Source organism: Gossypium hirsutum, chromosome A08, assembly GCF_007990345.1.
Source record: "Gossypium hirsutum isolate 1008001.06 chromosome A08, Gossypium_hirsutum_v2.1, whole genome shotgun sequence".
NCBI classification, from domain to species: Eukaryota; Viridiplantae; Streptophyta; class Magnoliopsida; order Malvales; family Malvaceae; genus Gossypium; species Gossypium hirsutum.
In genome coordinates, this window is record NC_053431.1 from 126,521,856 (window position 1) to 126,593,944 (window position 72,089).

At 28.6% G+C, this 72,089-nt stretch overlaps 6 protein-coding genes and 1 long non-coding RNA gene across 9 annotated transcripts; 4 read left to right on the plus strand and 3 right to left on the minus strand.

Annotated features, from left to right (window-relative positions):
- The first annotated feature begins 16,293 nt into the window (after window positions 1-16,293).
- Window positions 16,294-17,296, plus strand: LOC107932826 (uncharacterized). The gene is made up of 2 exons (XR_005899951.1): window positions 16,294-16,809; window positions 17,116-17,296. It is a non-coding gene; the product is annotated as an uncharacterized lncRNA (long non-coding RNA).
- Window positions 17,297-20,427: 3,131 nt separating this feature from the next.
- On the plus strand, window positions 20,428-29,462 carry LOC107932879 (golgin candidate 1). 2 transcript variants are annotated; one of them, XM_016864998.2, is made up of 22 exons: window positions 20,428-20,700; window positions 22,031-22,111; window positions 22,862-22,896; window positions 22,998-23,651; window positions 23,747-23,809; window positions 24,311-24,388; window positions 24,503-24,706; window positions 25,165-25,221; window positions 25,336-25,410; window positions 25,492-25,563; window positions 26,417-26,479; window positions 26,581-26,679; window positions 26,964-27,041; window positions 27,141-27,209; window positions 27,785-27,832; window positions 27,920-28,015; window positions 28,097-28,173; window positions 28,391-28,436; window positions 28,526-28,624; window positions 28,727-28,771; window positions 28,873-28,962; window positions 29,044-29,462. In XM_016864998.2, the coding sequence occupies exons 1-21, from the start codon at window positions 20,673-20,675 to the stop codon at window positions 28,942-28,944; spliced, it is 2,139 nt and encodes a 712-aa protein (XP_016720487.1). In that variant the 5' UTR covers window positions 20,428-20,672; the 3' UTR covers window positions 28,945-28,962; window positions 29,044-29,462. The 2 variants fall into 2 exon arrangements, with proteins under 2 accessions (XP_016720487.1, XP_016720488.1); XM_016864999.2 differs by having other exon boundaries at window positions 20,464-20,700; window positions 26,970-27,041.
- An 8,074-nt stretch (window positions 29,463-37,536) lies between these two features.
- LOC107932837 (E3 ubiquitin-protein ligase RZF1) lies at window positions 37,537-37,956 on the minus strand. Its single transcript, XM_016864938.1, has one exon. It carries the CDS (start codon window positions 37,954-37,956, stop codon window positions 37,537-37,539), a length of 420 nt encoding a protein of 139 aa, XP_016720427.1.
- A 7,228-nt stretch (window positions 37,957-45,184) lies between these two features.
- Window positions 45,185-48,965, minus strand: LOC107932801 (senescence/dehydration-associated protein At4g35985, chloroplastic). Its single transcript, XM_016864899.2, has 5 exons — window positions 48,296-48,965; window positions 47,914-48,026; window positions 46,768-46,934; window positions 46,524-46,608; window positions 45,185-45,479 (listed from the first exon to the last, which is right to left on the minus strand). Exons 1-5 carry the CDS (start codon window positions 48,818-48,820, stop codon window positions 45,308-45,310), a joined length of 1,062 nt encoding a protein of 353 aa, XP_016720388.2. The 5' UTR covers window positions 48,821-48,965; the 3' UTR covers window positions 45,185-45,307.
- A 1,466-nt stretch (window positions 48,966-50,431) lies between these two features.
- Window positions 50,432-52,560, plus strand: LOC121204768 (protein DETOXIFICATION 51). Its single transcript, XM_041075292.1, has one exon. It carries the CDS (start codon window positions 50,939-50,941, stop codon window positions 52,466-52,468), a length of 1,530 nt encoding a protein of 509 aa, XP_040931226.1. The 5' UTR covers window positions 50,432-50,938; the 3' UTR covers window positions 52,469-52,560.
- An 8,651-nt stretch (window positions 52,561-61,211) lies between these two features.
- On the plus strand, window positions 61,212-63,190 carry LOC107940197 (uncharacterized). Of its 2 annotated transcripts, none has more exons than XM_041075294.1 (3): window positions 61,212-61,793; window positions 61,878-62,012; window positions 62,428-63,190. In XM_041075294.1, exons 1-3 carry the CDS (start codon window positions 61,389-61,391, stop codon window positions 62,965-62,967), a joined length of 1,080 nt encoding a protein of 359 aa, XP_040931228.1. In that variant the 5' UTR covers window positions 61,212-61,388; the 3' UTR covers window positions 62,968-63,190. The 2 variants fall into 2 exon arrangements, with proteins under 2 accessions (XP_040931228.1, XP_040931227.1); XM_041075293.1 differs by having other exon boundaries at window positions 61,215-61,793; window positions 62,425-63,190.
- Window positions 63,191-69,247: 6,057 nt separating this feature from the next.
- Window positions 69,248-69,802, minus strand: LOC107940190 (programmed cell death protein 4). The gene has a single exon (XM_016873623.2). It carries the CDS (start codon window positions 69,615-69,617, stop codon window positions 69,378-69,380), a length of 240 nt encoding a protein of 79 aa, XP_016729112.1. The 5' UTR covers window positions 69,618-69,802; the 3' UTR covers window positions 69,248-69,377.
- Window positions 69,803-72,089: the final 2,287 nt, after the last annotated feature.

Consider the following 72,089-nt stretch of genomic DNA (forward strand, 5'->3'; position numbering starts at 1 on the left):
AATTTGTATATTGAATGATGTAGTTTGATTAAGGTTATGTTGATTTTAGGATTGACAAGTGTGAGGAGTAATTAAAGCTGATATGATTTTTTTAGTTTTTCAATCTTCGAGACTTTTAATTGAATTATTAAAAGGCTAAAGTCAAAATTTTCACATTCGATTAACGATGTGATTTTGTTTGATTTATTTATTAATTGATTTCTTATTACCTTACAACACCCTGATTTCTGAAAACCAAATCTTTATTTTATTTTATTATTTTTAAGAGGGTACAAGTAAATTAATTATTACCACATATAATTAGATTGGTAATTAAGATATATTTAAATTAAAATAAATTTAAATTTAAACATTAATCACATTCAACGAGATTTAAATTAAAATAAATTTAAAAAATCATGATATGATAAGGTTTAAACCTAAAATTTTAAAAATTTTATGTAATTAAAGTTATCACATTTTAATTTTTTAGCTGTAAATTTTTTTCATTTTTGACCTTTTATTTTTTAAATTTTATTATAAATAAAAATATTATAAAGATTTTTAACGAAATAGTTTTTAAATATGTTTTTTGCAATATTTAATTAATTAAAGAATTTAAAAATAAATTTACTGGAACAGAGATAATAACTTTTAATTTGGATCAAAATTACATTAATTAATTGATGTGCTTTTTATATTGAAAAATGTTGGGAAAGTACAAATTGAAAGATTCGTCAATAGAAAATTTAAGGGGAAAAAAAACCTTTAATACTTTTTTTTTTGTGTGTGTGGGGTAAATAAAGAAAAAAAATCAAAGTAAATTAAGTAAATACGCCACTAATTTTGTCTTGTTGAAAGAACTCCGAGACCTAGATCGGTGCAACATAAAAAATCTGCAGCCTTGACCTTAAAGTTAAGCTCAACTTGATTAGACAATCAGCAACTAGATTACATTCTCTAGGAATGAATCTTACCTTCCATTGCCCTTCAGTTTTTGTTATCTATTGAATCTTCCTGAGCACCATGATTCTTGAATCTACCATTGCATTGCTATGTAAAGTTTTGACCACTTCAAGGTTATTTGTTTGAATAATGGCCCTTTTGATACTTTTGTTAAGAATAACCAGAAGGCCATCTAAAATTTCTCGAACTCTGCTTTAAAGACTGTGCAACCTCCTAAATAATGATTAAACCCCAATATATTTAATACTTTCAAATTCATAAGATAAACATCAAACAGATAAAATTATGAAGAAGAAGAATATTTTTTCAATAATTAGTCTAAGATTAGTATCGACCGATTAAATTAAGTCTAGATGTAAATTTTTTTAATGGATCAATTAAATTAAATTCGAAATACAATAAAACAAATTTAACAGTGTAAACAACACAAAATTTTGTATTTATTTATTTTTTTAATTATTTTAATTTTAAGGTTGCAAATTTAATTAGCAATTGAATGAATCAATTAAATTAAATTTCAGATTCCAAGGGTATTTATAAAAAAAAATCTAGGTGTCATTTTAAAGCCGAAAATAATGAAAAAATGAAGTGGTGAAATTAAATAATCAATTATTAACAGGAGGAATAAGGCAAATTCATTGTACGTAGTATCAATGTAGATTAATTTGTAATAAAATAAAGATGCACAGAAATTAGGGTTTGCGTTGCAGATTTGTGATTTTTTTTCACATTTAAAAATAATTGTAATAATCAAAGTAAAAGTTGAAGTTATGAGAATTGCACATTTAAAAATAATTATAATTTAAATTATAATTATTATTTAAAAATATTGTGCTAATTTTAAAATAGAGTTAATAGAAATCTACGTATAAAATATTAAAAAAATTTAAATATAATTATAAATACAATTATTAATTCAAAATTTTGAATTAAAAAATAAGTTGTGCTAATTTTGTCAGTGTAAAATAGAGTTATTATTTGAATAGAATTCTAATCATCTTAATCATCACTTAATTAATATTAGAATTAATTATGTTAATTAGTTATTATTTTTAATAATATTATTTTGCATTAATTACATAAACTAAAAATTAAAAATACTTTAATAATGATTTGAATATTTTCTATTATAATATTTGAATTGATAAATTAATATATTTAAATTATATTAAATAATTCAAATAAAAAATAAAAAAATAATTAATTTACCTCAACCACTGTAATTAAAACACATTATCAAATAATTTAAAAAATGAAAATAAATATAATTATTAAAATTTTTTATCTAATTCATACTCAATATCAATATATTTATCATATGACATTTTTATATGCCTTCAGTCAAAAACAATCATTCAATTTTTTTCTTCCAAAAATTAATTTTTTAAATATAAATGTGTAAAATTAGAACTTGTTATATCTAGGGTAAATTCAACAAAAGGTCACTAAACAATTAGAAAGTTTACGTTTTGGTCATTCAACTTCAAAAATTTACAAAATGGTCATTAAATTATTCAAAAATTTTCATTTAAGTTACCGAGATACTGAAGTCGTTGTTGTATGGCCTTATCTGTGCTCATCGTCTGCACCAATCAAAAGCTCTTCGTCCCCTTCTCTTTTAAAATTCAGTTTTTTTTTCATGAAACAGTTTTAAATATCATGAATTTGTGAACTAAAATCTAAACAATTTTTTTTCTCCAATCTTCAAGACTGAAAGTTAGATTGACTTGGATCTAAGGTATATTCTTTTATTTGTCGATGAGTACTAATCCATTGTATCGAATGCCAAATAGTCGCTTGGAGCTTACTAGTCATACTTAAAAAAAGAAGAGGAAAAAGAAGAAACTTAACTCAGTGACTTAAATGAAAAAATTCAAATAGTTCAATGATCATTTTATAAGTTTTTAAAGTTAAGTGACTAAAATATAAACTTACGAATAGTTTAGTGACCATGGGTGTAATTTACCTTTATATTTATTAGTAATTTATATATGTCCACGCTTTACATACTAATAGAAAAAAAGTCGGACGAGGAATAATTTGGATTAGTAATTAGTATATTGATAATATTTTTTTCTAATTTTACAAGTCATTTTAAAATTTTGTTACGTGTCTCTCTTTTTTTTTTTAATATTTATTTTATAAAATATTTTATAAGACACTCGCCAAACCTTTTAACTCTATTTATATACGGTAGCTGTGATGAAATGAGTTTTCCATGCCACATTTTTCATATTTTATTGAATGAAATTAATTTCTTCTTGTGGGCTTTTCTTGGTTTTTAATTATTAATTTACTTTTTTTTCTGAAATCCTAGAAACAAAATTCGAATACATTAATCAATAGCCATGTGATCTGCTAATAAAATATTCAACTCACAATTTTAGTAATCATGTACTTAAAATTTTCAAAAGGTTTTTTAATAATAGAATTAGTCAAATCATTGATTTTTGATTTGATCGATTAGTTCGATTTTAATTAAATAAATTATTGATTTTTTTATAAAAATTTAAGTATATATTTTTTAAATAAAGAAAATCGATTCAATTAGTTTTTAGTCCGATGCAATCCATTCAAAACTATTCGCTCAAAAATTAATTCAAAGTCGGTTCAGCCTTTTATCCAAATTGACATCTCAGTCGATTTTTTATCCAGTTGGTCTAATCCGACTTAAAATTTTCAATAATCATGGATTTAAAAAAATGTTCCTCGATGTTTTCAAATTTAAACTAGTAGTCCAATCAATCAAATCGCTAAATCTTTATTCAACCGGTTGAATCGTTTATTTTAATTTTAATTAATTAAATTATTAAAATTCATTAAAAATTAAATAAAACCATTTCAATTAGTTCAGTTGAATTATTTAACTCGATTCAAACAATTTCGAAAAATTCGTTCAAAATCGATTTAATCTTTTATCTAAACTAGTATATTACTCGGTTCTCAATTCAACCTGTATTGTTGCAACTATTACTAAGCTTGGAGTGCATTAGAAGACAAATTATGAAAACTATCACTCTTTTAATTATCTTCTTTAGTTCTTAATTATTGTATTTAAAATAGATTATAGATTGTCTTGTTTTGAAAGTCTCAAAACGTTAGGTGAAGTGGGATTTTTGACACTTCAAAATAAGGCATTGTCCCTTTTAGCCTTAAATTAGCCAATCACATTCAGTGCCTAATAATATAAATTGAAAGATATTTTATATGACTTAAGGCGAGAATTGAACCTTTAATCACGAGTTAAGATAAAAGAGATCCTAATATTTACAATGACTTTTTATTTTATTTTAAATATATATAATTAATATTAAAGCATTTAAAATAAAAAAAAAAGTATAAGCATTTAAAGGTTGAGACGTTGGGTAAGGGGAGGGGAGGGAAGGGCAGCAAGTGGCTTTCGCCCAAAGATGAAAAGTTCTTATATAGTCCCTTTAGTTTTTAGGAAATGATAAGTTGGTATAGTAGTAAATTGTAGTTTGGCCCCCAAAAAATTTTAATTCATTTTTGACCCTTAAATTTTTTTTTACGTCTTTTACCCTAAGCCCTTGAGAATTTAAATTCAAATCTCGTTATGCGTGAATTCTTCTCCAAATTATTTTGAGTTTAAGTCTCGTCATATTTAGATTTTATCCAAATTTATAACAGCTTAAATCCAAACATATTCCGTTTTCAATTCATCATGCTTTGTACTTTTCTTTTTTGCGGAATTCGTGCTTTATGTTAAGTTGATTGTAGTTCTAATTAACCAAACATATAATGTTTGTACTTGTAAGCTCCTTACAAAAATTAATACACTTTTTAATTAAAAAAATGAAAAAACTTTCTCAAAGCAGTAATAATATAACCTTTAATTGATACTTACAACTATAAGCAAGAAAAATTGAGAAACCAAAAATTTGATCCCTGCCGAGGTTTTGAATAATTTATGAATTACAAGTTTAAAAATCGGTGATCCAAATCGAATCGGATTCTAATTAAAATAGTGGAAATAACCTAAAAATTCTATATAAAATATTTAAGAATTATTAAATTATTCAAATTTACTCTTTAAGATTTTAGTCGATTTACTTTTTGGATTTAAAATTTTAATTGCAATTGTTAATACCGTTAAAATTCTTCTATTACATTTTATAATATTACATATTGAAATTAAATCTTATTCTTCTAAGCAACTCAAATTTTGATAATAAAATTTTGTGTTCGAATGAAAGTCGATTTAGCTAATTAATATGCTTTAGCTCACATTCATATGCACCATGAATTAACATCGAATAATAAATCTAATAGGTGAATCTACAATATATAAATCCACGAAAAATAGATTGAATGGTATCAAATATTTAAATTTTTTGTTATACCGTAAATATTAGGGACAATCATGATAGCTCCAACTTATTTCCAAATATATCACGGTTCTGATCACTTTAACAAGTTTAAATTTGAGGTTTAGTTCTATATTTTATTTAGAATATAATTTGTGTTAGGTATATAATATCTTTAGTCATATTATGGATTTAATTCCTTACTATGTATAAATTTTAGATTTAGTTCCTATACTTTTTCGGGAAAAAATTTGGTTTTTGTACATTTATAACAACATTAGTTAATTTAATCAATTAACACCCTTAACTATTTCGATTAAAATGCTAATGTAGATTTGTTCTTAAAAACACCTCTTCAAACTAATCTTAATTTGGAATAATTTTTTTAAGAAAGATTGGTGTTAATACTAATGACATTATATTAGATAAATATCAAATCATATCAAAAATTGAAATATAAAATTTTAAATTTAAATTTAAATTTAAATTTTAGCATAGTATAGTATAGGGATCAAAACCGAAAAAGTAAAGCAAATTCAAAGGTAACACTTATCAAAAGATAAACACTTTGGATATTCCTTTAAACTATGGTGGTATTGTGTGGTTCATAATTTTAATTTCAATAACAAGCTTCTCAAGGATACTTTTCATGTTGGGTTTTGGACCTACTTATAAATTTCAACACCTTTTTATTAAATAAAATTTATATTAAATTATCAAACCTATTTTAAAAAATATTAAATTACTCAAAATATTTGAACATGATTACTTATATTTATACTCATATGCATCAATTATGCATTTAAACTTTTAATTAAATAATATTTGGCCATAATTTTCTTTTTTGTTCTTTCAATTATTGCATTTAATACATAATTTTAGTATAAATTATTTATCAATTAAACATTAAAAGCATTGTTGATTAAAACCCAATTAAGAATTAAGGGCTAAAAAAGAAAAAAAGAAAAAGGAAATCTTATTGTTCATAAAGTATATTGAATCATTTAGCATCTCATCATAACATTTTGGTTTGAATCCCCAAAGACAAAAACAAAATGACACCTGGGAAATTTTACTTTTTGGTTATCATAATAATTATTATGGCCCAAAATTATAAAAAAAAAACATTTTTTTTAATTCCTAAATAAATTTGTTAGAGTTGCGTGACTCAAATCTCGTTTGATTCGGATTGAAAAGTTTGAGGCACAACTCACTTGTTAAATAAATAAAATAGAGAGGCAAATTTGGAGATTTGTGGGGCGAAAGACCGATGGTTGAACAAGTTAAATCCGTATAAGACTATGCTTCTTCTATTAGACATTGATTATAACAATGTTGTTTAACTCTTAAAACCTGTGTAGTCGAAAACCTCTTTATCGTTGTTTTACAACATTAATGAATTTCTCCTTCTCTACTCATAATTTTTCCCGATAAAGGGGTTTTTATAAAATCTATGTGTTCTTATTTTCCTTTTTATTGCTTTGCGATTATTCCTACTGTTATTATTAACGTATAGTATAACAAAATCCACACCAATTGAAAGGATTTCCTTGAATGATTCATTAAAAATATTTTTCTTAAGTTGTAATTTTAGCGCGGAACAAGGTACTTATAAATTTTAGTAAAGATAGTTATAAATATTATTTTATTTTTTACCTTTTATAAATATTTTCATTATAATCTCACAAAATTAAATATTTTCATTTTTTTCCTTTTAAAACAAGAGATTAACGAATAACATGCAATTTTCATATTATTAAATTTTAAAATTCATTACTAAATTTTTTTAATGTACAATTTGATATATAAATTTAACTTTAATGTTTAATGTGGCATTTAATTTTATTTGTTCAAATTCATATCTGAGTTTAGTTCCTGTTATATAAAATGGTACTTAAGACAAATGGTGTTAACTTTTTCATATTGCCTAAAGAATATTTGACACATGGTTAATCCAATATTTGATATATGACAATGATGATCACAATGACAACATCATCCAAATATTTAAAAAAAAATCTAAAATCTAAAAAATAAAATTATTAATAGAAACATGTACATTAAAATTTAAAATATATATGAAAAATAAAGTTTCATAAAAAAACAAATAAAATCAAAAATTTATAATCTTTACAATGTTTTATAAATAAAGTGTTTTTTATAAAAAATTAATTTTTAAGTAATTTTTATTAAAATATTTATTAATTCACATAACTTTCTATTTATTTTTTTTACATAAAATATTTATTATATATAATTTTTAGATGATGACAAATGATGATGTCACCATTGGCATCTTTCAATTATTTCATTGAACCAACAAAAAAAGTCAACATTATTTGTCTCATGTATCATTTTATGCTTACGGAGGCCAAATTTAGATATTAAAATTGAATAAAAAAAATTGAGTATCACATCGGGGGAGGCCGGAGAAGGGCACGTAGGGGCCTTGCCCTTCCAAAAAAAATTTAGTAAATTATAATTTCTACCCTTTAATTATAATTTAGTTATGGTAAATTTATACTTTGATTCCAAAAATGATAAAATTTTAATTTAATCTTTTAAAAATTATAAAAATATTAGTTAATACAATAGTGAAATCACGTTTTAACTCTTATTAAAATTTATAATTTAATTTAGACCCAAAAAAAATTTTTAGACCTTATCCTTTTACCACATTAAAAAATAAAACCAAGGTATATTAACCCATAAATTATGTTGAATTATTAGAATAATCAAAACCCTTAATTATCTAATTAAACATCAAATTAAAAAAAACAATAATCATTACCAATTAATGCTTTTATCAGAAAAGGAAATACAACTTTAAATATTTGGCCTTATCTTAAAAAGGAAATAAAGGAAACAATTAAGCAACTGTTTATTTGTTACTAAAGTTTGATTAACAGTAGCTTCTCTAATCATATCAATTTGATTTGAAGTATTAACGACTGCAATGCCTCCACTTATAAATAAAGTCTTTAGTTATCATTATTTTTCTTTTTTTTCTACCATATTTTTGAGGTTAGAATAGGTTTCAAGTCCCTATATATTTTTTTATATATTTTTGTTAAGAGTTTGTGTGACTTGAATTAAGGAGATCTGTAGGGGCGAAGTATCGAGGGCAAGGTTTTTCTTCTATTTGATGTAGTCGAAACTCCTCTTAACTCCTATTAGAACAGAGTTTTTCAACTCTTAAATAGATATAGTCGAAACTCCTCTTATATCATTTATTTTTCAATATTAATGAATTTCTCCTCCTCTGTCATAGTTTTTTTTCTGAAAGGGTTTCTATGTAAAATTTGTGTGTTCTTATTTTTATTTTCTCATTGCTTTGTGATCGTTCTATCGCCATTATCAACATTTATTATAACAATTTTTAATTTAATTTTTGAAAATTTAGCGTCTTTACTTTTTGAATTTAAAAAAACAAATAATATTGTTAAATTTATTTTATTAAATTAAGGTTCATTACAAATATCATATTTTTATTACATGATTTTATTTGGTAATATATTTTTCTAACAAGTTGATATATTAAACAAAGTCTTTAAATTAATATACTTTATTTAAGTAAGCCTTTATATTGTTCCAATAATTAAATAAGCTTTTGTTGTTTGGTTTTTATCCACAAAAGTTTGTAATTTTAATTAAAGTATAAATACTTTTATTAATTTAATATAATTCAGGGCTCCCTTGGTTGAAACAAATAAATTGCATTTGGAATCCTTTAAAAATTAATAATTTAAATTAAATCCTTTTAATATAGTTTCATATCTCAATAACATTGTTTATAACTTAGGTATTTGAGTTTCTTCAAATGTATATTTGCTTATAGTTAAAAAATCAAATACTCTCATGAATAAAAAATTAAAAAATATTATATGTTTAAAGAAAAGCATAAAGACTTAATTGAATAAAGTGTATTAGTTTAAGGATTTTTTTGTTATATTACCATTTCCAATAAATATATAATTGTATATACACATACATTGCTATTAAACTTATCATCTAATATAATGGTTTTGTCACGTTTTTAACATTGTCTCGGTTGTTTTCTAAGTATAAATGCATGTCTCTTCAAGCAATTATATCGAAAAATTAAAGTAGTAAAAAACATAATAAATTAGGAATGGCAAAACTCGAACAATCAGATATATTTTGAATTGATTTACTTCATTTAAAAGAAAATGGATGCAAGGTAAGGTAGGGTAAATCTTTCTCTTTTGGACAGTGGGTATAGAGCAGTTATGGTAATTGCTTGTGTTGCTTCACTATGTAAAATTATCATTTTATCTTTGTACATATATAACTATTAAAAGAATAAAAACGTAATAATGTATCATTGAAAAATTCATGTATTTCTTATTTAAATATTTTTTTAATAAATATGTTTAAATGTTTACTTGACTTTAAAAATATTAAAGATAAATAGAAAAAAAATTAAATTGAAGTGGAGCGAGAGTGGATGCATCCAACACCTATGGAAGTGATAGTAATTTTCAAGATTATGCATCTATAATGGAGCAATTTATGCTAATTGTTGAGCGGTAATGGATTTAGCGATATCCACCTTCGTCCTGTTCCATTACTATCCTTATAATAGACAAAAGCCAATCAAAATTTAAAATAAAATCCATACATGATATACATATATGTTGAGACTGAAAACTCACACAACACAATTATTATATGAATATTTAGTGTCCAAAATTTCCGCACTAACCAATGCCAAGACTTTGTGAACAAAATCATTAAACTTAAAAAAATTACATGCAAGATAAAATAAAATAGGAAAAGAGTTAAAATTAAGAGAGAAAAAAGTATTAAGTGAATAAAAAGGAGATCACATGGTGTGTAATCAATCAATTTTTTATGATGAAGCGGTAGCACGGGGAGGCCGCGACACCGCCGGGGACCGTGCAATGGGCGGTGACGAGTAATAAGCTGTCACTATCCAAGATACGAAGCAAAGGGCGGTGCAGGCGTTGAAAGGTGAAAAAAAACTAAGCAATCAACTGTTACTGTCGGCACCACTCTAGCCACTGCACGTCACCCTAGCAATTAATGATCTAATTCTAAATTACAAATTCATGATAGTGAAAAACATATTTAACAGTGATAAAATAATAGTAAAATAATTTTTATTTTAAGTTTGAATTGAGTCAAATTTGGATAAAAAAATTTACCTCATACTTAGTCTATTTTTTATATAAATTTTATTTTTTAAATTTATATTTTTATTCAAATCTTTTTATTTTTCGGGTGAATATTAAAATTAACTATTAGACCATGTAAAAGTCTACTCAACGCCTTGACAAAATCACAGGAGTCGTCTCTTAGCAAAAATATCAAGTGTGAGTGGTTACGGCTCGACAAGTTGCCGGTGGGGCGACATAAACACCCTCTTGGGTTGCAATTTTCTCCCATAGTGAAGGGAGGTCTCATATTTTGTTTCAAAACATTTTTAACCTTTCGATTAATGCCGCTTGCTGACTTCCAAGTCAGGGTTGGTTCGATTTTGTTGTTGAGTCGATTCCGACTCTTTCTTTGCTTTCGAATCTTCTCGAGAACTGTACTGTATTATAATAATATTATTGCTTTTTGACCACCTCTTAATGGAAATATAATTGACCCCTGTTTTTACTAAAATTCACACACACACACAGGCGTAGGCGTAGCTACGGAAACCATTGTTTATACATCCCATTTTCTTGATTGCATGCCTTTCAGGCTGGTACCCGTTAGAGTAGAGATGATGATGGATGGGATGGGTGTTAATAAAATTTTAAGTTTGGTTAGTAGGTTTAAGTTCGGTTTAATTTAAAAATAAGTTTAAATTTTTCAATCCAAATAAAAATATTAAATTTATATTTTATTTGATTTGTTTGTGTTAATTTTTTAAAATTTTATTTTTTATATAATATTTTTAAAAATATATGATACACTAAATACATTAAAAATATTAAAATAAATATTTTTAACAAATTAAAAATAAATGAAAAATCTTTATACTTAAATAACACTAAAATAAAATATAACTTAATAAGCAAATACCTCTAAAATAATAATAAAATTAACAATAAAACATATATTATATAATATGCAAACATTAACAATGAAATAATTATAATATAATAATAAAATAATAAAACAGTGACAAAAAGTGAAAAAACAATAGTAAAATATGAAAAAACAGCAAAGATTTTTTATATTGCAAATTCAAACCAAACCCGAACCAAAAAATTTTTATCTGAAATTCAATCCATTTTCTAAACATATATTTTTTTTGTTAAAACCTATTTTTAAACTTATATTTTTAACCAAATCATTTTATTTTTCAAATTCACTCAACTAAACCCATTAATATTTCTACAGTTGAAACTCAGAAAGTAGGTCCCACCTTCTCGACAGGTTTCTTCAAGATTTGCGGCTGTCTTATTAAGTAACATGTTTTGATCTGTGACAACTTTGGTTTTGGAGTTTTCTTTATTTGGGCTTGAATGATTGGAAAAAAAACCAATAAAATTGTGGGCTTTTATTACGATTAAATGAAAATTATGGCCCCATTCAAAAGCTACTTTCCTCGTAGGGTCAGTTTTACGATTAAAATATATAATACGTTTCTACTTTTTAAAAATTTGAAATTTAGTCTTTATACATTGTTATTTTTAGAAATTTAGCCTCTTTATTTTTAAAAATTTTAAATTCAGGTACAACTGTTAACACTGTTAAAATTATTTTATTAAATTTAGTTTCATTACAATGCTATTTTTTAATTATATGATTATCAAATAAGTATTTTTTATTTTATTTCAAAATGTTAGGCTAACAAATTTTAACAAAAAAACAACAACGATCTAACTATTAAATTTGAATATTGCAATCTGAAAAGTAGAGTGACTAGATTCTTAGAAATAAAAGTATAGGGTCTAAATTCTAATTTTTAGAAGAGTATAAAAACCTATGACATATTTAAACCTAGTTTTACCAAACATCTTCAAATCATCAAATGTAGATTCTAAATTGCTTTTTAAACTCAGAAAATATTTTAATTGAATTTTCAAAGTATTGATATTTTATCAATTAGATCATTCTATTAGCCACTCTATCAATTCAGGCGTTAAATGCCATTTAGCATGTGATATGAAGCATGTTTAAAATACGTACCCCAAATTGCAAACATGTTGCATATATAATTTAGATCTAATGTGTTAAAAAATAGCGTCTATTAAATTTTATGAGAGTTATTTTCTTTTTTCTTTTTTAACACATTCGATCTAAGTTATTCATACAATAATTACATATATATATATTGATAATTCGATCCGTATGCTTTAAATGTGGTTCACGTCCTATTTGAATTGAAATTTAATGGCAAAGACAAAGTCAAGAACTTTGTGTAGGGGCTCTAGAAAATTTATAAAATGTTGAAGGAAGTAAAACTAGAAAAACAATATTATAAAAGGAATTAAAATACATAATTGTATTTTGTGAGGGGCTAAAAATAAAATTCCAATTTATCAAAAAGACTAAAAGACTTAAAAGTGAATCGTTAATATTTGGGAGGACAAAAACTAAAAATTTCCCCTTTAACCATAGAGGGCAAAGTCCTTGTCTTCCCTTCACTAATGACTAGGCCAGTGAAATTACATAATTAATGCGATATTGGTTTAAGGATTTACCCATGGCATGGGCAAGAAAACTAATATATACCAACCAGTCACCAATTGAAGTATTGATTTAGAGAAAAATATTAAATTAGTTGATTGGAGAATTGGTACGGATCGATTGAACTATTTTTTAAAATTTTTAATAATTATTTTAATTTAATTAATTAAACCAGTTAGATCGATAAATTAATAGCACGATGAATTCAATTATCTGTCGAATTCTTGACATGATTAAAGCCTAAAGACGTGAACAACATGTTCCGTTGACCAAGGGATCGTTTTGATTCACATGAAAACTTTCCAAAATTAAGTGTAATAATGGATTAGAAATTAGCAAAACTTCCAAATATTGGTTAAACAAAAGGGCAAAAGCAAATTATAAAGGCATTGTTAGATTTGTATAAATAATAATAAATCCCATTAGAATCAACTATTAAGCAATAATTCAATTTTGCTTTCAAATTGATAATTAAATTAAATGAAATAATGGCCAAAAAATTTGTAGATTAAAGTTCCAATAATCAAAGGCAATTTGTCAAAATTTGTAAATTTATTGTGAAATTAAATCTTTATTAATAATATTCTCAAAATAAAATATTTATTAATAATGAATGTGATATGAAATTAATTTGAAACGAAAATACGAATAAACACGATGTGGAATAGGATAAAGTAGATCGACAATCACTCAATTTTGATTGAAATAATAAAATTGTCACTAAATTTGAAAAGTTAGAACTCAATATCACTAAACTCTAGAAAAATAAAAAAACCAGTTACTAATATTATCGAAAAGTAACAAATCAATCACCCACTAACATTTACTATTATAGGCCTAACGGAATAGGTAACATGGCCTAATAAAATTGAGACCCTTCGGCTCCTCATGTCTAACGTTGCAATTTAACTAGTCACTTTACCTTTTCCGTTAAGTTTATAATAGAAAATGTTAGTGAATTATTGATTTGTCACTTTTCAATAACGTTACTAGCTGATTTATTATTTTTTAAAAAATTTAATAATTATTTTATTATTTTATCCAAAGTTAAGTAATTACTAATATACTTTTACCATGTGGAATACAATATAATAGCATAAATATATAAACAGCTCAAAATTAACATAAAATATGATTTAACATGGTAAGAGAAATATATATTGTATTCTCTGTCATTAAAGTTGATAGAAATATTCAATAAAAAAAATTGATAGAAATATTCAATAAAAAAGTTGGCAAAAGTTAGAAGTTTTATAATTTTAACTGTTTAGGTTAGAATCTATTATACGTAAATGTTATTTTAGGTTTAAGTTTTATCACGTGTTTATATTGTCCAAATTTATTTGTAATATATATATATATATATATGGTATTTGTAAAGTCCTTAACAAAGTTAATATAAACTAGAATCTAGTATAATCACGATGCATGGGAAAAATTATATGACAAATATTTTTATAAAATGTTAATATAAAAAAAGATAAAATATACTCCAAATATTTGTACTCTTCTACGTTTAAAATTTAGTCTCTTACTTTTATTTCAAGTAATTTGGGTTCTAATACATTTAATCATACAAGTATTAAACCAAATAACTAAGAAAACTCGCAAATTTTGCATAACGTGAGACTTGTACTTCATACCTCAAATATCTCGGGGCATCAGCCTTGTCGTTGGCACTAAGTCAAGTACAGATATTATTGTGTATATATTTTTCTATATATATTTTGTATAAAAATATATAAATAGGACAAAACTATCCTCACAATAATATTTAATACTTTGTAAAAAATAGTTTTTGGTGATTTTGCAATTGAATTGGAATCCGATTGATAGATAAACGTCCTCACGGAAATATTTATTACTTTTTAAAATAAATGAGTTTTTGGTGATTTCACAATCGAGTTAATGCCCGGTTTATGGGTGACATCAACTCAATCAAATACTTAAATAACAATATAGATAGCTACAGATAGGTTAAAATGTCATAAGTCCATGTACTAATTGTAAAATTAGAATTTAGTCCATATACTTTTATTCCTATGAATTTAGTCCCACTACTCTTTAAATTTCAAAATTTAGTTCTAACTTTTAATGTTGTTAAAATATTTTGATAAATTCAGGTTCATTACAATGTCATCTTTTAGTTACTGTCGAAACTATTTTTTGAAAACGGGAAATTGACTTTGAAAATGAAAAGTTGGGAGTCGCCACCAATCGTTTTTAATAGGGTGTGATTGGTTCACCTCAAAACACGGTCGTTTTTAATAAATAAATAATTTTTTCAAAACGGCGATTTTGGTCTGCGAAAATAAAAAATTGGTTCGGGAGCCAGTTACGTACGAGGAAGGATTAGCACCCTCGACACGCCCAAAATTGATACTTGATTGATTATTTAGTGTCTCAATGTCGAAAATTAAAGATTTGGACAGAGTTCAAAACGCGATCCTTCTTTTATTGGCTTTTAAAACATTTAGGTAAGTCAAATGTGTATTAAAGACCATCTCACCTTGAGGTAAAACATTACATCCAGTACGTTAGGGCACAATATTTTTGACCCTCAGATGTGATCTTGCCTTTAAAACGCGCGTTTTTAGCTTTAAGAGGGTATTCGAACATTCAAAGCAGACCAAGAAAGCGAAACCTAGTACGTTAGGGCACGATCCTTTGAATTCTTTAAATATCGAACGTTGCCTATTTTTTGAAAAATTTTGAGAGTGAACCGATAAAAGGATATTTTGATATTCAAAACAAACAAAGAAGGCAAAAAAAAAATTTAGTATATAAAAAAAATCAATGAAAAAACTATGGTATATAAAAATAATAAAATAATAAAGTAGGTTTATTAAAAATTATAAAAAAAACTTTAACGAAGAATATATACATATAAAAATTATAAATAATGGTAGTAAAATAATAGTAGTAAACGGTAGGAAAAAAATAAATAAAATATGATGAATAAAATATAATAAGTATAATAAACTATATTTAAAATTATTATAAAATATATATACAAAAAGAAATAACACAGGAAAAAAATGATTATTAGCAAAAGAAAAAAATGATACGCCAAATAATGTAATACATATAATGACAAGTTATACATAAAATAATTAGTTTTACTTAAAAAATGTATACAAAGCATATAACAAATATAAAAATAAATAAATAATATAATAATGTGAAACATAACTCAAATTGACTAAATTAAATGGAAGAAAAAATAACGAAAATGATATAATAAGTATAATAAATAATAGTGTAAAAAAATAATACAATAAATAATAGGAAAATAACCTAAAATAGTTAAATAAAATAGCAATAGATTAATAATAATAGTACCAAAAGAATTTAATTTTGTGCTAAAAGTGTTTAAAATAAGCAAAATAGGGCTTAATTGAGATCAAAACGGAAGTTCTAGGATAAAGCACAAATAAAAGGGGAAAGGCGGACCTCATTGAAGGGTGCGTGGAACAAGGGGGTTTAAAAATGTAATTTACCCAAATTTCTGAACCTAGAATTTAATATGGACCAAATTAAAAGTTGCACAAAATTGCTGGGTGAAATTCAAAAACAAAAGTGAAGCAGATTTGGGCAGCAAGAAAATGTACAGGGACCTGATGCACAAATTGACCCCTTAAGGGCAAAACACGTGGGCCCGCCACTTTAAAAGCTATTGAATGGTTCTGCAGGACCCATTTTATTTCTTATTCCCATTGTTTTTCAAACAAAAAGAAGCAGAATGCTTCTTCTTCCCTGCTCCCTTTCCATTTTTCTTTGCTAGGAATTCAACCTAGCTTGCGCCACCCTGGAGGATCATCGGTGCCACGCACCTCCACCCCACCGCCGGTTCACGGATCAAGACCAGGTAAGCCCTCCTTTCTCTTTTAAAACTTTGTTTGATTATTTTCAAAAATAAGGAAAAAAAAAGAAAGGAAAAAAAATGTAGATGCACAACAAAGGCTAAAAACCTTGAAAAAAAAACTATAATTACCTTTGATTCTATTGGATGGTATTAAAAGTTTACTCAGAAATCTGGTATATTTCTCTGTATTTCTCTTGATTCCCCCGAAAAAAAACTCTCCTTTATACCGTATTTTCAATGGCTTTTTGTAGCCTAGAAATAAAACAAGTCTCCTCCTGTTACTATGCTTCTTGTTGTTTTCTGTTGAAGATATAGCTGCGAAAATCTCGGAATCGAGAGGCGTGGCGGAGTGGGACGCTGGTGAGAGGCGTGCGGCGCGAGGACTCATGCAACAATTTTGAGTCTCTGTTCGTTTGGGCCTTGTTTGGGTCTATTTTTGTGCCTATTTTCCTTGTATTGGATCATGGCATGAAATTGGTTTACATTGCTACCAAATGAGTTTTTTTTTATTATTTCAAAATGTCACACCGACCAACTTAACAAAAAAAGAAATAGTAGTGTTAACAATTGAATTTAAATTTTTTAAAATGTAAAAAGTAGATCTATTAAATTTCTGCAAATAAAAGTATATGGATTAAATTCTAAATTTATGAAAAGTATAAAGACTTATTGGATATTTTTAAACTTATAGATGTAAGTGTTAAAATAAAAATATGATATGACATATTGAGAGAAAGCCTATCTGAAATTGATTCACTCACATGCATCCAAATATATGAAGCAAATTGAGAAAATGATAACAAATAAGAAAAAGAAAATGTATTTCCTTCCCCCAAATGCTTCAAAGCTCCATTGAAATTTGAAAGGACTATGTCTTCATTTGTTTTTAATGGTTGAAATAAAAACTACTAAATATGGAAGCAAAGCTCGTGGTTGGTCCTAAAAGTTCGAGGAGGGGTTGACTAAAACTCTATAAAAATTTCAGGGATTTAATAGAATTTAAAAAAAAATTTGACCCAAAAATTTCAAAATTAGATTAGTGATTGAATCGATTAGGTCACAAATTAGATTAAACAAATTATTAAAAATTAATAAAAAATAAAAAATTCAGTTCAACTGTTTTTTGTCTGGTTCAAGCGATCCGTACTGATTCTTGGATCAACCAGTCCTATACCTTTCTCTAGACTAGTACCTTGACTGGTTATTGGTCCAATTGACCACTGGTCTGGTTCAAACAACTATGGTTATGACTGATTAAAACTTTCAAAATTTTTAAAAACTTAATGAGAATTTTCAAAAAATTTAAAGGAGTCTAATCAAAATTTTAAATTTTTTGAAAGGTTTGATGAAAATTTTCAAAAATTTATATTAGCATTTCTTGTTTGAGATACATACTTTCAAGTATATGTGTTCATGGGCCGAGTAACTTGGTCCGCTTTAAACTAAGCTTGGATTTATATTTTTCAACTTTAGGCCGACTTATTTAATTGTTTTTAGATAATAAATATAAAAAAAAATTATTAATGTTTATACATTTTATGATTAAATTTAAATAAAAACAAATTTTATTTTCTTAAAAAAAAACATGCATTTCAAGAACTTTTTTCTATGGCAAATCTAACACCATACAAGCTTGGACCAATATTATAGTGGAACAATAACTCGGTCATCTAATTAATAAGTGTTAAGTGCAGTAGTTAAGTTCGAATATTGAAAATAATATTGTTGGAAGAACAATCGTAGACTTAAAAAAATTTAATCTTTTGAACAAGTATAAAAAATAATTTAATTCTAAAATAAAATAATGATCTAAGAAAAGAGTTAAGGGATAACATTGTAGGTAAACAATGAAGAATGCTAGAAGATTAGGAAATGTCATTAACCAATAGGTAAACAATGAAGAATGCTAGAAGATTAGGAAATGTCATTAACCAATCACTAATTGTGCAAGTAAAAGGCATTAATAGAGATAAACATTGTAGCTAAATAAGTAGGTGGATCTGGGAAAAAAAGGTTAAATTATGGTTTTGGTCCTTCTATAATATTCAAATTTAAAATTTAATTTATATACTTTAATTTGGGATTATTATATTTTCTATTTTTATAATAACACCATATTAACTATTTTTGTTATAATGCTTATATGATTTTCTTTCCCTCGAAAACACATCCTTTAAAGTAGTCAGGCTAAAATGGATTCTTTTTATAGCCTGGGAAGTGGTATTAAAAAAAATGCATACAAAAATTTTAATAAGAAATAATTAAATTACTTCAGAAGAAAAGTTTAAAGATTATTAATACAATTTGACCGAACATTTTTAAATCAAACCATGATATTGACATACCATATTTATATAATAATTTTTAAATCATAAACAACATCAAAGAATAAATTGAAAGCAATTCAACAGATTTTATTTTAAAAAATAAATTTAATAAAATAAAATAAATTTTGTGTGCCAAATGTATACTTAAAAAAATAGATTATGACATATTCATGATGTAAGTGAAAATTTTATGTAACAAAATTTTAAAAAATTGATATAAAATTAAATGTTACTTTATTTGAAATGATACTAATCATGATATCTTAAATTCAAATATTATGTTTATGTATTTTTCTAAATTTATCAAAATATAAAAAGATATAAATACCCTCAAAATAATATTTGTTGCTTTATAAAATGAACGTGCTTTATAGTATTTGTTTGGCATTGTGGCGAAGGGCTATTCACCCTATAGAACTCAATTAAATTCGAGCCTTTCGGAGCAAGTGGTTGGTTTTTATTTGTATAACTCTCTTTGGATGTAATGTATGTGTGTCATTATCGTATTTGTGTAAGTACTAACCTTCCACTTGTACAATACAAATAAATAATAGAATGAATGTGCTTTTGGTAATTTCACAATTGAATTTGGACTCGATTAAAAGATGACACCAATTCAATTGAGCATATAATTTTTTAATACAAGGAGAGGGTTTCACTTACATCGGTACAAAATATAATATATTGATATTTATTGAACAATTATTTTTTTTACATAAAACAATTAATTAATAATTTTAAATTTATATAAAAATTAACATACATGATCTGTATAAATACAATATAAAATATGACAGTTAAATCATTATAAAAATTAATCATACAAAAACATACACAATAACCCGATATATATTTTCCCTCTGTGTTTATAACTTATTCAACTTATATTTCTTATTTAACAAAATATTAAGTATCTAATTAGGTGGGCTTGTAATGATGATATGTATTACTTTAATTCAACTAACATTTATTTATTTCTTATACAAACTCAACATTTATTTAAACAACCTAAACTGTTTTTTTATTATTCCTTTTTACGTTTTTAGGTTAAAATGTGCATAAGTGTTTATATATATTTTTTATAAATTTAAAATTTAATCTATGTATATTTAGTTTTAAAAATTTCATATATTTATTTTTCAAAATTTAAAATTCAAATGCTAAAAATTTAAAAAGTAAAAAATTAAATTCTTAGAATAAAAAATATAGAGATTAAATTATAAATTTATAAAAAACTACATACATTTATGATAATTTTAAAATTTTTTATACTTCATAAAATATAAAAAAAATAGAACTTAGGTTATTTATTTATTTTCTTTTATAAAACAGCCTAAGCTCTATCCCAAAATTTCCAAAGAATTAATAGTTTTCATTAGTGACCATCATTTTGATCTTAGCAGAGATCTAGCTTGTCACCTTTTAATTATTTAAACGCCGTATATCGCCGACGCCGTCCGATAAAATCTCTCACCGCCGGTGTATGGAAAATCCGTGGGTACATCTCTAGGGCACGGTTTTATTACAGATTCATCACTCATGGCTTCGTGGCTTAAAGTCGCTGAAGGTGTGGCTCCTCTAAACCTACATTTTTTTTTGTTTAACTTTTTAGACATTAAAATTTTTAATTGAGTTTTGAAGGTCTGATCTAAAGCTTTAAGTCATTAAATCATGATTGATTGAGAACTGAACCTGAGATTTCAATGGATTAGGTCGTTTAGTTTAATTCTTTTCACCTATTTTACTTCCGAAGTTGCTTAGTTGTGTATAAACTGAAGAGCTAAGAGATTTTAGGTTTTTTTCCTCTTAAAATTATGAGATCTATTATGAATTTGGCAATTGATACAGTTCCAAGTAAATTATGAATCGATGTTATGCTTTCTCTAGAAATGCGACAAGGGACATTGGCAGCTTTGTTCATTCAAGGAAATTTAGAATATCTAGTTGCCTGTCCAGAAGGGAACTCGCTTTCGTTTGATTTTCATTTTGGAGATTGGAATTCTAGTTTTTGTTTAATTTCTGGTTATTTTCAGTAATGATAATGCCATTGCCCGGCATCTATATATAGTAAGAAAAAGTAAATTGATGACGTTTGGTTTTTATAAGCGGACATTTTTCGGAAACAAGGATTGCTGTCAGAAATTGACACTATGGTATTAGTGTTGAAATTATTATTGTTAATTTGTTATTGTTTCACTTTTGGTTGTTATTAATGCGGTTCATTTTCCATTTTATTATGATGACCATCATATAGAGTTGAGGAAAATTGATTAGAAATTTTGATCAGATGTTTAGTATTAAGTAAGAAGTAGAGCTGTATGTAATAGATAGCTTTTAGATATTGTGAATGTTAGGGTACCATATTAGGGTAGACTTTGATGCTCTTTGTTTAGTTTTTAAAATTTTCATAGAAAATTTTGCATCCATGTTTGAGAATTTCATTTTACTTGGGAGTTTCAAATTCTTTTTTTTTTCCATAGAAAATAAATAATTTGAACTAAAATTACTGGTTTTTGTTCGACTCTTGGGGCGTCCTCTAGATAGTTGGTATAAGAAGGTCCATGCGTGATGCATTTTTTGATTGGTTGTGGTTCATGTATTTTCTCCCCTGCAAGTTAATTTTTCAGATAGTGCTGCACTGTTCCCCCCCCCCCCCCCCGCCCCGGCCCCCTCTTATCCTTTCTTTTATTTAAGTGTTCCTGTAAACAGTCTACATAAAGGCATGCAAGGGGTAACATTGATGTAGTCTGAACCTTAGCACTTTTGGAAAATCTCTGGACTTATCTTGTGCTTTTGTTCGTTATTGTTGCTCTAAACCATCCATCAGTAAAAATAGCATTTTTATTTCCTTTTATTGATTTGGTAGTAATCAAAGGTTAATGTTTGTTTTGGACCAGATTTATTTGAAGTTGTAGATCGAAGAGCAAAGCTAGTTGCTAATGAACTGTCGGAGGAGCCATCTGATTCTCAAACACAAGGTAAGGATTTCAAAATATTGGGGTTATTTTCATGCAGAAATCAATGTTAAAAATGTGGTTTCGTGTCTTCTGTACTTAAAAAGTTCCTATTCATGGTTATATCTAGAGAGTGTTAGTCCAATTTAGGGGCTAAGTTTTTGAAAGCTTGTATTTATTATGGGATTATGTCCTTGTAGCCATTCAAATGGACTTCTCATACGGGGACTATGTGCTTAGTTAGATAAAATCAATATATAGATATTCCTTTTGATCCATCCCTATATGAAACTCAGTCTAGCAATCCTTACTAGCCATTTATTAACAAATTTTGCACCAATATATTTATTTTCTCCAAAATTGCATTTGGGCTTCTTATAACAATAATATGCAAGACCTTTAATGCTTCTTTTTAGATTAGAGTGCAACTTTTCTTAGAAAACTTGATCCATGAGAAATCAAACTTGAATTTTCTTTCCTGAGATGAGAAAGCTAGATGTGTCAAGCTTGATAGTAATCATGTTTGACTTCTGAGGTGAAAAATAAAATCTTAATTTGAGTTATTATTCTATATTTAGAGGTCTATTGTAATAATGCCAGTATCTGCTTTTCATTTTCTGAATTACAATTTCTGCTGCTCCTATCTCCCTCTCTCATTATGTGTCTCTTTTTCTCACCCTATCTAACTCTCACATACATACACTAACAGTCCATACACACACATGTGTGCGTATATCTTTCCCCCATTTAATTGTAAAGTTTCTAATGTGCAAGGTTCTTCAGCAGAAAAAACAAAGCCAAGGGCGAAGGTATTACAAAATATGCAACCTTGAATTATCTTTAAGTGTACATTTTCAAGTAAATATGTTCATAAAGACGATTTTAATTGGATGGTTTTTCTTGTTTTCAGGCACAAAAAAGACTTTCTACGAAAAAATCTCCCAAACCTAGTGATACTATAAACAAGCAAACTAGTTCAGAAGTACTAAAATCTGATGTAACACCTGATAAAGATAAGGCTACTTTTTCTTCCGACAATGAGAGAAGCTCTAGTGCTAATTCTATGGTCCAGACAAGTAGTGAGCTATATAACAACAGTGAGAAAGAAAACCCTACAATTCCTTCATCTGAGCTATTGGATACTGATTTGGTTAAACACAGTGTTGATCAGGAAGAAGTCTCTGTAAGTGTCAGCAATGCAGAAGCTTCATTGTCAACTTCAAATGGGGAGCTTGTCAATGAGAATGCTTCCGATGTGCATGTTGAGCACCCTCCTCCATCATTTGCTACCAAAGATATTGAGGTTGTTAGTGAAGATCATTTAACTGATGGTGGCCAAAATTCTGATTCCCAAACTTCAGATGTCCCTTCGAAGACTGACCAAGAGAGGCCACAACACCCTCAAAAAGAGAGTTCACAACATGTAATTGCTGATTCTCATGATAACTTCGAAGCTAAGTTGAAAGAAGTTGATGTTAAAGTCGAAACTCCTGTGAATCAAAAGAAATCACAGGAGCAAAATGCTGGTACTCCACAAACGGTAGTCCAGGACCAACTTGATGAGGTGACAAATACACTCAAATCTGAAATTATAGCTGAATCTTCTCATGTTGCGTCCATTTTAAGGCCTTTCTTACTAGTGCTTTGGTTTTCGTCCAGGCTCAAGGACTGCTTAAAACCACCAATTCTACTGGTCAATCAAAAGAGGCAAGACTAGCTCGGGTAAGCTCTCTGAATTTATTGGTTTTCCTTTTTGTGATGAATATTGAGACTATTATTCTAGGACTACCTTTAGAAATTAAAGAGTTCAGTATCTGACCATAACGGATAAGTGAGTGAGATGGTAAATGATGGAGTGTTAACATAATTTCATTATGAATCAGAATAAGCAAAGAAGCTGCACCAATGAATTATCACATCTATTCCCTTTTCTTGAAATCTGTTAATGGATTCTATAAGCATCTAATTTGTTATTAACATTCCTTTTAGTGCATCACATTTGTGGCCATCCATCGAGAAACTTGAGAGTATTTCTGTTAAATTGCATGGATGAATGTTCTTGTTTAAAATTTTTCCCATGAAAGAGTAGCCTTTAAAAGGAACTGGCCTGACTTGCAAACAAGTGGGAATGTCCTTCTATAAGCTTCTTTTTTTATTCTCTCTTTATTTTCTGATTTTGTATTTTTGGCATTTATAAACTAATTGTTCTACACTGATTTCCAGGTTTGTGCTGGACTTTCATCCCGTCTCCAAGAATACAAATCCGAGAATGCACAGCTTGAGGAGCTTCTAATTGCTGAGGTAATTCATTCTATCCTTTTTCTCTTTTTGGGTATATTTTGAAGTTATGGTCATTTTTGCTTGTGGATGCAACTTAAGGAGTAGTATTTTAACACTAAATTGCTTCCTTGACAGAGGGAGCTGAGTAAATCTTATGAGGCTCGTATAAAACAACTGCAGCAAGATTTATCTGTATCTAAGAGTGAAGTAACAAGGGTAGAGTCAAATATGCTCGATGCTTTGGCAGCAAAGAACTCTAAGATAGAGGCACTTGTCAATTCTATGGATGCACTAAAGAAACAAGCTGCTTTATCTGAAGGAAACCTGGCTTCACTTCAGGTTTGACTCTAATATTCAGTTATTGTTCGGTATAAAATCTCCTGCTTCCCAAGCTGTTATAAAATTTGGTCTCTAGTTTCATCTAACTTAATAAGTTTTAACTTAAGCAACAGTTCCTATCACCACGGAATCTGTATATCTGACTATTAATAGCTTTGTAAGCTAAATAAAAAGATATAGATCCTTTTGATTCTGTTAGTTACACTTTTGTCATGATAGAGAAACCTAAAGAGCTTATTTACTGTCCCTTATAAGAAGAGTTCCTTTTAACCTTCTAAGCAAATTATAGTATGCAGGTCTGCTTTTGTATCCCTCTCCTACTTTTTTTTTTTGTTTCTTTATTGTTTCCTCTACGTTTTCACTTTTTCTTTTTCTTCTATGGTCCATCATTTTATACTCTTGGCTTGCACGTTTTGACCATCTGATGTTTGTTTATACTTCTGATTGTATACCATCAGGCAAACATGGAGTCAATTATGAGAAACAGGGAATTAACAGAGACGAGGATGATGCAGGTAGACTAATTGGTTCTTTCTTCCTTGCATTCGCACATTTATTCACACACACACACACACACTCTTTTTTGTTTCATTATAAGCAGGTAATCTATTAGTATGCTTCTTTTCTAGGCCCTACGCGAGGAGCTAGCTTCTGCAGAGAGGAGAGCAGAAGAAGAACGTGCAGCACATAATGCTACCAAAATGGTTCAATCTTGGGACATTGTTGTATTTACCTTTTTGTTGTTATCTTGCTTGCACTCTAATAATTTCTGTTTTTGGGAATAGGCTGCCATGGAAAGGGAAGTAGAATTGGAACATCGAGCTGTTGAGTCATCCACAGTTCTTGCTAGGATCCAGGTAATATGATAATTCTTTATTTCTGGTTCCATTGCAAATCTGCTTCTAATTGATTTATAGTATTCTAGTTTTACTTGCTAATTTTGCAGCTTAATATTGCATAAACAATAACTTTTTAGGCTGAATGTAATATTAGCCTTTTAAACCTAGTCTCATGCTTTTTTAGTGTATATCAGTTGTTTCAAGCAAATACCTTGATGTGGTAAAAGATTAGCATTAATGTCTGTTTGGTGAAGTTATGTCAACATTTAAGAATTTTAATATGTTATCCTCGAAAATATCATTTACGAATTTGTCGACATATATACTAATAAAACCCGGACAATCTAATTTTCCATGTCTCTTTCTCCAAGGAAACTGTGTAAATAAAAACTTAATGGATCTGCATGAGTACCAATTGCTAAAATGGACAAAAAGAAAAAGCAATCCAGATGAATTTGGTAATCAGGATAGCGTAGTCTCAAGGGCACTTTGACTTCTCAATTTCTGTGGCATTTTTGCTAATCTACTAGTTTTATGCAATCTGCCATCTTAAAGCTATAGAAACTTATTAGATATCCTTCATAGTTCCTAAACTTGTTTAGAATTGCCGTATTTATGAGTTTTCTGCATCTAGTTTCACCATTAGGGTGCTATATCTTAGTTTTATTTAATATCCATCAAATTTTCTTTTAAATTAAGAAAACTCAGTCTTGTCTTCTAGTGGTATGTCATCTGCAATTTTATTATTATTTTTTTTGGGTAAATGTGGCACCTCTTCCTTGTTCAGATGCAAAGGTGTAGTACATTGATTATTTGGCCTCTATATATATTCCAACAAGCATGGTAAATTTCTGCTCGTCTCTTTGTTCAGAGGGTTGCTGATGAGAGGGCAACAAAAGCTGCAGAGTTTGAGCAGAAGGTGGCACTTCTTGAGGTAAAACAAAATGATAACAGTGCTTTTTTAATGAAAGCTTGTCCTTCTGGCTCGGCTAAATTTGAAGTGAAAAAGCTCTTGAAATTAACCTGATATGTCAGGTTGAATGCACATCTTTAAATCAAGAATTGCAAGACATGGAAGCTCGTTTTCGTCGTGGACAAAAGAAGTCCCCGGAAGAAGCAAATCAAATGGTTCAGGTAAATATGATGAGGATGTAACTTTCTGAACTCTGTCTTGCAAATTACATTTTTTGGTCTATTTCCATCTAGCCAGTCTAGAAAATGAAATATATCTTACCTATTTGATTTCAGTACCTCAAGTAATCTACTGGAATGTAGGTTTCTATATCATTAAGAACATTCTGAAGTTCAACAGTTCAAAATGCAATTAATATCTAGTTATAGGCACAATCTGTGGCCATTAGCTGTTCCACCAACTGTAATTAATGTAAGAGGGAATGGCTTAAAGATGGTGATGTTAGATGCAGGCATGGCAGGAGGAAGTGGAGCGTGCACGCCAAGGTCAAAGAGATGCTGAGAGCAAGCTCTCTTCATTAGAGGCAAGTATTATCATTGTACATTTAGATCAAGATTATTCTGTTTTCTTTTGCTGGCTGATTTGTGGATTTATTTTCTCTGACCTATTTTTCTGGGTGCAGGCTGAAGTGCAGAAAATGAGGGTTGAAATGGCTGCCATGAAGAGGGACGCTGAGCATTATTCACGCCAGGTAACTGTTAAGATTGATTCACCTTTTAATCAGAAGTGTGGTTGTCAATTGTGTTGATGATGTATAAACTGAAAGCACTTATTATAGTGACTGTTGAACTTAGTGAAGCCTTAAATTTCATTGCTTATTTGATTTATTTAGTTGTATATCAAGTTACATGGTTCTGTTCTCTTGTCTGCTTGGGGTTCAACCAGCACCTCAAATTTGTCAGATATTATGGTGTGTGCCAATTTAGTACATAACAATCTATCGATGCTGTATTCGTAACTTGATTTTTCCCCTCTTCCCTTAAAGTTGTCATTTACTCTTGTACATGAAATATACTTCACTCCTCGGGGTGAAGCTTCCCAGAAGTTTTAACTGTACAAATGTGTATGCTGCTTGCTGAAGTCATGGCACTAACTGTTCTTGATACTCATTTCTTAAATTTTCCATCTCATCCGAAACTGTGATGAAATTTGGTTCAGTTGCTTTCCATATGCAAGTTTATAAAGTATATTTCTTCATGGTACATTCAGTTTTATGTTTTCTATCCACTGAAGCATTAACTCATTTATGTTGTTGCCTTCTATCAGGAGCATATGGAACTAGAGAAACGCTACCGTGAACTAACTGACCTACTGGTAATCGAATACAAGATTTGCTTTTTCTGTTGTTCTTCTAACATCTATTTCTTTGTTCTGACTTCTTGTGGCTATGCCATTCTGCAGTACTACAAGCAAACACAGTTAGAAACCATGGCTAGTGAAAAAGCTGCAGCTGAGTTCCAACTGGAGAAGGAAATAAAGCGTCTTCAAGAAGCTCAGGTTTGTCAAATCCATGCTGCAAGACCGATTATCTATATCTTGTTATAACTAATGGTGTTCAATATCCTTTATAACCAACAGGTTGAAGTAGAGAGAAGTAGAGTTCCTCGTCGCGCGTCATCTTCCTGGGAGGAAGACACAGAAATCAAATCTCTCGAGTATGTTATGCATTTTCATTTTATTAGATTGCAGTCCTAACACACTCTGCAAGTTTTAGCATTCCGTTGTGAATGTTAAGATATGCTGTCTTTATTAGCTCGTAAGAAATTATGTTGCCTTATCTTTGAGGTCTAATTTTCTTTCAGGAAATGTGATTTGAAAGATGCAGTTGTATTTGATATTTTTCCAATTTCCTTATCTAGTTTACAATTGCAGGCCTCTTCCTGTGCATCACCGTCATGTGGCTGCTGCAAGCGTACAGGTATTTCCATATTTATATCCCGGAACTAACTTACCTTCCCTTTTGTTTACTCTGAGTTTCTGACTTGTCTTTCGACCTGCATCATGCAGTTTCAGAAGGCTGTAAAATTACTGGATTCAGGGGCTGTAAGGGCCACTAGATTTCTTTGGCGGTATCCTACAGCTCGAATAATGTTGCTGTGCTATCTTGTAAGAACAAATTCACCTCAACTTTTTCGAAATACCTTATGTAAGGTCTGGTTATTAGGTTTACTTCTACAATAACCGTGTGAAAAAAAAATTTTAATGCAGGTTTTCGTACATCTCTTCCTGATGTACTTGTTGCATCGCCTTCAGGTATGGCTGTCTGATCATTTGCATAAATTACCAATTGACCAGCAAAATGACTGAAATTTTTTATTTCCCATGCATCACTTATCATCGTATTATATGTGTAGGAACAAGCGGATGATTTAGCTGCTAGGGAACTCGCAAAATCTTTGGGTCTTACCAATGCCAACTTACCTTAACCATGCAAAACGCCCAAGGTCAGAAGTTAGTACCGACAGAATTCTCGAAAATGTCTGATCTAATATGTGCATGATTCTATATCCCATTTCCTTTTGCAGGCGTAGATGGAATTATCCAAGAACACTACGAAAAAAAAAAAAGTTATGAAATTGTCAAAGTTACATGTACACCGGAATTATCTGTCGTAGCCATTTTCTGATATATGCAAATATTGTAGGAAAAATGTTTGAAACATTGGTAGCAAATACTGCATATTTGAACTGCAATGCAGTTAATGAATGAAGTTTCAGATGCATCAAACGGTGGCAGCTAACCGTCAAAGTCAGGATATAACCATTTTTTGCTTGAAAAGTGAACTCCGATTCCGAAACGAGAAGGCACCATGTAGATCCAAAAGTCGATTGTGATACATTTTTTTTCTATACAGGTGAGTGCAAAAAGGACTCTGTGTAACTTTATCTTAAAATGAATGTTACTGAAGAAATGTTATGTAAGTAATATACATTAATGTTGTTTATTTGTTTTCCTGTTCATACATCAAAAAATATTGAACATCTTCTAATTATCTCATTAATATTGTTATGCAAGAGTATATACATTTTTAAAACGTATGTTTTCAGTTGATATTTAACCTGTATTTGATTTCTGGATAACTCCTTCTAACCCCCTACCATTATTATTAGAAAATTTGACTTTATTGAAAAGCATATTTCATATTTGTAAAGTCAAAATATGGAATGATGCGATATGAAAAGGATAACATTAGAAAAAGTGAATATGCAACCTATTAAAGTAAATATATATATTTTAGTATTTGAACTTGATTTGATGGTCCAAATTGATATTTATAGGTTCTTTTTTTTTTTTGTAGTTACATATCTAAAATTAATTTTTGGTCCAAATTAATATTTAGTTATTTGAATTAAAAAGTCAAGTTTAGATGTTTAATTGGACAAAAAAATATTAATTTAAAACTTCAAGTATCAAAATGTATAAAAAGTTATATAATATAAATTATTAATGTGTTAGTATACATATTTATTTTCTAAAGCACAAACAGTAAAAGATTTAAATTATAGTCCTAAACATATTTTTGAATCAATTCTCCATTAAATATTAATTATAATAAATATAAGATAAATTATACTTAATGTCAATTTTACAAATCATTAAACTAAATTCTTTATTCTTTTCTTTCATATAATCATACAATTTCTTACATTTTCGCTTGCATATATCATATTATTTTTCATTTATGTATCATATGTTACTTAGTATCCAACCTGTATACCATATTTCAAATAACATAAACATGAACATATCTAAATAGAACTCCAATACCCCTTTCACCCATCGTAACTCTCATTTTGCCAACCCTATTCCAACTAAACTCCCGACCCCACATCAGGCCATAACCATATCATATATCATTTCATTTAATTGAAATTAACATTTCTCTGCACTTTCCCAAGCTTTCCCTTGACTCTCATCTTTATCTAAGTTGTTTCCATGATTGAAAATATTTCCAAAGCATTTAAGTTATGAAATTAAGCTACAGTTTTAAAGAAAACTCAGAAAAAAATGTATAGGAGATTTTCCATTCTTTTTCTCTCTTTTTCTTTTTCTTTTTCCCTTTCTTTCTTTCTTTCTTTACCATTTATTTTTGCTGCCCTAAGTTGCTGCCATTCAGCCTTTCAATTGTGTAGAAAATTCTACACTTTTCTTTTTCTTTCAATTTCATCCTTATCAACAAATCACATTTCATGCTTAATTACCATTAATTTTCTCTTCTTTACACCTCATTGCATAGAAATTTTGATCCCATCATTATGTATCAAATAAAAATTTCTTAATAATGGCAAATTTGCATATATGACCCTTTCACAAAATGGAAAAAATTACACTTTAGTCCCTATATTTTTCATTTTATTCAATTTAGTTCATATTTTGATTTTCCAACTTCACATGTCAATATGTCTTCATGTCATATTCATAGGAAAATGTTTCTTAAATTTTTGCCCCTTTTATTAAAATATTAAACTTACACTTTTAGTCCTCTAACTTTCAAAAACTCCCAATTTAATCCTTATCAATTTTCATTATTCATACTCGCTCCCAATGCTTAATTCACCAATGAAATACATATCCATTCTCAAATACCAAATTTTTTTGGTATTACAAATCGAAAGCTCTCATTCCCCTTCTCTTTTATAGTTTAATTTTTTCTTCATGAAATAAATTTGAATGTCACGAATCTACAAACAAAAACCTAAACAGCTTTTTTTCCGATCTCCAACACTGGTTATCAAATCAACTTGGATCTAAGGCATGTTCTTCTACTCGTTGATGGATATTAATCCACTGTACTGATCGTCGAATAATTGCTTGGAACTTGCTAGTCAAACTGTTTTTTTTAAAAATAATTTAGTAGCTCAACGACTTGAGTAAAATTTTTTGAATAGTTCATTGACTTAAATTAAAACTTTGGAATAGTTTAGTGATCATTTTGTAACTTTTTGAAGTTGAGTGACCAAAACGTAAACTTACTAATATTTTAGTGACCTTGAGTGTAATTTACCCTAAATATAAACAAAAGAGTCAAAAATGAAAAATAATGACCATAATTAGTAACGAGTATAATGACTTTTTTTAACTTTCCAACTTTATAAAAAAATTATTTTAACTTTTCGTCTAATTTTTTTTTTATCTTTTTTAGCCTTTGAATGTACGTTCATTTTTTTGTTAAATCATTTCAAAATAGATAGTAAAGTTAAGACTTGTTAACTTTGCTGATGTGACATACACATGGGTTTCCATGTGAATGATGTGTCAGTATTTAATTAATTTTTAAAAATTAAATCTTTTTATAATTTTATACTTTTTAAATAATTTTAGTGATTTATAATTTTTAAAAATAATTTTTTTGAATTTTTAAAATTTTTAAAAATTAATTAAATAATGACGTGTCATCCTCGTGACAATAAACGTGTATATCATGTTAGTAAAATTAAAAAAAAACATTAAATTTTTATCCATTTTTAGGCAATTTAATAAAAAAATTGAAAATTTAAGAAAAAGAACTAAAAATTAAATAAAAAATTTTAATAACTTTTTCATAAAATTAAACAGCGAAACAAATCAAATAATGCATCTATCTCATGGTTAGCGGTCAAGCACGTTTCTTTGTTCAAACTAATTTTGTGGTCAAATATTTGAATAAATGGCAAAGGTCAAGTACTAATATGCGTAAGCTATGTATTATATATTATAGTGATCAATATTCATTGTATATTTATAATTTCAATTCTACTTATATTTCTACAACTTAAAAAAATTATAAGGAGGTCAGAAAATTGTTATAATAAACATCGATAATGGCGACAGAACGATCGCAAAACAATAAGAAAAGAAAAATAAGTACATAGATTTACATGAAAACTCTTTCAGAAAAAAATTACAGGTAAAGAAGGAGAAATTCACTAATGTTAAAAAAACGAATGATGCAAGAGGAATTTCGACTACATCTATTTAAGGGTTGAAAAACTATGTTCTAATCAAAGTCAAATAGAAGAAGAATAGTTCTATACCTCAGCTTTTTATCCCTATATATCTCTTTATTTCATCACTATATTTTAATAAGTGACGAGATTCAGATCAAACAATTTCTAATCTAAATTTAGAAAAGTTGAATTATAATATAACTTGTAAACAAGTCTAATAAGTGTGATATTGGCCGGATTGGAGGGAACAAAAAGTCCAGTCTTTATTAAATATTTTATTTATTTATTTATTCCTTGAAAAGTTTGCCACTTTATATCAGTTATTTTCTTTCTTATTTCTTTTGAAAGACTACTTTTTGTCTTGTATAAGGCACACGTGTTTTAACAGATAATAATAATAATAACACCAATGTTTTTAATTAACATTAAAAATATATATTTTATTAAAATTTACTCAATAATTGAATCATAAATAAAGTGATGAAGTACTTATAAATAAATTTTTATTAGTCTCGAATTCTCTCTCTATAAATTTAGCTTTTTCAATTGTTAAATATTTTATATAAAAAACATCATTATATTAATATTTATTAATTTTATTTAAAAATAATAATCAAGCTTGAGTAGTTTAATTAAGCTCATTTATCAGTTTTCATATTCAAGCTCAGTTTCGAGCTTTGACTAAATTCATACATATTCAAGCTTGAACTCGGCTCAATAATTAAGATTAGGATTAATAATATATATTAAGAGCAATAACATAATTTAATCATGTAAAAAAACTAAAATGTATATTAAAATTGAAAAGCTCGATAAAGCTCACGAGTTGTTCGAGTCAAGTACTACTAAGCTTAAATTGGCTCTACAATTACTGAATTGGTATCGAGTTTTTTGAGTTAAACTCGAGTAGCTTATGAGCATTAGTGTCTCATTTACACCCCTGGATGCAGTATGTTATTTGATATAAAAATATAAAAATAAATCATATAAAAAATGACATATGTATGGTTTTCAACCCTACTTGTTGACTCTATTAATATTCTTTTGTTAAATTTATTGGCGTGACATTTTAAAATAAAAAAAAATACTCACTTAGTAGCCATACATAAAAAGAAATGACGACATAATGAACCTGTATTTAACATAAAAGTTTTAATTGTGTCAATAGTTGGACTTACATTAAAAATAAAGGGACTAAATTCTAATTATACAAAAATTACAGCAACCTGAAGCATATTTTGACTAATTATAAAATATATAAAAACTGATACAACATGTAAATACAAAAATAGTAAAAAGACACCTTCAAAGAAAATAATAAAAAAAGATATAAATTTATATTTTTTATTACAAAATTCACAAACCAAAAAAAAAAAAGTGCACATAGTTCCTTATATCATCGGCCGGCTGGAGATTTCACGGCGACAGAGAGGACAAGAATTGCCGTTCCCATTCAAAAGCCAACCAGTAATACAGTTATGATGATAAACATGACCACACGAAACTCGTCTTGCAGTTTCATCCGGTATTTTCCCGAAACTCTCCATGCAAACCGAACAGTTACCGGCGGCATGATCAACCGACGGCATATCGGAAACCAGACCGGCGACTTCTTCTTGCCCGGCTTGAGGATTTTCCGGTGTCGTTATTGCTTCGTCGAGATCGAATTGTTGAGTGAAGTAATAAGGGATTATTAAAGAATTATTATTGTTGACCAAAACGACGCGAACTTTACTGACCCACTCGCCATGGATTTTTTTTATTTTTTATTTTTTTAAATTTAGAGATGAGTTTTTAGATAAGAAAACGCATTATCTTTATAAATATATATATATAAAGGGACTTGCACTTTTCCATTAAATTAGACCCCACCAATTGGGTAGTAGTTCCCAATTTTTTTAAAATTTTATTTAATAGGTGATTTGATAGTTTAAAATAATAAAATAATGAAAAATGAATTGCCAAAAAATATATAAAAAACCTTTTGAATTAAATATTATTAAATAAAAAAGTGTTTAGGTGTTAAAATAAAGTAAAAATTTATTAATAAAATATTTTTATAATTAAATTAAAAAAATTATATTTATTATTTAATTTAAATTGGACTTAATTTAAAATTAAAGTATCATTTTCCGAACAAAAAATGTGCCTAATTAAAACTCTAAAGATATTTGAGAGCCTAATTTTTTAATTTATATATATTTAGTAATTCAAAATTCAAAAATTATAATATTTAAAGATGATCAAATTGTAAAATAAAGTTTAAGTCCACAACTTACATGTAATATAATATTAATAGCATAAATTAATTTACAGAATTTAAATTATCTCTCGAATAAAAATTTAATCTTCGAAATTTAAAAAATATAAAATTTAAATCCATATTTTAAACAACAATATAACATTTGACTAATTATTATTCAAATTTCTAATTAATAAATAAATCATAATTTTTCATATTATTAAAAGGAAAAAAATTGGTCGCCATCACCTTTTCAATTTGTCACATAATAATTTCTAGATTATAAATTACACGTTGTTCTTCCTTTGACATATCGTCGCCCACCAAATTGGCCTATTTGCTCCATTGTCCACTAGCCATTGGAAATTTTATCCAAAAAGTCAATTTTCATTTTCACTTTCTTTGGAATTTTTTTTTATATATTCATCCAATTAAGATGCATATTATGCCCCCACTAGTGGCGAATTTAAGGCAGCAGGCAGATTTTGATTCTTTTTTTGGTTCGAAATTGTAATTTTTTAAAAAATTAATTATTTAATTTAGATTTTTTTCAATATTAATTTTTTGGGTTTGACTTCCTCTACAACTTATGATTTTATCTCCATTCTTTATAAAAATTTTAAGTTAGTACAGTGTTAAAGTTGTATTTCGGTCTCTCAAAAAAATTATATTTTAATTATTGCCTCCCAAAAAATATTAATACAATGGTAAAATTCTATCTTAATCCCTTCGAAAAATTACAATTTAATTTTATTCTCTTAGATAAATAATTGGGTTTTTCCCAGGGGCGTAGCTAGGGGACTGGCAGGGCCCCGACCCTCCTAAAACGAAAGTATTTCATCTAGACTTTTTAAAATTTTAAAAAATTTAAATTAGCAAAAGATAAAATTACACATTGGCCCCACCTAAAAATGATAAAAATAGATTTTATCTTTTAAAAAATATAAATATATAGACTATTAAAATGGTGAAATTACATTTTTCTTATTGTAAAAATTACAATTTAGTTTTGCCCCCATAAAAAAAATTTCTGGCTCCGCCCCTGATTTTGCCTTTGTCATTTCTTAATCTATCCTCAAGCCCCTAATTAAATATAGTACTCACTTGGGAAGGACATTAAACATCTAACTATACACGACTTGTAACTTTCAAGAATCTACAACAATATCAATACCAATCTAGATGATACTCGTTCTATATATTTAAGGTTTATTTAAATATTAATTAAAGGTAAAAGACTTATTTGAAAATAATTAGAAAATTAAGGGTCTTCAATTTTATATAAACACTTGCATGCAAATAATTTATTATGCTTTTTACAGAAAATTCTCTCAACCCAGAACTTATTTAGATATTGGAAGATGCCCAAAACTAAAATTTAGACATCCACTTCATTTGTTTTGTTCTTTTTGACATGTTTAATTCATATAGTCCAAGCTCCTCTCTTATTGTTCACTAATAAATCATATTTTAAGTATGAACTATAATTACAATAATACATAATTGGAATTAAGTATTACAAAGTAGAATTGAATTAATAATGAAAATGTATCATAAGCTAAATTAAAATAATTTAGAGAAAATTCACATACAACGAAATTTAAGTCAAAATATAAGGTATTAGAGGTGTTCATAGATCGGGATTAGATTTATAATTTTTAACTCCAAACCAACTTGACTCGACCCATTTTACTTTTTAGAAATAATAAAAATATAAAATTTTTTATTGATATTTATATATTTTTTAACAATGAATCATTAATATAAAGTTAGACAAATCATATTTAAATTTATTCATTTTTTAAATTGAGTCTTAACATGATCTAATCGAAACATCACAAAACGAGATTTAAATCCGAGAGATCGAAATCTCAATTGCAAACCCTACTAATCTCATCCACGAGTAGACTAATAAATAATTAAGTGGTGGAAATTAACTCAACAGATAGATTACATTAGATTAGCTTATAACTCCATTTTAAAATGTAGTTAATGATAGGAAATGACATGTTGATCAATTACAAACTAAATAAATTATAGTTTTTTTTCTCGAAAGCATGCAATGCGACTAAATTATTAATAACTTTATATTTAGGTCATTTAATTTTAAAAAGTTACAAAATGGTCATTGAATTATTCGAAAGTTTTTATTTAAGTCTTTGTATTATTAAATTTGTTGTTGTACAGCATTCTTTGTTTGTATCGCTTGCATAAATTGAAAGCTCTCATTCCCAATCTTTTCTATACAATTCAGTTTTTTCTTAAACAACTTTGAATGTTATGATTCTACGAATCAAAATCCAAACAACATTAATCTCTTTTCTTCGACATTGATCGTTAGATCAGCTTGGATTTAAGATATGTTTTTCTACTTGTCGATGGGTACTGATCCAGTGTATAAATCATCAAATCATTGTTTGGAGCTATTTAGTCGGAATTTAAAAGAAGAAATCAACAACCCAATAATTTAGATAAAAACATTTGAATAGTTCAATTACATAAATAGAATCTTTCAAGTAATTCAATTATTATTTCGTATTTTTTAAAGTTGAATGAATAAAATGAAAATCTATTGCTAATTTAAACACTTTAGTGTAATTTACCCTTTTTTTTTCCTTTATTGAGATTAACAAACCGTATTTAGTTATACCTAAACTAAGCATTCCAGATCAAGACGTAATTATAAATATATATATATATATAAAATATAAATCGATACTATGTTTTATACAAAAATAGTAAAACGAAACAAGAATCGAAAATATTTTATATTAATTTCCCCAACAGAAATTAAAAAAGAAAAGGAAAAAAAGACAAACAATCTAGTGAACGTAATGGAGAAGAGAGGCTCATATCATCGACCGGCCGGAGATTTCACGGCGGCAAAGAGGGCAAGAATCGCCGTTTCCATTCAAAAGCCAATTGGTAATACAGTTATGGTGATAAACATGACCGCACGAAACTCGTCTCGCAATTTCCTCGGATTTTCCGAAACTTTCCATACAAACTGAACAGTTACCGGCGGCTTGATCAACCTCCGGCATATCGAAAACCATACCGGCGACTTCTTCTAGCCTGGTTTTGGGATTTTCCGGCATCGTTATGGCTACGTCGAGGTCAAATCGTTGAGCGATATCAGGGATCAAAGGATTTTCCGGCATCGTTATTGCATCGTCGAGGTCGAATTGTTGAGTAGGGTAATAAGGAATTAATACAGAATTATTATTGCCTGAAACGACGACGCGGAACGTTGTTGAACCGGTCGCCATGGAAGATATCACAGAAGAAATATCAATGCTTTTTTAACTGTAGTTTTTGAAAAAGTTCTATTTTTTAGAGATAAGTTTTTCGGACAAGAAAATGCTTTAAGATCTTCTTTGTCTGCGTCCATATATAATAGTCTGATTTTGGTCAAATTCCCTGGAAAGTCCCTGAAATATAAGGACTGTATTAAAATAGATCCTCTGTTAAATGGTTCAATTTAGTCCCTATACTATTAAAAAAAATCAAATAAGTCCAAATTGTTATAGAGTTAATATTTATTGTATAAAAATTATCTTGAAAGTTATTTTTCCAATTGCATTTCAATTCTAAACAAAAAAATTAATTTACAAAATCATAAATACTTCAAATATATTAACTCTGTTAAACAGTAAGTGACATTTTTTTATATGTTAAATATTAATTCTATTCTAATTTGGCCTTATTTGATTCTTTTTAATGGCACAGGGACTAAATTAATCTATTTAATAATAGAGGGACTAATTTGATACAGCCCCTATAATAGAAGGACTTCTAGATACACTCACCATCCGATTTTGCCTTTTGGGGACCATCTTTTGAAATTTTTTATATCAATATTAATATATGATATTGATAAATTATTAGTGGGTTCTCTCTAGATATAAGACTGGCTTAAATTTCTTATGGTTTATATTTAGAAATATTTCGATTATTAATCCGTTGTGCTTTGTAATATTTTTATTATAGTTATAATTACTTGAAAGTGTATAGTTTGTAATTGTATTTCTACTCCTAACCATAATAAAAATTTGATTATGAATTTCCTTTTTATTGGATATAAATTACGCTCGAGATTATAAATGTTTGGGCGGGGACTAATATTCTAGTAAAGCTTTCCTAACAATGATGATTCCAAAATTTAAACTTAGTTCAAATGCCCGATGATGAAGCTCATTGCTATTTCTTCCAATTACATGTTGATTTATTTAATTATGAAATTCATTTTTTTAGTTAATAATTTTATTTTAATTTATTAGAATTTAATCCGTCCAGTTGTTGGTAAACCTTGAACTTGAAGTCTTCATTTGTTTATTTTTATTAATTTATTGCATATTAAATATTGAATTGTCTATTGTTGCTAATTCTTTACATATTCATTTAAGCACTTTAACAACAAGATTTTTTAGAAAATGCGACTTAACTAATTTATTAACTTTTGTAAAGTATGAGAACAATTTTTTATTGAATGGACTAATTTTTAAATATTTGTAAAATAGAGAGATGAAATTTGAAATTAAACATTAAATTCAGATAAAAATTGATTTTAAATAAAAATTTTGACCAAATTAATATAAAATTCATAAATTGTTTGTTCTAAGCCATGATTCATACACGTTGAACCAACAAGACAGTCCGAAAAGTAAATCTATAAAAAGGAATTTGAAAAAACAATGATATTTAAAGAAATTGAGAAAAAAAAAACAACGGGTGCTAATTTTTAGTTGAAAAAAATAAAAAATAAGAAATATATATAATCGGTATTTCTTATAAAAGATAATTATAATTTTTAAAGATAATTAATAAAAATATTTAATACATTAAATAAAAATTATATTCTTTATTTTATTAAATTATTTTTATATTTTTCTAATGGAATTGATATCTTATTAATTAACTATAATAACACAGTAAAATATTCAAAAAAATGTACAAGTTGAGATTAAATATTATTAAAAAAATATTACTTTATTATAAAATAGAATAATGGCAGGGATCAAAACAATTTTTATATTTAAAATGTTTTTTGACAATGAAATACTAATAAATAGATTGAGTTGGATGAATAAATAAATTATTTATTGGTTAACAATATAAATATGTACAGGTCGAAATCATGACTTTTATTTCAAATAGAATGTTGAAGCCACCTCAACTAAGTTTATGTCGTAAGAGAAATATTAATCAATATTATTTTATATAATAAAATCATTAAAATCTTAGTTGAAAGCAAAGCCTTTAAATCAATAAATGTTGAATATAATAATAAAATATATAGTATTTTTTTAAAAAAATTTACAGCAACTATTATCACAACTCTTAAACTTAAATCCAACATGAAAATATAAAAAGATAAAGGCTTAGGGTAAAAAAAAAACTCAATAAAAAATAAAAAGAATTAATTGAACCTTATGAAAAAATGTACCTAATTAAGTCTTAAGTGACTCCCGAAAAATCAATCGGTCTCTTTCATTAACGAAACCCACCATTAGCCTCGTTAATGTGATAGACGAAAGCCACTAGAAGCTACCAAACATGCCATATCAACATATTGTTATATCAACGAGGTTAATGGTCAACGAGATTTGACCATTAACCTTGTTGATGTAGCAGCTTCTAATGACTTCTGTTTGTTACATCAACCAGATTAATGGTCAAGCTAGTTAATTGACAATTTCAATTAACAAAAATATCATTAATAGTGTTTATACCACCACTGTTTTTTTGGATTTCATTGTTCAATAATTTGGTAGCCATTGGGGCTATCCAAAAGTCACAACCACCACCAAGTGGCCCAACAATGCTACATGGGGTCTTGAGCCTACATGAGCCCATCAAACCTTAGAAGATTTTAGATAAATGTACATAGGTTTGTTCACACTTGATCACACTCCTTGTATAACATTTAGGGATAAATCTTAAAACTATACATTAATTTTGGTTTAATGTGTAATTGTATACATGAATTTTAATTTTGTGCAATTTTATACATCAAAATTTGATTTGATCAAACTCTCACAAATTATTAACACAATTATTGGTATAACATCATTTTATGTTCATATATTACATATAAAAACAATTATATTCATCAAATATAAAAATAAGTTAATGTATTTATTTCTTTAAATATGTATAATTGAACCAAAATTAAAGCTTCATGTATACATTTAAACCGCAATCAAAGTTTCATACGTATAATTAAACTAAATTAAAATTTATGTATCAAATTGCACATTTAGTCAAAATCAAGTATAATTTTGAGATTTATCCCTAACATTTATTATGAGAAGTTAGGAGTTAGTAGAGATTAGATCTCCACCGTCCTTAGTAGACCATGTAACTTAATCTCAACCGTTGATGTTTTGAGGCTTTACCTATAAATAAAAGGCTCCCCTCCCTCATTCGTGCACACACCATTTCATAATTATTTATTTCAATTATAAAAAATAAGTGCCAAATGTTTTCGGTAATTTATATTTGAAGATAGCTTACCGGACCGTATATTTTTGAACAAACAACCAAATTTTTGCATGCCTTGCCTTTGCAATTACAATGAAAATGATGCACAAAACTAGTTTGATGAACAACCTTAAATATTCAATTTTAATTTACAATAAATAAAGAACACGAAATAACGTGCAAAGATCATTGATATAGATATGATATAAAATACACTCAAAAAACATACATTCAGTAGAATGTCAGCCGACAGGTGACTGATATGATCGACTATTGTTGGAAGACTTCTTGATAAGTAAAAGAAACAAGAAACAAAGTTGTATAAATCTCCCAGAAAATAAATATTTATGTAAAAGATATGGAAATTCTCCTCGGTTTCTTATGTAAAGGAGAGTCTTACCTTTGTATTTTTAAATTTCAGGTTATTATTGAATATCTACTTGTACGATCTATTATTCATTGGGCCTAATGGGTTTTAGCTTTGTTGGTGAAATGATGCTAGTAAGTTACTTTTACTTTGATACTAGTTGACAATTATTTAATAATGACGTTATAATAAATATGAATTTAATAAAATATTTTAAATAATGCTAATAATTGAACTTAAAATTTGATATCGAAAAAGTAGGACTAATCTAAAAATAAAAGTACATGGACTAAATTTCAAATTTACTAAGAGTACAATGACTTGTAACATATTTTAACCTAGTATAAAAATATGAATATTTTAATTATATAAATATGAGTATTTGTTTAAATAATGCTTAGTTTCATTTATTGCTTAGAACTCTAATGTGGCAATATATGCTCTCAAATATGTAATATATGTAATTTTAATGAAGCATTATTTATTATTAAGTTTATATATGGCATTGATTATTACAAAATATTTTCTTATTATAAAATAAATTTCAATTGTTAAAAAGAAATTGCACTATAATGTTTTATAACTTATGTTGTTTGTTTTACAAAGAATAATATAAAATATAAGATAGAAAATAAACTCAAAAATAATCTCGCCTGTTAACTTAAGTGAAATTTCACCCGACTGGTTGCTGATATAATCGGACATTGTTGGAAGCTAACCAAGAACAAGTTCTTGATAAGAAGAAAGGGCTACAACTAGTGCGACTGATTTGGCCCTTTGGAGGTGGAACTGATGTTTTAGGCTCGCCTACGCTTTTCTTGAACCTCTTCCCAGCAGCTCGCCTCAGCTCCACTATAGGTACGCATAAAGAAGCAAATGGTATGAAATCATTGATGACTCCAATTTGGGAGGCAAATACATTAAGGGTCAGTTTAGTATTGCTTATCAGGAGCACTTTTGAGATAAAAGTATTGCTAAACAAGATGCTTTTGAGTTTTTCAAAAATACTTTTCTAAAGCATTGCTTTTTGGCCAAAAGCAAATGTAATAAATTTTAACATTTGCTTAAAAGTGCTTTTTGACCTAAAAGCACTTTTGAAAAGTATTGCTAAACTAGCTCTAATTTACCATGAGATAAATAATTTTTGGAATTAAAATCCACCTTACTTAAAAAAAAAACCTCATATTTTGAGCTTTGACAAGCAAACAAGTTTAAAGAATAATCTCAAAGAAACAAAAAGACCCTTTGGTTGATTAATGAAATTATTAGAGTTATATAACCCAAATTCCTGTTAAAAAAAAAGTGACAACATAGGGGGATTTGTGCGGGCAAAGCCGTATAGAAGTACATTTTTTTTTTTTGATATTGATTTGAATAAGGTGTTTCAACCTTATTGAATTGCTTGTATTAGACTTTGATTAGAATAAAGTTTTAAAACTTATAAATAAATGTAGTCTTCTCTCCTCTTTTATCATCCAAATTCAACATTTAATGAATTTTTCTTCTTTTCTACCCGTGGTTTTCTGAAAGGGTTTACACGTAAAATAATCTGTGTATTTTTTCCTCTCTTTCTTTGTAATTCATTGTCATTTTCGACGTTTGATTTTCACAGAAATAAAAGAGAATGAAAGCCCAGAAAATAGGCAAAGATGGTGAAGAAGCAAATGGATTTAACAGAAGGAAAGAAAACCTTACAGCAACGCATTGAAGTAGGGAAAACTGACATTTTTACATCAATGGAAACATCATCAGTTGATTAGCAAAGGGGCTTTCTTTTTTTTGTAAATGGTATTGTGTTATCTAAATTCTCAACCTAATCTCAACAAAATCAACTAATAATAAACCTATGCTTTTAACAATTAACAAAGAAGAGGGAGAAAAATATACTCGCAAGAATGAACTTTCACCACCTTTAAAAGTTTATTGAGATTGTTAATTAATGTAACCCATGCATTGAACACATCGTAGGCGAGGGGTACTAGGCTTAAGGGTTTTCTAGATACCTGGGCACAGATGAAATTGAGAAAAAGAAGATTGTGAGTTTTCTGGATATGATTTTATTTATTGCTAGGGAATGGAGTTTTCTTGACAAAAAGAATTAATAGAAATGTTAGGATTAATAAAAATTCATAAATATCCCATTAGGAAAAATGCATCATATAATAAAATCATTAAATTCTTAGTTGGAAGCGAAGGTTTTAAATTAATAGGTGTTGAATGTAATGGTAAAACATAATGTACATTTAAAAAGAAAACACAGTAAATATCATCACAAGCCCTAAACTTAAACCGAACATGAAAAATACAGAAACGATAAAGGCCTAAGGGTAAAAAAAAGCCCTCAATAAAGAAAAAAATTCAATTAAACCATTATGAAAAATGTGTGTCTAATTGAGCCTTCAGTGGCCCTCCCAGAAAATTAATTGCCCTCTTTCGTTAATGGAAACCGACAATTGATCAATTTGACTGCTAACCTCGTTGATGTAGTAAACGAGAAGCCACTAAAGGTTGCCAGGCATGCCACATCAACATACTACCATGTGGCAGCTTCTTGTGGCTTCTGTCTATCACGTCAACTAGGTTAACAATCAAATTAAATAACTGACGATTTTCATTAATAGAATAGGCCAATTAATTTTTTTTTGAACCACTTAAAATTCAATTGAGTGCACTTTTTTCATAATTACTAAGGCAAAAATAAAAGAAAACAAATTATTTAAATTGATATTAATATAAGCAGATTTTGGTGTTTAGACACTTGAATTTGAACGATTTGTCCCAATTAATTTCAACTTTTAAGTTATAATAATTACAACACTTCATTAATGATTTAGCCCCTAAATTATAAATATTTTTTTATTTAATAGTTTAACTATCATTTATAATTTAATTTCTAATAAAAATGTGTCACATGTTAAGTTTTTATTAAAAATAAATTGAGATGAAAATAATATTTCATATATCAAAATAATAATAAAAAGTATAATTTAGAAGCGCAATTATGAATTTAGTCTAACAAGAAATTACAATATTATGAGGCAAGCAGTGCAGTTGAACTAAACTAATACTTTGCTCATCTTTTATGGACCTTAAATCTTTTCGTTTGCAGCCCCCATAAATTGGGGCACAATTAAAATTTTATGGCTAAATTATATTATTAGTCATTTAATTATTAGTAAAATTTTTTGGTCACGCAATTATAAAAAGTTACAAAATAGTCAATTATTAGTAAATTTTTTTTTAGTCACCCAACTGAATAATTTTATTTTTCTTGTCACTTGTTAGCTAACGACAACAACTTCTAAAATGGACATAAGAGTAATTTTAACACGCAACATTTATAAATCATATCAATTTAATCTTGATTCTAAAGAACATAACTTTTGACAATTACAAATTGTGTAATTTATTTTTATTTTTTGTAAATTTTTCTTTTAGAATTTGTTCAATCCTAATCCAGACGGACTTATACTTGAAATAACATCATAAAGTAACATAAAATTATCTAAAACTCGAAATGATCCTAACAAAAAAATTTGATCAAATAAAAAAAAACCAAGTTGAACTTAAATGACTTAAAAATTTCAAAACTCCGAATAAACTCAATCCAAAATCCATCCAAATTATTCAAGTGACAAATCTAATCATACTTAACGTAAGTAGATTTACTTAGGTTATAATTTCCATATATTTGAAACAAGCGTATCAGTATTCATACTATGTGTCTAAACACGAATATTTGTTACATTTGTTTGCTAATCTTGAAATGTTTAATAAGATTTTCTAGTGTTATACTTGGAAGCATTGTTCAATAACCCAGAAGTGGCAGTGGACTTGGGAGTGAATGCTTTCCTTATCTTGAACACATTCCAAGCTGTGCTTGCCAAGTTCCCCGCAGTTGCTAGCACATCTTCCGTCGCTTCGCCTGCTCTTTCGCCGTACCTATGACCCAAAAAAAGGGGAAAAGGAAAAAGATTAATTGTGGGATACTATGCTACTCAAATTCGAATATAAGTATCACATATGAATACATCTTTAATAAAAATAATTTTTTTTAAAAGTTTTTTCTCATATATTTGAACAGTTTTCTAAAGATCTTATTTTTAAGAAGGGTGAAATTGGTTTTGGATTGGATCAATTTTTACCAAGGCAAAGTAAAAAGTTTGTTAAAATTATAAAATAGGAAGCCAAAGCTAAAAATATTGTAAAAAAAAAAAGAAGCTAAAGGTGAATTATTAATTTTTCAAGAGAGCTAAAGTTATATATAGATTTGCATTTAACCAAATGTTAAAAGAGGTTTAAATTAAATTTTTAATTTTTGAGAAGGCCTAAAGAGTAATTTGCCCATTTGGTGGGGCCGGGGAAGGCCATTGCTTGCTCCCTTGGCCATCCCCTTCAACTTGAGTTAGGTTAATTCAAATTTTAAATTTTCGGACATTTTCTATTTAGATTCAAGTTATTTTAAGTTTAAATAATTTGAAGTACAATTTGTTTCAGATTTGCTAGTCTTTTTTTTTGTATTTGTGTTTTAAAGTTTTTAAATTAGTTCAAGTTCAAGTTTGTTAGTAGGGATTTTTTTGGGTCGGCCATTTTGAGTTTAATTATTTTGTGTCTAAATCATTTCAGGTTCATATAATTTTGAGTATGAATTGTTTTGATTTTATTAGTTGAATTTTTTAAGTTCTAAAACTTTCGGATTAAATTTAAATTTTCTAGTTAAGTTTTTTTGGGTAAGTCACTTCACATTTGATTGTTTTAAGTCCAAATCATTTTAATTGACTAGTATCAAATCTTTCGGGTTATTTCTAGCTTAGCGTTCGAGCTCTAATCATTTTAATTTTTTTATTAATTTTTTTATTTAATTAAATTTAAATTAATTGAATCGAATTTTTAAATTCAAATAAAATTCATAAATCTAAACACAATCCAAGCAAAAAAAGAAAAGAAAATCTAAACAACATTTAAAGAATCATATAGTCTTTTTACCTATCAGTCATCATTCTAGTTGCTGCAGTGGATGTAGCAGATAAAGCTTGCTTTTCAGCAACTTCAACTGCATCAAGAACCTTGTCTGCCATACACACACAAAAAAATAAATAAATAAATAACGATCGCAACATAACGTTACGGTTAATCGTTATTATCAACGATCCCAAACTGTTTTTGCAGTCGCAATTTAAATCCCGAGCATCGGAAAAAATGGGTACGATAATTGGGGTTAGACACTCACTAACAGCATCGAGGGAAGCTAAAAGAACTTGGCCTGGAAGCATTGAAAGGAAAGCTTGGCCAGGCTTGGAGCTAAGCAAAGGTGCCATCACGGTTCCACTTGCTATACCAACCATGTCCAACATTGTTTTGCTCATCTTTTCTGTCATTATCGATAGGTTTCTAACACTGCAAATATGCACAATATTATATACATTTAAAGGTAATTGTAATAAAGGAAACTGTTCCGTTTTGATTATCCAAACTTTTTTTAAAATTTAATTATTCCAACAAAGAAATTGATCACTTTGCCTTATAAATAAAAACAAAAATAGTACTAGTGGTGTATTTTCATGTGTTGTTTTGGGTGACCGAAATAGGAATAAGCTCTTATTTAGAGTGACTAACATGAAAATCCACAATTAGTAATTTGTAACCATTTAATGATAAAAGTGATCTCTTTAATCTATTTCTTCTTTGGGTGACAAAATTAATAAAAAATAAAATTAAAGTGATCAAAATAAGAACAACCCCTATTTAAAGTGAATAATGGGATAATTTACCTTTTTTTTTTACAGTAATGGAAAAAGTTAAAATATATTGACAATCCCTTCATTTTGATGAAATTTGAGACTTAATCTCCGAACTTAAAATGTTTTTATTTTTTTTAATTTAAAAATTCCAATCTAACTATTAATAATTTTTATTAAAATTTGTTAACTTAATTGTTGATTGGATCACTTAGGGCTGCACTGCTATTGGGGCTCAAGGGATTTGGCAGTGGTCACCATAAAATTTTTGTAAATTTCATTAATCCTCTATTTTTTTTAACAAATTTTAAAAAAAATCTCATTATCAAAGTTTTAAAAAATTTAATTAGCTATCCAAAATTTAATGTCAAGATTTGTCATTGAGATTACACTCGAATGACATGACATATAATTAATGAAAAATAAAACTGTTAATAAATTTTGATAAAAAATACAAACAATATTAATAATCATACTAATATTTTTAAATTGAAAAATATTTAATCTTTTTAACTTTTAAAGTACAGTGACTAAATCTTAAATTTTGTAAAACTATAACAACTAACACCATATTTTAACCAATTGAAAATTTAAGTAAAAATTTTCAGGTAATAATAGAGAAGAAACATAATATATACCGTTTAAGGTTATTGTTGTTGGCTTCACTCTTGCTTTTGTTGCTCTTATTTGAAATGATCCCATGAGTTTTCCCTGGCGGTTGCCTTAAGATGGTTTCTCCTCCTTTTTGAACCTGTTTTTTTTTTTTTTAAATTCACAAATCAAACCAATTCAAAGAGTGCGAGTGGCCAATTTAGATCGATCCAAATATAAATAATTTTTTATTTTATTTTATAATAATTTAATTCATCTATTTTATATTTAAAATATTAAGAATATTATTTAATTTAAATAAATAATCTTTCCTTGTCACCCAATTATTCATTTATTTAATATAACAATCAATTTAGACCAAAATATTTTAGACTTAAATTAAATTTAGAAATGTTTGCAAAGCAAAACCTGGCTAATATAAGCATTGCTGCATGTGAAGATTCCTTTAACAATCTGCCCCGTCCCTCCAGCAATAGCCTTCGCCAAAACATTGTTATAATCTTCAATCCTCGGCGCATACGCCTTCCAATCGACGTGCTTATCGCCGGTCGAACCCACGCCGGCGGCGAAGCACGAGTGCTCTTTCAAAAGCGAGTCCAACGAGCTCAAGCTATTCCCATGTCCACGCCCCACAAAGGTCACCCCATAGCTCAACGGTTTCCCATCTTTCACCGGCAAAGAAAAAAGGTAATGAACCGAATCAAGCTTCACCACCGGTTCGTCCTTCGTCAACGGCCATTGAAGATCGTCGGTGACTTTAATGATGGTGGCGAGTGGAAAGTCGTCGTCTAGTACACGTACGAGCTTGAACTCGCCTTTGCCAAGTTCCAAAGCGTCGCCGTCGTCCATTAAGTGAACGGTGCATCGTGGGATCTTTAAAAGAAGCTCCTGTTTGAGGGTTTTGGTTGGTGGTTGTGGCACGAAACGTTGCATTGTGACGGTTTACTGTTGAAACAGCCCCTTTTTTTTTTTTTTGTGTGTGTGTGTGTGTGTTTTTTATCGGGTTTGGTTATGGTTTTCTTGAAGGGAACCATGTTCGGATATAAAGGGAGAGGGAATAAAGTGATTGATTCTTTGTTTTTGTAGCTTTATTCTTATTCTTGATGGTAACCACGAGTGTAATCAAGTTTAGCTTAGCTCGAATAACAAGATATTAAAACTCAACTTGTTGTTCGAGCTTAAGAATCATCGAATCAAGTTTCTCAAACCCTACTATCACTATGTTGGAAAGGGACCCAAGCCCTTTAGCAAACCAACCAGCGAGGATCGAATATATACTCTCTGTCTCTCTTCGATCTCAAGGTTTGAAGCTGTTTAACACCATGACATCCATGGCTGCTCCGTCTCTTTCAATGCCCTTTTAACACACAAAACCAGTTCACATTCTAAGTGTTGAACAAAATATTTTCTACCACACACTTCGGTGATGGTTTCTGGTACATCAATGAAGGGAAAAGGGATATTGCTCTTTTTTTTTTTTTTTAATTTGGTATATGATATAATGTTTACTGTAATTGATTCTGACTTTTCCAGTGCCGATCGCTCCCGTTATAGAAAACACATTGTGTTGCACTAAAGGCAGGGATAAAGGGTCACGTTACTGCAATGGTTGTCTCCATGTTTTTTTAAGACAAAATGACAACAAAATGTAGAGGAGGAAGATTTTTTTTTTTGGTGTGGTGAATTTAAATTAAAAATTTTTGAGTGAGTTAAAAGTAAAATTTTATAATTTTTTAAGAGATGAAATTATAATTTTTTTTTATTTTCAAATATTAGAATTAAATTCTAAATTTTAAGAGATAAAATGTTAATTTAAAATTTGATTTATTTTTTAAAAAAGGATTAATTTTTGTAAGTAGCAAGGCTTACATGATCCCTTTATCCTTGAAGGAAGATATTGAGATAGGCTTTCAGCAATAGCTTCTTGTTGTTGGATATCTCAATAGTTACATCTTTTTGTCTAACAAGCCTATAGTGAATTACAATAGAGTTTGAAAAAGTCAAATATTTGACAATTCCATAGTATATAATTGAGTTGTAAAAATTACTAGATAGATATCTTATATCTAAATTGAATTCTTTATGATTAAAAATTTTATTTTTAGTTACTTTCGAACAATTAAGAGATTCTCTAGAAGAGTTAACTTTTTGTCAACAAAAAATTGATTGACTTTGTTGAGAATCTAACTATTTGAAAAAGTGTCGAATTATCGAGAATACCTAAAACGAACTGTGTCGGCATACATGATCATCCAATAAAATAATGTCGTATTTATATTTGGTGGGATATGAAGTCATAGCCCATATGCTAGACCAATTAGTGAGATACTTATTCAACAATACCCTTGATACCATCAAGCACAAATACAGTATTTCTTTAGTGGGTGACCATATATCCTGAGTTTAATCAAACTTTATATTATAAAATTGTAGTGTTGTATTATTATATAGAAAGAGTTTAGATACAAATTACAAAAAAAAAATTCAAATTTATTACAAATGAGAGATAAATATTGATGATGGATTAAACCCGAACTTGCCACAATTTGACTTCGGCTACACTTGAATATGCCATAAAATAGGCAATAGAGGCTACAAAATATTGCATACCTATGTCAAAGCCTAACTAAGGGTAAAGAAGTGTGAAAAGCGAGTTGTAATAATTTTACGTATAAAATCTTCCCATGTAAGAGCACAGAAACAGAGCAGACGGCGACCCTGACGACAGCGGCATCTGTGGCCGCGGCGGCTGCGGAGGAGGATCAATATCTCCAATAATAGAACAATCTGTTGTAAAAAACAAAACCATTTCACTTACCGGGAAATTGAACAAAAATGGACTACCCTGTCGTCTGTTTCTTCAAAAGCACACAAAATTATTACACCCCTAAAAAAAAAAAACCCACTTGAGGTCGTCTATTAATAAACACCATACCTATCCCTTGAAGTAAAACATAGAATCCATTTTCAAACTTCAAAGTCAGAGCAAAACTAGTAAACAAAAAAACAGTGATTTGCTTCCATCATATTGATTCTTCTTCCTTTTTCATCATGTTTAATCAAATCCATCTCTATTTCGATCTTATATCACTACCCAATTTCATAAAACACTTTCAAAATCACCATAAACTATACCCACCGTCAATCTCAGACACCATAACCGAAGCTAAAGCCCTCTTCAATCTAGCTTTTCCCATTGCCTTAACTTCACTCATTCTTTATTCTCGTTCCATCATTTCCATGCTCTTTCTTGGCCATCTCGGCGATACCCAACTAGCCGCTGGTTCATTAGCAATGGCCTTTGCTAACATCACCGGCTACTCGGTTCTTTCCGGCCTTGCTTTAGGTATGGAACCACTTTGTTCACAAGCTTTTGGTGCTCAAAGACCTAAAGTTTTATCTTTAACACTCCATCGTTACGTTGTTTTCCTATTATTTGCTTCATTATTGATTTCTTTTGTTTGGTTAAATATGTTTAACGTTATGGTGTTTCTTCATCAAGATCCTTATATCACCCGCATTGGATATAAATATTTATTATTTTCCCTGCCTGACCTTTTCACCAATGCTTTCGCTCATCCAATCAGAATTTACCTTCGCGCACAAGGCATCACCCTCCCGGTAACCTTATCAACCCTCGTCGCCACCGTTCTCCATTTACCCCTCAACTTATTGCTTGTCTCCCATTTTAACTACGGTGTCGCCGCCGTCGCTGCCGCCGGTTCTATATCCAATCTCTTCGTTCTTGTTTCCTTGGTCACTTACGTTTGGGCTTCGGGCTTGCATGAGCCGACATGGGAAAACCCCAGCTCGGAATGTTTAACCGGCTGGAAGCCGTTAGTAAAGCTAGCCGCGCCGAGCTGCGTTTCGGTTTGTTTGGAGTGGTGGTGGTATGAGATAATAATCGTTTTGTGTGGACTTATGGTCAACCCAAAACCGCCGGTTGCTTCAATGGGGATATTGATTCAAACGACGTCGTTTATATACGTTTTCCCTTCTTCATTAAGTTTCGCGGTTTCAACGCGCGTTGGGAACGAACTAGGGGCAAACCGACCTTATAAAGCGAGATTATCAGCCGTGGTGGCGGTGTTTGTATCAGCAATGATGGGCCTATCAGCATCCACGTTTGCATCCACTATGAAGGATAAGTGGGCCAGGATGTTCACTTCTGATCCGGAGATCCTACGGCTGACATCCATCGCACTTCCCATCCTAGGGCTGTGTGAGCTCGGGAACTGTCCCCAAACTGTTAGTTGTGGGGTCCTTAGAGGAAGTGCACGTCCGACCACCGCAGCTAATGTGAACGTCGGAGCATTTTATTTGGTGGGCATGCCTATGGCGGTTGGGCTCGGGTTTTATGTCGGAGTCGGGTTTTCGGGTCTTTGGTTGGGTTTACTTTCGGCTCAAATCTGCTGCGCTGGGCTTATGTTGTATGTGGTTGGATCCACTGACTGGGACCTACAAGCTAAGAGGGCCAAGATGCTGACGTGTACAGATAGTAGATTATCTAATGATGATTGTGATAATAAAGGCCAGGAAGAACAGCCGTTGATTTGTATTATGGTGACTTTGGCTCCTTAATTAATCCAGATTTAGTAGTAAAATTAGAGGTTGATATTGTAGTAAAAATTCTAATTTCGAGTTTTATGAAAAAAGAAAATAATATTGGAAAAGCTTATTTAATTTTATATTTAATTGAAATTCGATATATCTATCTAAAATCATAAGTAGAAAAAAGGCAATTTTTTGGAAAAGTTGAAGTAGTTTATAGTATTTCAAATATTTAAAGATATTTGGGTAAGTTAATTATGTTTTAGTATACGAGGCCTTGACAAAAGTAGAGGTACGGAGTCTTGAATGTTGTTTGAGATTTTTTGCATCATCATGTGTGGTTTGTATATGGGTTTTAGTCTTGATTATACCAATTTTTAATCTATTTGTGCTGTGATAGTTTAATTTTATTGTGCAATTATTTGGACAGCCAGTTTATTCTATAATAGTTTGATAGTTATAATTATTTGACTATATATTTATATTTTACTTTAATTGTATTGTACTTATAATTTAAATTATATTTTATTTCATTGTACTATACTGCAATAATTTTATTAGTGAGGCTCGAACTCTAAAACTTACTCAAATACTAATAATTAATCAATCATCGCCATGGAAGGTGTTGATTGTTAAAACTCTAGTGCTTGTAGTTTCTTGTTTATTTTTATTTTGCCTTTGCCATGACAATGAGGAGCACCAAAGATTAATCTCCCCTTTCTCTCTTTTCATTTATGTATAGTATTATATAAAAGAGGTTTTGCCATTGTTTGAATACCCGCGAACAAAGGGCAAGACATTGCTGCTGCTTTCTAGGGGGTCCATCCTATATCAAATCCATCAACTCCGATTCTTAATTGCCACATGCAAGTTTCTATTGGATAACACTTTCCTATTACGTAGCCTGCCATATATTTGTGGTTGATATAGAGTGGTAGGGTTCATGGAGGTTCATTGTAATTTTTATACAATTTTTATGTGTTTCGTTATCTTATTTTAATTGTTTATATCTATATTATATATTTATTATAGAACATTTCACAACCCGAAATCTAACTCATCCTTGTGACTCGGAATTTGACCCTCCTTGCAAAGTACAATGGTGTAGATCACCCCATCGTATTTCGTCATCACATGTGCAAGCAATCCTTACACCCCATCGATAAGGGTCACCTTGTGAGGTGGAGCACACGAGATGGGTCGCTCATCATATCTCACCACCTCACATACGACCATTTCTAACACCCCATCACTAATCCCACCTTGCATTTTAGTACATGTCTCACTTTTTATATAATGATATCTAGGTCTACCAAGGAGACGCATCTAAGAGTACGTATCAAGCCTAAAAGGGAAATGTATCATATGCATGACACCTAATTATTCTTTAACATGTCACGTCAAAAAATTGAATCATATAAATATGGAAGAGTTGCTCCCAATAAAAAGGAACAGCAAGAACATCAACAATATTAAACCCTTCAATAGAAATTAATCATGTTAAAAAATAACCTACAAATTTATTAAAAATTTCTTTAAAAAACATATTAACGTCTAATTAGATAAAAACATATCAAGAAAAAAGATAGGATGATTTTAACCCCAATTTCCAAGTAGGCAACAGGTTGGATTAGAATCAACAATATCTTAAAATCTAAAATATTAATTGCTCTCACGAAAGTGAAAAAGATTAATTTACTATGTGCACCTCATTTTGATATATATAGATAAACTTTTAATAATAGAAATAGATGAAATTTTTAATAAAAAGATTAGCTTGCTCTTTGATATGATGTATAAAAATTAATTTTCTCATTTCTTTTAATATAGAGAACAAAATGTAATTTAATTTTTAGTATAAGAGTCTCTATAGTAATTTTAACTTTATAGATAGAGCAATGAATAACTAAGATAGGTAGGATATTTTAACAAGAGCATGTTGGGATGTAGAAGACGGCCATGGTTTGCCCATTCCTTTTTCAAAGTGGAAAAAACAGAAGAGCAAAATAGTTTTAGAAAAGGCCGACAGCATCACTTTAGAGCATCATGCTTCTCACATGGCTACTCATTCCGGCACCCACTCCTTTTTCTACTGCAACTCTATACATTTTTATGTCTCTTTCTTTGTCCCCTTATCTCTGTATATTCATACTCTCCGTATATTATTTCAAAGGGCTCCAAACACCCACCCCACTATTGTTGTCTCCATGCATGAAATAAAGAGAGCATAAGTAGGATAAAACCAACTTCATCAATCACTAATTAGATTAAGTAAATTTCAGTTTAAAAAGTTTTACCAGTTAAATTCAGGTTTATTACAATATTATTATTTTAATTAAATTTTTACTAAATAAATATTTCTTTTATTTCAAAATGTCATATTAAAAAAATTAATTCAATAAAAATAACAATATTAACAATTAAACTTTTTTAAATTTTGAAAGGTAGAAAACCTAAATTATTAAAAATAAAAATTAAAAATTAAATTTTAAATTTTAAATTTACGAAGAATACATAAACTTACGACATTTTAACTTAAAAATAACCAAACGAGTCCAATCCTACTGTTATTTCATTTGTACCCTATGATACACCCTAATATAAGTGAAATATGTACGCTGAAAATGAGTACTTGCAACACAAAAGCAAGCGATGTTGGCTAAGGTTAGAGCTTTAAATAACAATCCTGTAGTAGCAACATACATAATGTTACCATCAATATCAATATTCTAATATCTGTTAAATTTACAATTATAATATTCTTGATTAAGGCAATATGTAAAGTAAAAAAAGAGAAAAAAAGAGGGGTAACATCAATATCACAATACGTTTGACTAAAGCTATATATAAAACAAAAGGAAGAGAAAGAAAGAGAAGAGGTTATCATCGTTATCAATATTTTAATATCTGTTAAATCCATAATTACGATACCCTTGACTAAGACTATATGTAAAATCAAAGACAGAGAAAAGGAAGAAAAGGTCTATCAATATCGATATTCTAATATTTGTTAAATCCACAATCACGACATCCTTAATTAAGGTTATATGTAAAGTAAAAAGGGAAAGAAAGGAAAAAGAGGGGATACCATCAATATTAATATCCTAATATATGTTAAATCTGAGATTATGATACACTTGACTAAGGCTATATGTAAAGCAAAAGGTAGATAAAAAAAAGAAGAGGAGTATCATCAATATTGATATTTTAATATTTGTTAAATATGCAATCACGATACACTTGACTAAGGCTATATGTAAAGCAAAAGGTAGATAAAAAAAAGAAGAGGAGTATCATCAATATTGATATTTTAATATTTGTTAAATATGCAATCACGATACTCTTGACTAAGGCTATATGTAAAGCAAAAAAAGAAAAGAAAGAAGAAATGGTACTATAGAATTTTGGTACTTAAGTAGAACTATGAATAAAGCAACAAGAAAAGAAGGGAAGAAGAAGGTACGATTAATATCGATATTTTAATATCTGTCAAATCCGCAATCACGATACCCTTGACCAAAACTATATATATTAAAAAAGGATAAAAAGAAAGAGGGGGGCTGCCCTTTAGTCCTCCATCTGAGTAACAACTGGCACAAACATCATTAAAAACAAGAAGAAGCACTTTTGAACATTCTTCTTCATCAGAAGCAGCATAATTTGTGCATTTAGTAGGGTCAACATCCATGATTTGTTCAGTTCAACCATTCCCTTTTTCCTTTTTATTTCACAACTTGCCAATGACATGTCCCCTTCACAAGGACCTGGACCTGAATCTCCATCCTCACATGATATATATATGTATATAATTCCTCTTTTTTATAGTCTAAATCACCGTTACTTCTACACTTTTACATCCTTATAGGAATTAGTTATGTAGCAAGCTAGCTTTTTTGCTCAACCCATTATTTCCTACCCCCTAGGAGGTTGACAACTTGGGGTCCAGATCAAAATTGTTTGACCATATTTAGCTGTTACATAGAACATTCAAAACAACACACAAACATAGCAAAAATATGTTCTAAATGTTTTACGTTTATCAAGGTATTTCTATTTGTTGGAATTTAGATATGTCCTAAAATGTGTGCTAAAGCCCAGATTCAGCTATTTATTCATATTCTTTTACATGAAAAATATGACTTTAACTTGACATGACAACTAAGGGCTTTTCTTTCTTTAATAAATTTATGTATATATACACATATACATGTGAAAAATGTACCATGTAGAATTCCTCTTTACTCAAAAAATAGTCGAATTAATTTCTATATATTAGATTAAAGAGCAAATCGATCATTTCTGTTAAAAATTTCATCCATTTCAACCGTTAAAAACTTATATAGCTACTAAATAATCAAACAGTTACACATGACGTGCCATATGTATCTTATGCTGACATACAAGAAGTAGTTTTTAACAATAGCAATGGATGAATTTTTTAATAGAAAGATCAATTAACTTTTTGATCTAACGTGTATGGACTAATTTATTTATTTTTTTAATAAATAGACAAAATATAATTTAACTGTTAATATTAAAACCGTCATGATACTTTTATCATACATGTGTGATTCTTATCCTAAAATAATACCAATCATTCATGTGCAGATAAGAAAATGTCCCACCAGCATGGTATGGAAAAATAAAATCAAATTTGAGGGATATTGACATTTCAAGTGTATTCAAATGTGAGTGCTACAAAATTAGATATTTAATGTTTATAATTCATGGAATTTTAAGATTCCCATTACTTTAATATTATATATATCCAAAGTTTATACAATATTGATTTTCAGAAAATGAGTTTGGGTCATTTAGGTGCAATTATTCTTAGATTTATTAGTTATTGAGAAAATGAAGGCTCCTCCAATTTGATGCCATCAACTTTACCAAATCAATTGCTCTTTGATAGGACAACAGGAAAAGGAAATGAATGAAAAGAAATGGAAAAAAGAAAGAAAATTATTTTTCTTTAATTGTGTTTGATATGATTGAAGAAAATAATATGAAAGAGTAAGGTTGAAGGTGAAATCTTAAATAAAATTATTAATTTAATTTAATTATTATATATATATGTATATATCTAAGAATCGAATTTAAAATGTCTTTAAATATTTGAAATTAATAAAAATTTTAACTTTTTTTATATTTATTTAATCAAATTAAAGTTGTAAACCTTTTATTTTATGCTAATGATGATAAATAAATATCTCAAAGATTGAAGAAAAAAAAGTCCTTCAAGAAGTTATTAACTTCAATAAAAATTATTTTTCTTATCTTAAGTTATAAGTTGAAAGCACAATTGTAATTACAAAATTAAATAACATAAAAATCAAGCAATACAAATTATAATCAATTAATAATTAAAATATATCTTAATCTAGATCCGAATAAATTTGGGCAGAGTTTACATATGATGATAATCAAATAAAATAAATTTAGAAAAAATCCACATATAATTTACACAGAATGAAACTCGGATCTACCTATAGTTCCTTCCCAGCCTGTAAATAAGAAGATAATGAGTTTCAGCGCACTCGATCCCACATATTTTTGCATTAACAATAATACTCATACCAATTTAGATAAAATTATACATCATGAATATACAAACCTATATCATATACAGCTTATGGGTTCAATATGCATATTTTTCCCTCAAACCAACAATCACAAGGGTTCCACCGACCCATGGGCTTTTGGAACTCCATAAGTTATGTAAATTGACCCAATTTGAACTGGCCTAGTCTGCTATCAAATCGAGCTTCAAGTTGGCTAATCCAATTCCAACTGATTTTTAACTTAAATTCATTCAAAAGAGCTCAAACTGCTAAGCTTGAATTCTGGATTAACGCTATTTATCATGTTTTCTTCCTCTAAAACAAAGGGGTCCCAAGAAAAGAAATTTGAACCTTGTTATGTCCTATTCTAGGTCAATTGATATGATATTTTTTTCTTCTCTTGGTTAATACGGTGGACTGGACTGCCATCTTCCTTTGTGTATTGAGTTGGACATTGTAGAGCTAAAGAAAGCAAAGGTAAACTAATGGGCTTGTGGTGTTTAAGTCAAGAGACTAGAGAAAGAAAATTTGTATATAGGTATTTTCACTTGATCTTTGGGCTACCGGGGATTGCCCAATTAATCTTGTTGACTTGTTGGGTTTTTTAGGGGTGTAAGTCAAAAGTCAAGTTTAACTCAACTACTGACAAACTCTGAGTTTAAGTTTAATTTGAAACTCAAAGTTTGATATTCAAGTAGAGGCTGTTTATCAATTTTTACATTCAAAGTGTTTAAACTTTAATTGAGCTTAGCTCGATAATTAAGTTTTAAAATTAATAATATATATTAAGGACAATAATATAATTTAACATTATACATTAAAAATGAAAAGTACAATAAGACTCGCAAGTCATTGAGTCGACTATTATTAAGTCACTAATGCTCAAACTTTGCTCAATAATTACTTAATCAAGTTCAATATTTTTCGAGTCGAACTCAAGTATTTTTCGAACACCAGTGTCTCATTTATAGGGACGAAGGGAAGGGATAGATAGGAGCCCTAGCCCCCAAAAATTGGAAAAAGTTTATTTTAACCCCCAAAACCTAGAATTTTATAAATTAATTCATAATAAAATTATAATTTAACCTCAAAAATAATAAAATCTTAATTTAATCATTTTAAAAAATATAAAAATATATAAACTAACAAAAAAATTATATTTTAACTCCTTAAAAATTCCGAATCCACAAGTTTTTTTTACTGTCTCTGCTGATTTGTACCCCTAGTTGGCCTTAACCTTAGTTATTGATGAATTTCTCTACAAGAAGCAGGTGTCAAAAGCTTGCTCTCTAGTTGACATCTTGCTACACCAGGTGCTTGGATTATTATTGGTACTCAACCTTAATATTAGGCTATATTTGGTAATATATTGGTACTCAACCATTGTTATCCAGAACGGGTAAAGATAGTTTTTCAAGGCAAAAAAGTGGTGCAAAGAATATTAAACATTAAACCAAACACAATAATTTGAAACCACACATTCAACAATGGCATGAAATTATTTGATTAAAGTAGCTGATAGGTTCTGCTTTAAAACTACTTTGAGTAGTTCCAATTGACAGACTATCTAATCCCCTCTAACTTTCCAATACAAAATTTTTGTTAAAAGATTATGACGTGGATTCCGTTATTTGTTGAAGAAATAAATATAGTAGTAAAATAAATGAATTTGTGGGGGCAAGAGGCTGAGGGCCGTAGCCCGCCACAGATCCTCATTATGCACAAAACTAGATCGGCGTTGCCACCGTGGTGTGCCCCCGCGGTACAGATCATACAGCACAAGTTGAATCAGTATAAAATTATTCTTCTTCTATTTGACTTTGATTAGAACAAAGTTTTTTTCAACCCTTAAATAGATATAGGCGAAACTCCTCTTGTATTATTTTATTTTTCAACATTAGTGAATTCCTCCTCCTATATCAGTAAGCTTTTTTCCCAAAAACGTTTTCACGTAAAATTTGTATATTTTCTTTTCTTTTTTTTCCTTTTGTTTTGCGATCATTCTACCGCCATCATCAACGTTTATTATAATAGTTTTCAAGTTTGAAATCACTTTATATTGTAATAGCTAATAAACTCTGCCATTTAAAACAATTTATGTGATCCTTTACTTCATCACATTAGTACCTAAAATTGATAACTTTTTTCAAATTTGATCCTTGTAATGGCATAGCAAAATTTCATAGTGCCACTTCATCATATGGACTAAAGTCGAAAAAAATTGTCAAGTTACAAGACTAATGTGGATAAAAAAAGTTCAATAACCTTTTCTTATTTTTTATTTGACCTAACATATATTAGAAATGGTTTAATATAACATTTGGTACCTAAACTTTTTTTGGTCCATTTTGGTACCCAAACTTGACACTTTTTCCTAATTTGGTACCTAAACTTGACACTTTTTCTTAAGTTGATACTTAACTTTTTGGGGTCAAATTTGGTATCTGAACTTGACTCTTTTTCTTAATTTGGTACCTAATCTTTTTTTTGCTCGATTTGGTACTTGTCAAATGTTTTTCAAATTACTCCAATATACTAACAATTTTATTTTATTTTTATGAGGAAGCAAAAATAATCAATATATGACCAACATGTGACAGATGATATGATATTTTTTTATATTTTATATGTTCAATTAATTTTATTTTTATTTATTTATTTATTTTATTAATTGAAAATAATGAATTTCTTTTAATTTGGGGTTTAAATTTTTTTTAATTTAATATTAATTCGTTAAGCATAGCTCAGTACCTATTATTTTAATATGAATTTCTTCTAATATTGGTAGCATTTTTGTAGTATTACAAAAAAATTTAACACCGTTAGTGTTTTGCGTAATAAATTTAGGTAACATATTAAAAAAAATGATAAATTCAAATACTAAATTGGGCTAGAAAAAGTATTAAGTTCAAATATCAATTTTTTTATACGAATTATAAAAGGGAAACAAAAGTCTAATAATAATAAAACTAGTATAACTCCAACCTAAACCTTTGTATGAAATCTTTTATAATAACAAATAACGTTGTTTAAAGAAAAGAAAGAACAAAAAACGTACAATAAATTATTATTATTATATATGTCCAAATCCAACATCTGAAACATTGAAAGGCATCTTTGTTAGTTTGTATCATGTAGTGCTGTTTCTCACAACGCCATGATGATTTTATTATTTTTTATATTTATTTTATTATATAAATAAATAAAATCTGAACATATATTATTAGTATCCGAAGACTAGTTCTTTTTCACAAGCACCTAAGATTGGGATCTCCAACTCCCTTTTTTTTCTACTTTCTTATCAAATTTGCCATTTTTAGGTTTCACTTTACAAACCTTTCTCAGTTTCCGTTTCCATTTCTTGAACTCCGTGCACTGAGAAAAGTATAATGGGAAAAGCTACAAGGTGGTTGAAGAGCTTATTTGGGATAAAGAACAGCAAAGACTACTTGAATTCCGGTGACCGGAAAGGAAAAAAAGGGTCTAGCATTGGCCGTTCGGGGAGGGATCCCAGCGGCGGATTGTGTCACAGCGTTACAGCGACACCACCACCAAACATGTCACCGGCAGAAGTGTCTATGTCGATAAGGTCATACTACAATGAAACGGAGAAGGAACAAAACAAACACGCAATCGCCGTAGCGGCCGCCACGGCAGCGGCTGCCGATGCTGCGGTGGCCGCGGCGAAAGCAGCTGTGGCGGTCGTGAGGCTGACAAGTCACGGAAGGGGAACCATGTTCGGGCACGAGAGATGGGCTGCTGTTAAAATTCAAACCGCGTTTCGAGGTTATCTGGTGAGTGTAACAGTCTCGAAAAAGTTTACGCTGTTTTCGATTGTGTTGAGTTTAATTTCGATTTTTTTGGATTTCGAAAAACAGGCTAGAAGAGCACTGCGAGCTTTGAAAGGATTAGTAAAGATACAAGCTCTGGTCAGAGGATACTTAGTGAGGAAACAAGCTACTATTAGGTCCCATAAAGCTAACAGATTTGACATCCGAGCACGAAAATCTATGGTGAAAATTTGCTTTTTGATTTGATAACTTTACATTAATCTGATATAAATATGCTTTTATATTAAAAATCAGATTATATTTTATCCTTTTTAACTCCAAAAAGATGAATCAATTCAAGTAGATTAGATTAAGTTAATTAATATTTCTGTTAAAAATTTTAATTATTTTTATTTTTAAATATTATTCCTTATATATTAACATGAGGTTGCCATTTTTTGAATATTTCATCAGTTCTTCTAGTTTTTAAAAATATAAATAAATAAAATTTAATAAAAATATTGATTTATTTTTTGATTTAATGTATAGAGACTAACTTATTTAATTTTTTTAGTAAAAAGAGAAATTCCATGATACTATAGATTTTTTGATCGATTAATCTAATTTATGAATTTGTTTAAAACCCATTTTGCAGGAGAGATTATATTCTTTTAATCACACTACAAATGGCATTGATGAAAATTCCAAAATTGTGGAGGTTGTTGATATTGTTAGGCCGAAATCAAGATCTCGTAGGAACGTTAATGCTTCAGAATCGGATTTCGGCGATGACTATCAGCCAGTTCATCGGACATTATCTTCTCCGTTTCTAAGTCGAGTTCCGGCTCGAATATCAATACCGGATGGTGGTCGAGATTGGGGTTTAACAGGAGATGAATACAGGTTTTGTACAGCACAAAATACACCTCGGGTCATAAGTTCTTGTGGGTCTAACTCTAATGCCTCGGTTGCACCACCACCAAAGAGTGTGTGCAGTGATAACTGGTTTAGACATTATGGGAATTACCCAAATTACATGGCGAATACACAATCTTTCAAGGCTAAATTGAGGTCACAAAGTGCTCCAAAGCAAAGGCCAGAGATAGGGCCTAGAAAAAGACTCTCGCTAGATGAAATGATGGAATCTAGATGTAGTTTAAGTGGGGTTAGGATGCAGAGATGGTGCTCACAAGTTTAAGGAAAACTATTGATTTTCAAGATTGCAACAATGGGGAATCTTTTGATTCATTGGGGTCTAATAGCTTTGTTTGTAACACTCTCAATCTCACTTTTAAGGAGTCTGTTATGATATAATGTAGAGTTTAAGTATTTTCGTTTTATTGTTTCAATATTTATGAAATTTTGTTATGTCCTTATAATTTTTATTTATAATATTGAAATGTTATTGTTTTGGTCGTTTATATTTGATCTTAGATTGTACAGTTGATCTTGAAATCAGATTGTACGATAAAAAACGAAATAAGAAAACTTTTAAGGGGCCGAAATTTAAGTTGTATAATTTATGAGAGAGTAAAGTGTAATTTTATTATTTATTAAATCAAAACTTTATGAATTTTAAAGGTAAAATTTTAATTTTACAATTTTAATAGAATCGAGGTCCTTGCCAACTCTCTTGTCGTCATCCCTACGTATAAGTGATTCATATTCAAAAACTTTTATGATCGACCTTGCATAGATGATCTATGATTCTAGTTTTGAAGACCACCCATAAGAGCCCATCCTTGCTCTTAATTATTGATATTCAAATTCAAATCTCATATACAATACACATTACTTTTAAAATTGACTACATAAATTTAATCAAATTATATCTCAAATTCATAATTCATATAAAATAACTTTCAAATTTTAATTGCTATACTTTTATTTCAAATAATTATTTTTTTTCAGATTTAAAAATATAAGTCAATTAGTTAAATATTATTAAAATTTTGACATTAAATTCATAACAACACTATTATTTTTGTTACATAACTATTAAATAGAGTTTTTTAAAAAAAATATTACATCAATAAATTTAATAAGGTTAACAACCAAATTTAACTTTTAAACTTTGAAAAATATATTAACTAAATTTAAGAGTTTAGGGATTAAGGATTTCAAGTTTAAAGTTTTAGCATTTATTTATAATTAATTATTATCTAATTATGTTTAAATAAAATTTTTAGTATTTATTTATAAATTAATTATTTTTTATTTTATTTAATAATGACGTGTCATATTATTATCTATAGATAATAAATTAAATATTCTTCTATAATTATTACATTTAATACTTATATAATATCAAAATCACAAATTTATTTATATTTTAATTGAATAATTTGATTAGTACAGTCTATTAAATAGATTTAACTTCCAATTTGATATTTCTTTCGTTGATAATATTTTATTAATTATATTTTAAACATATCAATTCATTATATTTTTAATATGTTATAAATCTCTTTATTAAAACATAAATGAAATTTTGACAATACAGGTAAAAATAGAGGTCATGAAATCTATCATGCGTGGAAGCATCTCAAAAATAAAAAAAATATCCTTCCAAAACAAATTTTAATCTCTTAAAATTTTAAATTAAATTATGCACTCTCCGAAGATAAAAAAATTATAATTTAATTTCTTAAAAATTTATAATTCAACCTAAAAATATCGAAATTTTATTTGTAAATTTTAAAAATATATGCATGGACAGTTTAGGCGGCGTGGCTGCTTTCAGATGAATATTTCGGGAAGCGTGTCGATAAGAAGGCTTTTTCTCAAGTTGGGAAATGTGTAAGTAATTCAGGCAGCATCTGTGCATCATAATGAGATTATAACAAAGTCAATTTGAACCCTAAATTAATTGTCATTTAATATTAAAAACCCAAAATTATTTTTAGGGATGGTGCCTTGTTTGAGCTATCATGGGCTAAAAATGGTAACGTTATAGGCTATATAGCTATTGTCACATGACATGTTTGACAGGATATCTTTTTTAAAACATCAAATAATTAAAGAAATACATTAATTTTTAAATTATTTAATAAGACACGTTAGAGAAAATGTTACTTTGTAAGTGACAGATTTTAATAGTCTTTTTCAAAGACATTGTAAGGTGTTTTTTTTGTCGTTCTGCTCTCTAAAATAACTGAAATAATATTCAATAATGACATTTTTTCCTCTCCTCTAATTAATTTAAAAGAGTTAATATCATAATTGGTTCTGAAACTTTCATCTAATATGTAATAAAATATTTATATAAAGAAAATGTCTAATTTAATATTTATATTATTCTATCATATATCAATATATCCCAAAGTTTTAACATCGTTTATTTTACATGTTGACTTGACAATAATAGACAAATATCAATCACTTATCATTATATAATTAGTTTTAAATTTGAAATTAAAAAATATTCATTTACTAATTATATAACCAAAAAAATGATATTATACTGAATATAAATTTATAAAATAATTTTAATAATATTAATAATTTAATTTAATTTTAAAATTTAAAAAATAGAAAGTTTCTTAAAAGTAAAAAATAAAAAAATTAAATTTGAAATTTACGAAAAATGGAGATATTTATTGAATATTTTAACCTTATCTGAACAAGGCACCTAAGAAACTAATTAAGGCTCTCGTTTAGCAGGAACATTCGCTGCTTTGCCTAGCTCAAATGCAGACCGAAGCTCCTAGTCCTAGCTAGCTTTTTGGCATATTTCAGGGATTTGGTTGCTCCTATCAGTATTTTCAGGTTACAAGTAAAAATAGCAACTAGCAAGATTGGAGCTCTAAATAATAACAGTATAGTTGTTAAAAGATGTTCTGGAAAATTGAAATGTTAAAAATTGATATTGAGTACAATAAGAGAAAAAGATAAGGGAAAAATTACGGTGATGCAATGAAAATTGATTCACTTAAAAAGACTGAAAATCGAAATAAGGACAAGAGGACAAGTTAATAATTACTTAAGAGTTAATATAAGATGTGAAGAGCTCAATCTTTTCTTCATCTTTCTTTTAGGTATTTATAGGAGAAGTTCCCTTATTTATTAATATGATGTGTCACGATACATAATTAGTCCCGCTAAATGCATAAAACATAATCATAAAAATATATCATGGGTCTCTATCAATACAAGATTGTTATGCCTCAATAGATTTTTTATTGTTTCGAAAGTTCATTTGTAAGTGTTTACACTTAAATACGGGCGGATGACTCCTTTTAAGTTGAGTGGATAGTCTTTCCTAGAAGTTTTGAGAATAGATCAATGGCATGTGTCCGAGTGATAAAAAGGTATAACAAGTTTAAAAGAAAAAAATTCAAGGATCAGATTTTTAAAAATATTAAATAATAAAATAAATATTAAAATTAAACTCAAATATCAATTTAAAAAAAACTCAAATACTAAATTATATATTAAAATTAAATTCGGATACTAAATATCATATTAACCCAAATAATATTAAACGGTATCCAAATATGGGATACTTGATTTTTTTGTTAGGTATTATTGTGAGACTGCTGGTCATTTCAAACTAAGAGTTATTGCTATCGATTCGATGATGCCTAGAGAATATAATGATTTGAGTATCGAAAAGCGGTCTGCCCAACTCATTGTGATGTCACTATCTTCTGGAAAACCTTACGTATAAAGGGTAGGGCCTTCTATTTACAAATGGGTCGCGACTTAAGACAGTTAAAACATTATGTCCAGAACCAGACTTTTCAGCATATGTTTCACATCTACCGTCGTAAATGTTCAACTAGTGTAATTTATATATATAATACCTAAGCTACCATAATCCCTCTAATTTCATTCTAAATTATTGTAACAAATAGTTATTTTGGCATCAAATTTAGTTATTTATTGGTTGTTATTTGCACGTCAGTTTAAACAGAAAAAAGAAAATGAATGATTTAATATGAAGCAATGAAAGTGAAATTAGAACCAACCTGATTCGATGAAAGATAACAAAGCTTTCTTTCTCCAATTGTCAAAGGAGTAGGAGCTTAAGGAATATATGCGGGCTTGAATGGTGCAAAATATGGTATTCAAATTTCAACAATCATAAAGGAGAAAATCCTTACAATATCATGAGATAACTAAAATTAGTTCTTAAAATGATGGGGACGAACCTGAAATGCCAACTGTTTTCCTTTTTTTTGGTTCAACGAGACTGAGAAAAGGCCGAGTGCTTAATCGATCATGTAATTTACTAAAGATATAATGCCTTAATGTATTTGCCGCTTAATCTGTTTTTTGTCAAAACTATAAGAAAATAAGTCGAATTCTAATCAGAAATGCGCATAAAACTAAATTTAAAGATCGTAATCTGTTAATCTCAATCTAAACAAGCTAAAACCATTCCAATCAATGCTCTATAAGCTGAACTTTGAGTTTAATTGGTTAAATTTAAGTTCGAGTTCAATTAATTTTATTTATCAAATTTTATATTAATTTCAAAGTTAAGTTTAATTAAAATATACATATTTAAATTTGAGTTGGAATTTAACTCAACAATTTAACTTAAAATTAATAATATATATTAAAGTCAATGACATAATTTAATAATATAAAATACTTAAAATGTATATTAAAAATAATAATTTTGATTAAGCTTAAGTACTGCTCGAATTGAGCGAATTGAGCTTGATTCCATAATTACCACAAATTTCATATCATTGAATTTTAAGTCGCCATCTAAGGTGGATTTCAGAGCCAAACACTAAAAATCTAAAATCGTAACCGAAAAGAAAATAAAAAGAATTAAAAGAGAGAACTGACCGTTCACTGGATCGGTTTGAAGAATCAGCGTGGACCGAATACCTCCTTCAGCACCGCCATTAAGATAACTCGAAACGATAACGGCACGGTAACTGTAAGAAAATAAGTAATTTACTAATCAGAAATGTGCCTAAAACAAAATTTAAGACCTGTAGTTTGTTAATCAGAAACAATTCATAAAATTCGGATTAGTGGTTCATTGCTAAAACAATTCGAAATTAGCGATTTATAGCTTGTCTGCTGAGAAAACTTCGTATATCATTGGATTTAAGTCTTGGTCTAAGCTAAAAGATTCAAAGCCAAACACTAATTAATTCGGAATTTGTTGCAAAACGAAAGAGAAAATTAATTAAAGAGAGAACTGACAGTGACCTGAAGATCGATGCCACAGCCGCCATGTTTGATGACCGTAGACCTTGAGGAGGACGGACGGAGGCCATTGTCTTGCTTACACTGGATCAACTTGAAGAATCGGTGTTGACCGTGCACCTCCTTCAGTAACGGATTGCTCAAAGACGGAAAGTATTAACGGTAACAGTCCGTCGCCGGAGACCTGCGTCGTTCGTGTGATCTTGTTCCCCCCCCAATTAAGTTCTAGTTTTGGCGGCGTTGTAACGAAAACCTTTCTGTTTCTGGCGCGGCATCTTCTCAAATATAAATAACGAGAAATGTGGTCGTGGGCGGGATTTTGTATGCATACAGTTCCACGAATACGTTGCTTTTACAAGTATGATTTATAAAATACATGTTTAAACCCACCAAGGGCGGATCCGGAGGGGCTAGTTGGGCCCGACTCGGAGAATTTGTATCTTTAATTCTTTTATAGTTTATAACATTTTAAATTAATATATAATAAAATTAAATCGATTTTAAAAATATAAAATTTTGATTTAATTCTTTAAAATTTATAATAGTATAAACTATTCAAATAATAAAATTATACTTTTATTATCTTAAAAACATACCATTCAATCTCGGCCTCTCTCAAAATAATCTCTAATTTCATCCTTGAAACTCAAAAATAATATTAAGTTCAAATTAAAATCTATCAATAACTCGAAGTCTATTCCATAATTACTAAATTAAGCTTAATTTTTTTTTAATCAAACTCAGATAATTTACCAATTTCATTCAAATCCCTAATAAAACTCAATGAGACTCGAAATCAGAAAAAATATTTGAGAGCATGACATATGCCTATGCATAAGGTGAGACGTGGACCTGATGCGCAACATTTGATTTTTGGATACTATTATTTTGAAATTTCGAACTCAATATGCTCCCAAACTATTTAAATTTGTGTAAACCAAATTTAGCTGAACTCGAGCACATTAATGATTAAAAATGCAAGCCTAATAATATTTTTTGTTTTAATGTATTATGAATTTACTTTTTTACCTTTAGATATATACTTAAGTCAGAGCGTAAAAAATATGTTTCACTTCATTAAAAAAAAAAAACCCGAATCTAAAACAGAAATCAGAAAACAGCTGAAGACTTTTCCTACTGATTTTTTTCACCTGAAATTTGTCAATTTGATTCCATGCAAAATACAAAAGGCTGTATCAGATTTGTTCTTCCTTTTATTAGTCTGCAAATACCGTCGACGTTCTTCACTGTTTCTATTGAATGCTAAGATTTTCGGTTAAAATTCAACATCACCAAACAAACAAAGGAGCACGACAAACGAAAATCGCGTTTACTACAAATTTATTCATTACAGGGATAAAACTATAAATTTACACATCCGATCATCATCATGAAAAAAAACTCAAAGGCGATGATGATCGTCGATGATGATCACCATCAAACGGTCACGATCTCATCGGCATCTTCAAAGTTAGGATCCTTAACATCAATAACCTCTTTCTCAAACCCGATCTCGGCCGGCGAAAGCCAATCTCCCGCCCAAGTGTATTTGCCACCGTGACCTCCTTTCTTAGGCGATCCACTCATTCCGGTACCGGATTTCCTGTCTTTCCTAGCATCCGCCGCCGCCGCCGATGATTTTCCGTTGCCTTTGCTACTCTTCCCAGTGTTCTTCATTTCTTCACAAAGCTATCAACCTATATCAATTCAATTTCCGGACTTAATTGGCGATTTTTAGGGGAAATGTTAATGGCTGTTTATATAGAGAAGAGTGGGGCTTCAACTTGAGGGCGTGGAAGCAATTCATTTGAAGGATTGGTGAATGGATAAGACCGTAAGAACAGACAATGCACTATATTGTACCCCAAAAAATAAGCCAATGTAATTAAAAATAAATGTAATGATTTCAGGGATAACATCCGTTGCTCATGGTGTAGAATATTTTCACTCTATTGTCCAGTAAAAATAAAAGGGTAAATTCACTTAATGTCATTAAACTATTAGAAAATTTACATTTTAGTCACTTAAATGTGATCATTGAATTATTTGAAAGTTTTCATTTAAGTTGTTGGGTTGTTAAAATTGTTGAAAAGTCAATTAAAGGGTGAGTTGAAAAATAAAAAAGGGAGGTGCAAGTGGCACCGAAAGGAAAAATGGTAGGCAAGTTGTTTAAAATTGAATGGGATAATTGTAATTTTAGTCCTTAATTTTTTAGGCCATTTGCAAGTTAGTCCTTGAACCTCAACTATAAATAGGCCTAACCATTTCTCATTTCAACCATCCCAACCAATCTTTCTCTCTTAATTTTCTCTCTTCTCCCATTTGAGAATTCTTAAGGAATTCTATTTGTTTGTATTATTTTGGAGATAATAAAGTTATCATCCGGTGTTAGTACCCGATGACGTAGGTATAATTTATCGAACCTCGTTAAAACTCTTGTGTTTTTCTTGTCCTATTTTTCTTTCAATATTTGAGGGTATAATAGCAATATTTAATTGTGCTATTAAATTACTATAGAAGGAATATTCTGACTAATGAAAGACTTGGTATTTAAGAGATCCATGTGATCCACCTCTCTTCCCTGGGAATTGAACTTTGTGTGATTTTTTAGTACAATAATTTACACGCTTCCGACCCTATTGGAACTACAAGTGGGTAGTAATACAAGTTATTTGGAGCAGTCGCTGCAACAAAAATCACTGCTATATGGTCTTTTTTGATTTCATCAATCAAAAGCTCTTGTTCCTCTTCTCTTCTATAATTTGTTTTTTCGTAAAACATATTTAAACTTCACATATCTACAAACCAAAATTCAAATAGTTTTCTTTTTTAATCTCCATTATTGATCATCAAATCAACTCGAGTCTAAAGTATATTCTTCTACTCATCGATGGGTACTGATCCACTGTACCAGTCATCGAATAGTCGTTTAGAACTCGTTAACCAGACTCTAAAAATAATTAACAGTCTGGCTACTTAAATAAAAACTTTTAAATAGTTTAACGACTTGAATGAAAAATTTTGAATAATTCAATGACTTTTTTAACTATTTAAGGTTAAGTGATTAAAACATAATTTTACTAATAATTTAATAACATTGAATGAGATTTATCTAAAATAAATAAATAAATATTAATATTGTATCTTTTTATAATTTAATTTTATTCTAAGTAAACTTAACCAAACTCGAGGTTGAAAATTTTTTACCGAACTTAAAACAAAGTAAATCTGATCCATTGATTCAAATAAATCACCCGAACTACGAAGAGGTTTATCCAACAAGTTCAGCTCGTACGACTACACAAAATTTTCTATGCATTTATTATTTGCATGATGTATTAAAAAAACTCCATTGTGTTACTATTCATGTTTGTCTAAACGTAAGTTGGTCCATTTTAAAACTTACATGAATTCATTTACAATTTATAAATAATTAGTTCAAAAATGTTTTATGTTTTTACATTATTATTTTAAATGTTTATTAGATAAGTCATATTATTTTTAATTTAATATTAATTTTTTTTAATTTATTAAAATTTTAAATTAAGGCATGTTGACTGTTTTTTATGTTTACATTATAATATTATATATTATTATAGATCCAATTTTTATATATATAAAAGATAATGTTAATAAAATTAGAAAATGGGTCAGATTAAATTCAATTCAAGCTTTAAAAAGTTAACTAAGTCTAACACTCTAACTTATATTTTAAATAAATACAATTTTTTAATCCAAACCTAATAATTTTGTCCACTCTTCCAAATATTAGGCATAATTTCAATCTTTGGTGGGTAGTTGGGACTTTGGACAGGTCTATTTAACATCAAAGTTGATTAAGTCTAGGTTTACTCAAACTCACAACTATTAATAATTTACAATATCATTGGTGCTAATAATTATTTTTTATAATATCTAGAATTAAGAGAGAGCAATTGGTTTAATTGGTTAATTAAGTTAGTTTTTTGAATTGACTCGACATTGACCAACTTTAGTTGAAAAAAACTAACCAAAACAAACCAACTTTGATTCGGTTAGTTTTGTCAATTTTTTTGATTAACCGATATTGGATTATTGGATTGAATTATATGAATAACTATCTATTATATATCATAAGATATAAACATGTTTCTGAAACAATATAAAATA

What these genes read in the sequence shown, in the direction of transcription:
- LOC107932801 (XM_016864899.2), bottom strand. Translation starts at nt 48,820, where the DNA reads ATGCAACGTTTCGTGCCACAACCACCAACCAAAACCCTCAAACAGGAG. An exon ending in AACAACAATAACCTTAAACG is followed by an intron (nt 46,935 to 47,913) that starts GTATATATTATG and finishes GCATATTTGCAG; the next exon opens with TGTTAGAAACCTATCGATAA. An exon ending in ACTAGAATGATGACTGATAG is followed by an intron (nt 45,480 to 46,523) that starts GTAAAAAGACTA and finishes TTTGGGTCATAG; the next exon opens with GTACGGCGAAAGAGCAGGCG.
- LOC107940197 (XM_041075293.1), top strand. Translation starts at nt 61,389, where the DNA reads ATGGGAAAAGCTACAAGGTGGTTGAAGAGCTTATTTGGGATAAAGAAC. An exon ending in CCGCGTTTCGAGGTTATCTG is followed by an intron (nt 61,794 to 61,877) that starts GTGAGTGTAACA and finishes TTCGAAAAACAG; the next exon opens with GCTAGAAGAGCACTGCGAGC. An exon ending in TCCGAGCACGAAAATCTATG is followed by an intron (nt 62,013 to 62,424) that starts GTGAAAATTTGC and finishes CCCATTTTGCAG; the next exon opens with GAGAGATTATATTCTTTTAA.
- LOC107940190 (XM_016873623.2), bottom strand. Translation starts at nt 69,617, where the DNA reads ATGAAGAACACTGGGAAGAGTAGCAAAGGCAACGGAAAATCATCGGCG.
- LOC107932837 (XM_016864938.1), bottom strand. Translation starts at nt 37,956, where the DNA reads ATGGCGACCGGTTCAACAACGTTCCGCGTCGTCGTTTCAGGCAATAAT.
- LOC107932879 (XM_016864998.2), top strand. Translation starts at nt 20,673, where the DNA reads ATGGCTTCGTGGCTTAAAGTCGCTGAAG. An exon ending in GTGGCTTAAAGTCGCTGAAG is followed by an intron (nt 20,701 to 22,030) that starts GTGTGGCTCCTC and finishes GTTTTGGACCAG; the next exon opens with ATTTATTTGAAGTTGTAGAT. An exon ending in AGCGTCTTCAAGAAGCTCAG is followed by an intron (nt 28,016 to 28,096) that starts GTTTGTCAAATC and finishes TATAACCAACAG; the next exon opens with GTTGAAGTAGAGAGAAGTAG.
- LOC121204768 (XM_041075292.1), top strand. Translation starts at nt 50,939, where the DNA reads ATGTTTAATCAAATCCATCTCTATTTCGATCTTATATCACTACCCAAT.